The following is a 72,089-nucleotide window of genomic DNA, read 5'->3' as shown; positions in this document are numbered from 1 at the left end:
TGTGCGCCCAGGGAAGATGAGGCAGCAGAAGGGAGGAGCTCCGCTGAAGGCGGTGAGCCTTCTGGAAGAGCCGATGAAGAGGAGGTGGATGCCTCAATAGCATCCAGGCGATCTGAAATAGAAAGGAGCAACGAGCGTTGGGTCTGCTGTCGTGTTTGCTTGTGCTGGACCACTGAGGATTTTTTGTGCCTGGCCAGGGGGGGAGGAGGGATCCCCGAGGAACGCTCAGCAGCTTCCAAACGAGAAAAAATTGATGCTAGTACCGGGTCTGCGTCCACCTCAGAGTCAGAATCGGGCCTTGGCAGCGGACTTTGGGGAGGGGGGCGGGGCCCTCCCATTCCCTTTCTTACCACCCTGGCCCTTCTTAGGAGGCATGATGCAGGACGTGAATTAAGCAAGCTATCTGTCAGGGTGGACACTGAGCCCATAGAATCCCAGAGTAGTTCTAATGCTGAGGAAGAGCAGTTGCTCCTGGGAGAGGAGCGCGCTCCTCTTTCCCAGGACCAACAGCTGACGGAGTTTCCTCCCCCCACATTCCAAGTTTTAGTTAGCAGTCAAGGGAGTGACCGAGCACAGATAGCAGACTTAGTGAAGGCGCGCACTCAACGGCTGCGCCCCGAGGATCCAAGGGAAAAGGGGAGGGATTCTCCCTAGTCCTTATATTCAGGGGTCTGCCAGTAATTGCTTTTCAAACGGGGACCAACTGTTCCAACTTAGGGCATAGGGATGCTGCTGCTCAGATCTAGTTGATACCTGTAGAGTTGTTAAGTTGCAAAGGAAGAATAAATCTTTGAAAAGAATCCCTTTGTCTATGTCTGGACTTGGCTACTGGATTAGACTGAGAGAGCCCTCTAAGGAGCTCTTGACACCATCAAAGAGTTAATAAAGCCGCTGGGCACCCCAGACAATAGGCAGCCACCCCACAGTCTTAAGATCTGTGGGTATGACTTCCAGACCGAGACAGAGAGGCCTGGGGATGAAGATGGGAGCGCTGCACTACCGTTTGGATAGAAAATCAGATTTTCAGGAGGCGCAGCCAGGGGCCAAAGGTGATGGAGCTGCGTTTGAGCGTGGGCGCCCTCAGCCGAGGGCACCCTGTCACGGGAGGCGCCAAACAGGCAGTCGCCACTGTTACGTAATTTTATTAATTAAATATTTAATAATCGTAATTTAATGAATTTTTATTATTATTAATATTAATATTATTATTTGTTTAATTAAAGCTTTCTTTTCATACAAACATAGGAAGCTGCCTTATACTGAGTCAGACCCTGGGTCCATCTAGCACAGAATTGTTGACACTGACTGGCAGCAGCAGATCTCCAAAGTTTCAGGCAGGATTCTTTCGTAGCCCTACCTGGAGACGCTGGGGATTAAACCTGGGGCCTTCCGCATGCCAAGCATGTGCTCTACCACTGAGCCGCAGCTCTTCCTATTTTTATTATTATTATTATTATTATTTATTTTTATTTATTTATTTATTTATTGGGTGGGAGGGGGAGAAGTCCCAAGGCCATGGGAGGCGACCAATCGGGCTGTGATATACACGCCCCGATTCGGCTCAGCAGCCAGGCGCCCCTCCAACAGGCGGGCTCGGCTGACCAGTGGGGGGGGGCAGTCAGACCGTCGCTTGGCGCGCTGCCGCTGGCAAACACCGGCGCCGCGCTCACCCGCCCACCGACGCCTCCCGCCAAGAACAGCACCTCAGGGAGGCCGGCAAGGCAGGTGGCCTGGTAGACAGGCCGGCAGGCGGGCCATGAGCTGGCCCGGCAGCCGGCAGGTCCGTCAGGCAAGCGGGCGGGCGTGCGGGCAGCGTGAGCGAGCGAGCGAGCGGGCGGGCTGGCGGGTTGAGCGAGCGCGCGGGCGGGCAGGCGAGCAGGCAGGAGAGCGAGTACACGAGGAGACCGAGCGGACGGGCGGGCGAGAGAAAAGGAGCCAGCAAAGGAGGGAGAGAGGCGAACTATATCACCAAGCGAAGATTTGGCGCGCAGAAGCACGCTGGGTCCAGGCGGCTGGAACGAGGACGAAGCCGTTCTCCAGCAGGCCAGAGTCCCTCGTCGTGACCGAGGAGAAAGGAGGGGGCGGGCACACTGCAGCCTCAAGAGCTGGGGCCCTCAGCGTGCGCGACGACGCCCGTCTCCTGCAGGCCGGTGTCCTTTGTCATTTCTGGCGGAGTTGCAGTTCTCTCTAGCTGCGTTGAGCCAGAGAGCTGAGTTTGAGAAGGGGGCTGAGTTTAAGGCAACTCAGCCTGCCCCTCTTTGCATGGTGGTGCCCCTGGGGTGCACCAATCAAAGGCCCCTGCGTCATGTCACCCCACCTGCCTGCAATGCCCCCCCCCTTTTAGCCAGACAAGCTGGCGCCGGGTGAGGGCATTTCTGTGGTTTTCATCTTACTTCACTGGTATAAAATAAGGAATAAGCATGACTAGAACATTCTCATAATGATATAGGCTTTGACACATCTAGTCAAACTTCATTTTTTATTTTAATTAAAAATGTTTCAATGCCATTATTCCCAAGTGGCCCACAAACATCTGTTTAGTGATATGCATACCAGATGTTTTTAGTAAAACGATCTTACGTGTAATCAAAGGGGATTTGTTTATTTAATTGTTTAGGATTCTTGATTATTTCTTTGGGATCTTCAGTGTTTCATTTATTAAACATCCACGCAGTGTTTCGTTAATAGAAATCCACTCTACCTGGCTAGAGTCCATAATTCTTAGGAGTGCTATTTCTTCAAAAAAGAGCACAGATGGGTTGAGATTTTCCCCTAAAATGTAAGCGCCCCCTTTCACCCTGTGCTTAACTTCCTTTACTAAATAAACTTGTTGCTTTTACAGTACTGAGTCACAGTAAACTGAGGTGGATACCAATATTCATGACTTTTAACATTTTGTGCTTTAATTGGTTTGTGTTTTAAATGTAATGTTACTAATAGTTGGGACAAGAAAGCTGTTGCTCTGCATTCCAACACTAAATCCAAATGGGTGGGAAATGTGGAAAGAATTACACCTTACATGTGGGGACTTGTTATGAAACCTCAACAGCCACTTATTCTAGGGAAAAGTAGTCACGTGAGGGGATCATATGGAGCAGAAAAGCAGCATATGGGAGGGAGGGTTTAACCTCTGCCTTTCCCACTGTTTTTCACTGCAACTCTTCATCCAGAAGCTTCTCCTCCCACCCCTGCAGGGTGCCAGGGTTTTCTTCTGGAAGGTTCTAGACTTATGTTTGCAAACATACATCTGGTACTCCTGAGGGGAAGTTGCTAGGGGGAGTTGTAGCAGAACAATAGTAGGTGAGAAAACGGCTAAGCACCGATTCCTGATTTTCCACTACTCTGACCTAAATTTCCCCTGCCCAAAGCTGTTTTTTCCCTCTAAAACAAGCAGCCATCTTGGTTTTGTTATCTGGATTTACATATAACATATCATTCATCCTCAGTCAGAATGGTTTTGCAAACTTATATTAGCTGGCCTCTGGTTCCTTCACCTTATCTTGCTATCAAACAAGAATCTAGACAGTAAGCTCTCACCCCTTGTTGCTACAGGGAATTATCTATCTTTACTTCCAACATGGGCAGAATCCCTGTGTAGGGAAACTTCCCTTCGAAATAGGGAAGTTATAAGATATCATTCCTCTTTTCCCCTGAAAACCAGGCATAAGATAAAGCCAGGAGGAATGAATACTATATTAAAATCAGGCATCCCAAAAATACTGGACTTAAATGAGGTACCTATTCATACTCAGTGTAGTGACATAACTTGGTTCAGTGGCAGGGATATTGGTTCAGTGGCAGGGATATCAATACAGTGATATTGCTTAACGGGGTGCTTTGAGATGTCAGGGGCTCCTAGCCTACCAATGAAAAGGCATTGTGCAACCAGCTATTCCATCCTTTTTCCTTAACAGATTTTCCATGGTAAGAGAAAAGATGGAAGGAGTGGTGAGAAAACACCGGAGGGTTACAAGCTGCTGATAATGATATCTGAATCCCCAGTGAAATTACATGAATGAGGCAGGCCAATGGCATAATAAAAGCCTCTTCTGCAAGCACCTATGTTAATTCAGTTAAAGATATACGCATCAAAACTTATCTATAGATTCAGTTGAACTAACCATGGAAACTTAGATCAGTTAACCTTCAGTATGAGATGCAGCCTTCCTAATAGGTTCCAAGATGGAATAGGTTTGAATAGTCTAACCTGGGGCCACTGACAGCTCCTTCATTCCGCTGAACTCAGCAAACATTATGCATATACTGGGAAATCAACAAGTGGAATGTTATATATTGAAATAGGTTTGCAAAAGCCATTGTTTTGCTAGGAGCTGGCAGACTGAAAAATAACGTACAGGTCATGCCTCCAATTCCATTAGTTGTTCCCATTAGTTGATCAGTGCTGAGATGATGAGGCATCTGCAACAAGCTTCTGACCTGTATCATCTGCACTGCATAATGTGAATTGACAAATATGAGATTTTGTAGGTGTGTGTTTTCATTGCTAAAAACAATATGAGAAGAGGATAAATTCTCATTGCTTCAGTTTCTCATGGTGAAAAGAAAAGAAAAGAAAAGATGTAGTAGACAATCCTACAATTCAACTAATCCTTGTCCCTGGTTTTGATTTTGAAATTAGGAATATAGCTTGTGAAATTGTCTGAATTAAGCACTGGCAGTCTTGGAGGGGGACCTATGATAAAATTAAAAAGCAAGTATTACTGATACCTGAAATGTAGAGTTTTAAAATTTTCACCAGATTTTTTTTTTTAATAGAGGAGGAGGAAAACATCAAAATGATGACAAAACGTTGAAACAACAGCAACTTTTCTCTAGTCCCAGCATGCGTGGCCGTCCAGAATTACTCACGTAGAGGATCTAAATCTAAGAACAATGGCAAGATGAAAAGATCAATATTCTTTCACCATCACATACAACCACCCAATCCATATTGACCCCACATTTCTGGAATACAGGCATGGTTGAACTAAGGTACATCATCATCGTCATCATTACTTAGATGTTCTACAATGTAGGTTAACTATTTAACTGCCAATTTAACATCCACCCACAATTCAGTATGACATTGGGTATCATAGCTACCAAGGTGAGGCTTAGTAAACAGCATTCCTGCCAGTCCAAATTATCACAGGAGAACTTTTAGATCAGGTTTAGCCCACATAAATTTTGCACTTCAGTAATGACTCTACCTAAAAACTAGAGACAGATGTCTGTTTGGTTCTCTATGTATACATTCAAGGATACTAAGATCCTTTACTTGAAGGTCAAGTTTGCAGAATTTTCCAGGTTAAAGGAAAATATTGTATCTCTATGAAAAGTAAATGGCAATGCCCATGCCATGTAATTAATAAAAATAATAAATATTCATAATTTGAAACTGAATACATTGCAAAGCTCAGGTATTTGGACAGCATCTGTACATCCCTACTTATGAGTATAAGATCGGTCAGTGGAAGATCCTGATATGATTAAGATGGCATCTCATGCATCCACATGGTGTTGATGAAACTTGCTAGTCTCTAGTCTGGTAGGAAACTGACAATAATAAATACAGCACATGACATTATAGCTCAGTTTGGATGCCTTAATAAACTGGGGTTGCACAGAACCCTGGCTTATTGGGATTGAACAGGGATGTATGAGAGTTTTGTTTCAGTTCACAAATCACTAAAAACAAACCCTCTGCATTCACAATTCCAAATGCAAATGGGAGCATATTTACTCTAAAAATGTTTGCAAATTCCCAAACTTGTATTACGGTTCACAAAATTTGTGCTTGAAAAATCCACAACTTTCTCAAAATGCACAATTTCTCAAAATGTGGAAATTTTAAATCATACACACTTTAGCCCTGTTTAGCCTACAGGGGAAATTTGTGCAATTTTGGAAGTTTGTGCAAATTGGGGGGTTGTGCAACTTTCACATTCGGTAGCTGTTCATTTTGTGCAACCTCCCTCCTCACAGAAAATGAACAGTGATTGCAACATCACTTGTTCACCCATCCCTAGGATTGAGCAAGCACATGGATGTCTGCACACGGGGGGGGGGGGCAAAGCTGTACAGCAGTTTGTGGTTGTAATTCTTCGCATTAGGTGGCCAAAATATTTGAGCTTCAGCTTCAGTATCTGTCCTTCCAATGAGCACTCAGGGTTGATTTCCTTTAGGATGGACTGATCTGACCTCCTTGCAGTTCAGGGGACTCGTAAGAGCCTTCTCCAGCACCACAGTTCGAAAGCATCAATTCTTCGGCGCTCAGCCTTCCTTATAGTCCAGCTCTCACAGCCATACATTACTACTGGGAAAACTATAGCTTTGATTAGACGGACCTTTGTCGGCAAGGTGATGTCTCTTGGCTTCTTACTATGCTGTCTAGGTTTGCCATAGCTTTCCTCCCAAGGAGCAAGTGTCTTTTAATTTCATGGCTACAGTCACCGTCTGCGGTGATCTTGGAGCCCAAGAAAATAAAATCTGTCACTGCTTCCATTTCTTCCCCTTCTAGATGCCAGGAAGTGATGGGGCCAGATGCCATGATCTTAGTTTTTTTAATATTGAGTTTCAAACCAGCTTTTGCACTCTCCACTTTCACCCTCAACAAGAGGCTCTTTAGATCCTCTTCGCTTTATGCCATTAGGGTGGTATCGTCTGCGTATCTGAGGTTGTTGATAATTCTCCCGGCAATCTTAATTCCGAACTGTGATTCATCCAACCCAGCATTTCTCATGATGTACCCTGCATATAAATTAAATAAGCAGGGCGACAATATACAGCCTTGTCGTACTCCTTTCCCAATTCTGAACCAATCGGTTGTTCCATGTCCAGGTCTTACTGTTGCTTCTTGACCCTCGTACAGGTTTCTCAGGAGACAGGTAAGATGGTCTGGTACTCCCATCTCTTTAAGAATTTGCCAGAGTTTGTTGTGATCCACACTATCAAAGGCTTTAGCGTAGTCAATGAAGCAGAAATAGACGTTTTTCTGGAATTCTCTTCCTTTCTCCATGATCCAGCAAATGCTGGCGATTTGATCTCTAGTTCCTCTGCCTCTTTGAAACCCAGCTTGTACTTCCGGTAGTTCTCGGTTCACATACTGCTGAAGCAGTAGGATTTTGAGCATCACCTTGCTGGCATGTGAAATGAGCACAATTGTACGATAGTTTGAACACTCTTTGGAATTGCCCTTCTTTGGAATTGGAATGTAAACTGACCTTTTCCAGTCTTGTGGCCATTGTTGAGTGTTCCAAATTTGTTGGCATATTGAGTGCAGCAATTTAACAGCATCATCTTTTAGGATGTTAAATAGCTCAGCTGGAATAGTGTCATCTCCGCTAGCTTTGTTGTTAGTAATGCTTCCTAAGGTCCACTTGACTTCACTTTCTAGGATGTCTGGCTCAAGTTCAGTGACCGCACTATCATGGCTGTCAGGGACATTAAGATCTTTCCTGTATAGTTCTTCTGTGTATTCTTTCCACCTCTTCTTAATCTCATCTGCTTCTGTTAGGTCCTTGCCTTCTTTGTCCTTTATTATGCCCATCTTTGCACAAAACATTCCCTTGAGATCTCTGACTTTCTTGAAGAGATCTCTAGTCTTTCCCATTCTGTTGTTTTCCTCGATTTCTTTGCATTGTCCATTTAAGAAGGCCTCCTTGTCTCTTCTTGCAATTCTCTGGAACTCTGCATTCAGTTGGATATATCTTCCCCTTTCTCCCTTGCTTTTCGCTTCCCTTCTTTCCTCAGCTACTTGTAAAGCCTCATCAGACAGCCACTTGGCTTCCTTACATTTCTTTTTCTTTGGGATGCATTTAGTTGCTGCCTCCTGAAAAATGTTACAGACCTCCATCCATAGTTCCACAGGCACTCTATCAGGTCTAATCCCTTAAATCTATTCCTCACCTCCACTGTATATTCATAAGAGATATGATTTAAGTCATACCTGAATGGTTTAGTGGTTTTCCCTACGTTCTTCAATTTAAGCCGAAATTTTGCAAGAAGCAGCTCATGATCTAAGCCACAGTCAGCTCCAAGTCTTGTTTTTACTGACTGTATAGAGCTTATCCATGTTTGGCTGCAAAGTTCATAATCAATCTGATTTCAGCATTGACCATCTGGTGATGTCCATGTGTAGAGTCACCTCTTGTGCTGTTGGAAAAGAGTGTTTGCTATGATCAGCGTGTTCTCTTGGCAAAACTCTATTAGCCTTTGTCCTGCTTCATTTTGTACACCATGGCCATGCTTGCCTGTTATCCTGGTGATTTCTTGACATCCTACTTTAGCATTCCAATCCCCTATGATGAAGAGGACATCTTTTTATGGTGTTAGTTCTAGAAGGTGTTGTAGGTCTTCATAGAACCGATCAACCTCAGCTTCTTCAGCATCAGTAGTTGGGGCATAGACTTGAATTACTGTGATGTTGAATGGTTTGCCTTGGATTCATACTGAGATCATTCTATCATTTTTGAGATTGTACCCCAGTACTGCTTTTCCCACCCTTTTATTGACTATGAGTTCTATTCTATTTCTTCTAAGGGATTCTTGCCCACAGTAGTAGATATAATGGTCATCTGAATTAAATTCGCCCATGCTTGTCCATTTTAGTTTGCTGATTCCCAAGATGTCGATGTTCAATCTTGCCATCTCATGTTTGACCACCTCCAGCTTACCTTGATTCATTAATCTTACTTTCCAGGTTCCTAAACAATATTGTTCTTTACAGCATCAGACTTTCTTTTCACCACCAGACACATCCACAGCTGAGTGTCCTTTTGGCTTTGGCCCAGCCGCTTCACTCTTTCTGGCGGTACTTGGAAATTCCCTCTGCTCTTCCCCAGTAGTATATTGGACACCTTCTGACCTGAGGGGCTCATCTTCCGGCGTCATATTTTTTAGCCTTGTGATACGTTGCATGGGGTTTTCTTGGCAAGAATACTGGAGTGGGTTGCCATTTCCTTCTCCAGTGGACCACATTTTGTCAGAACTCTCCACCATGACCTGTCCGTCTTGGGTGGCCCTGCACAGCATAGCTTATGGATTCACTGAGTTATGCAAGCCCCTTTGCCACAACAAGGCAGTGATCCATGAAGGGGATGGATAGATAGATAGATAGATAGATAGATAGATAGACAGACAGACAGACAGATAGATGATAGATAGATCTATATCACAACAACCCATTCTAATGCTTAAAAAATTGCACTGCTACTCTTATCAATTTCACAGCCCCAACTGCATTTCCTTAAAACACTAACACACAACTCTCTGCAAAATGGGAATAACAACTCTGGGCTGCTTTGCAGGACTTGTGCAGCCACACTTTCTCAGCCACAACCCTGTCTCCTGCAATATGGGTATAATAATGATGAATTTATCTGCACATATTGTCAAGGAATTTTTAAAAAATTATTTATAAACTAAGAATAACATACTAACAAGACCTGAGTTAGAAAGGTCATGAACTCATGTCTTTGCAGCTACCTTGGGGGGGGGGGAGTGCACACACGACAGCCAAACCCAACTACAGGAAATGCCAAGTTGTGTGAATAGTTTTTTATGAGACTGCAGTTACTTCCTAACAGGGAACACCTCAAAAAGACTTAACACACCCAGAAAGCTTAATACGCCCAGATAGTGGATGTGTTAACCATTGCTGAGACTTCATTCATCGGCTAAAAACATGAAAAGGTGGGAGCAAGCTAGTTGCTCACAAAATGAATAGGCAGAATAGTGGCTGCACATTTTGGCCCATATCTCAGGTTCTATGAGGGCTAGAGCTTGCTTTTTTTAAAAAAAATGAAAGCTGGGCATCTGGAGAGAATATGGCTCATCAACATGGGGGTCAGTTGCCTCTCCTGGCCCCTTCCAGCGGATGCCCATGAGCATGGATTAAATTTGGAATGACTGTGCTCCTAATGGGACAGTTAGCTATCTCTCCCTTTCCCTTTCCCTTACATTCTCTTTCAATACTTTCCCAGCCCTTGTTGGTGAAAGCATAGAGTTTTTGGTGTTTTCACATACCAACATTAACAGACCAATCCAATGCATGTTGGGGGGGGGGGATTAAGCCACAAAAAGCCAGTGTACATAAGGAGTGCATCTTTCCTTTTGATGGAATCTCACACTTACTTAGAAGTAAGTCCTAACAAATTACTTCTGAGCAACCATGCACAGGATCAAACTTATGGCAACAATCATAGGCACAATTATGTGGAGTGAATGTGAATTTTAAAAATGTTATGGGCCGAACAGAAGATGCACACAAATGCATCTTCCAATGTCAGTACCTACATTTAAAACCTGTCCCCATCGTGCCAGCCCCATGAAACTTAAAAGCCTGCAGTCTGGTGCACACTTCCTTAGGAGTGTGTAGTAGTAAGCAGCTCCATCCCAATAAGCCAGGGTTCTGTGGAAACCTGGCTTATTATGATGCCTGAACCAACCCATTCTGTCATTTACAATGTTTAACTACAGAAGTCAGATATCTCCTCCCCCATACTTCTCTTTTACATAAAAAAGCGGCCTTAAGTCAATGTGCACCTAAAAGATCCACATGTCTGTAGTACGTAACCATGATAAAACAAATACTATCACATCTTCTCTACCTAACTTTTCTGACTGATGGTATGAAAAAGTATAATTCTTCTCTGCCATGTGGCTGGTCACCGTCATGATTGGTGCCCATATATTTGCATGTACCTCACAGTAAATTTACAAAGCAGACAGCATGGGATAAAAATTAATCATCTATCTGTATATACCCACAGATTGAATGCCAGTCAACTTGTGTTTCAATTTTTCCAGAAGCTATTTCCTTTTCTGCGTCGAGTGTTTGAAATATTGTTAAACATGGTGGGGTTCATGACAGTAAATATTGTATTTGTCAGTGTATTACATTAGTTCACAGAGTAGAACAAAACACTCTGTGTATGTGGTTGTTAATGAGTTATAGTTACATAATTATTAAACTTACAGGGGGGGATCTCCTTTGTAACCTCAAAGGAAAGCAAATTAATATGTTTGGCATCCATATTGAACTACATCAACAACACAACCATCTTAGAAGCTGCTTGGTAGCATTTGTTCTCTTGGCTGTCAGTGAATTTTGTTGCACTTTTCAGTTAGAATTCTGCTCTGTTTTTTTGAATTAATATGAATGTGTGTGCTTTTGTAATTTCTTTTGAAAAATAAATAAAAATATTATTTAAAAAAAAGAATTCTGCTCTGTTTGTGTTTAGGCTAATGTTTAGTATTAAGAGGACTTTGGTGGGGAATTATCCCCATCTTTTCAATAGGAGTCGAGATTAATGTTAGCTGCATCTCAGCTGTAGTACGCATCTACAGAAGCCTCTAACATTCACATGTATGCTGAGGGAGTTATTTTCCTACTAATTATATTGTACATTGTTCCATGTATTAACCAATCTGTAATTATTATTATATATTTTAACCTACTTCAATTTATTGAGCCATTAGAGAAGTGTTCTTCACATTCTTGCTTGGGTAACTGTGTAGGGGGCAATCCCCGCTCCCCTCCACCTCTTGTGCACCCTTGAAATCTGCTCTGGAGACCTGGCAAACCCTCCAGAGCAGCTTTTCCAGTGGCACAGACATTGGAGGCTGGTGACTCCGAGGTTAGTGGGGCAGTGAATCTGCTCTGGGTTTCAGTCAGAACCAGTCAGAACTCTAAAGGAGCCATCTAACCTTTACACCTTTAGAGTGCTTTACACCTTTAGAGTTCTGAACGGTTTTGACTGAAATCCGGAGCGGATTCTCTGACCCACTGACATTGGAGCCACCAGCCTCCACTGGGCATAGAGGATGGCAAGGGGAAGAGAGAAGGACAATATCCCATTGTGCTAGCAGATTACCACTAGCACAACACTGGGTTTAATCCAGAAAGGCTATTATTCCCCATTTTACCCTTTGTGGATACCTGTGGGCACTGGTGTGTTTCATTAACATAAAGCCCCTGTAGACTTTAGATTAGTGTTTGTACTTGCTTTCTCTAGTATTCCCTAGCATTACTTTCTGGTCAATATCTAAAGTTCTAAAGAGCTTGGCTCCTATACAGAGATGTATGAAATCTCCAAAGTAGCATGCACATTGACCTATAAAGCAGTTATCTTGAATTATGAACTGACAAAATTGTGTTATTGAGAATTATTCACCATCTTATAGCACCAGTTGCAATCCAGTCCAAGTTAAATTAAAGATTAAATAAATCTAGTGTACTAGTCCTAAAGACATTTGTTTGGAAGTTGGGCAGATACCATCACTAGGGATGCACGGGCTGTGTGAAATCCATTTGACCTGTGTTTCGCAGATTGTCAGGTGCCTTTTGTTCCATCGTCTGCCCACAGATGGATGTGAATATTTTTTTTCATTGGGCAGAAAAATACACAAATAATTATGTTACTATTTACATAGTTTGCCTTAGTACATAACATTTAGCGTATTGTCCCTCATTCCATTCAACGTTTCCTCAGCAGAAGCTTACATATTTTCCTACAAATTTCTATACATACATTTTGGGAAAGTAAAAAAATAATCTGAAAAGTCCACGGACTCTGCATGGCCTGTGGGGGTCACTCCACAACGGATTCCACGGGTCGAATTCTCAGAGAAATCCGAGTTCATTTTAGTCCATCTCAAATTTCTCCAGCATCCCTAACCATCACAAACAGAATATGCGCTTTACTTGCCAATGTGTTTGGGGGTGATGAAAATGACAGCTTCTGTTGATAGAGAATGTCTGAGACAGCCCTGCCCCCTGCATTTACCATGACAATGGAGCCACAAGCAGAGGAGGGAAAAAGTGGGAAACACGAACAGTGTCATTGTGTGAAATGGTCTTAAGTAGCATTGATTGCAGTAGCATCCACTTCCAAGTCAAAGTCTTAGTACTGTATAAAAATGTATTGCATGATGAATAAAAATCATCAGTCTAGGCCTGGAGAAGGTAATGTTATCTCCATTTTTGCTTTTAGAGAGAAAGTTTTCCACCAACCCAGGTAAACTAGTCATGTTTCCTTCAGGAGGCACTAAATGCAGTTCTAGCAAAAGCCACCCACATCTGACTAAGTGGCTAAATGCACCAGAGAACAGAGAGCTTCAGGTATTGAGTGGTATGGAAATGTAATAAATACACAAACAAACAAACCCAGGCATCCTGTACCCTGTGCCACCAGGGTAGTTTGCAGGCTGAAGAAGTTACTGGTCTGATCTTTCCTTTGCTGCTGTGGCACCTGTACTTGGCCAGAGAGGGCACTGCTGCTTATCATCCCAACTATAAGAGGTGGCCTGAGGAAGCAATATGGCTGGGCTGTCCCTATAAAACTGTTGCTCCAGGCTCAGTCCCTCAGGCAAAGCAAGACAACCAACTGAGTAGCCACACAAACTCCCCCACTGTCTCCACCTGATCCTCCTTGCCTGCTTGACCTGGAACTTGATGACTAGCCTGCTCTGGCTATGTCTTTGGCCCTTTAGAGCCCAGGCTGCCTCTCCCACACCCAAACCTCCAACTGCAACCTTTCTCAGAGTTTGGCCAAGACCTGACAGTAGGGTATGTCAAAACATAAACGCTTTTGAGCCTGCCCCTGGAAAAACCCAGTACAATTGTCCCCCCACCCCCAATTGCTCTGCCCTCACATTGCGTGGAGAATTTTGAGAGGCCATTTGTACACAGCTGTATAAGCAACCTTCTAAACAGCAGCGGATTATGTTCAACATTGCTCGGCAAATGCAAAAAGGAATGGATCCCACTTTTAAAGAGGTTTTGGTGCCATGGTTTCTATTTATCTCCTAGGTCGAAGCTCTTCAAGCTTCGGATCAAATTCCAGTCAAGCAGAGAAGCATTTTTTTCAACTATGATTCGATTACATAACATACAGAGCAATCCTATATAGGAGGAGATTTCTGCTGGCTTACAGCAGCCACTGGGGAGGTGGGTGACAGTCCCCCCCCCTTTTCTCCCACTGGTTCTTGGTTTTTTTGTTTTTTGTTTTTAAAAAAACACCTCTCATTGAATCCTATGGGAGGGGAAATACTGATGCCAGCTCCAGGCTTGCATAAGTGAGGGGCCCATTTGGAAGCGAAGGAAGTTTAGATCCAGCAGATCCAAGGCCACCCCGGCATACCCCCAGAATGCACTGTTTGGGGGCTTACCACTGGCAGAAAAACTGCTGGCAGTACTCTTACACATACAGAGCTTTCCACAGGCATACCAGGGCCTCCGGGGGTCTCTCCATGAGGGCACACGCGCACACACGCACACACACACACCGGTCAGCTGTCTGAGGGGGTTAGGATTACTCTGCCCCACATCCAAATTCTCTCAATAGTTGTGAGCTTCTCCCAATAATCACTGTGTTTCCTTTTGCCTTTAATCAGTGATCTTGTTGCACTGTTGTGTGTGGTCTTCCTCCTCCCCCCCCATATTTGTAACTTTATCTCAACCCCCCCATATTAAAAAGAAAAAAGAAAGAAAAGAAAATTGTTCTTTAGCACAAAAAAAGCAAAACACAAATAAAACTATTCTGCAAAAAAGTATATCAAATCTACCATCTTAAACATAAAGAATAATACTTAAAAAAAATAAAAATAAGATCCTTAATAGATGGCCTTCTCCTCCGATAGCATTCGAAGAATATGAGCACTCCAAAGAATACAAGCACACCAGGTTGTTTTTTCTGTGTGGCACTTCAAAAACTGAACAGATCACATTAGATTCTCAGTGTTCAGGTGTCAAAATCTTGAATCTCGAGAAACGATTGTAAAGATTGTTCTGACATATTTGACATTTTCAAGTATTTTGCACTGGCATATTTGATAAATTGCAGCAGGTAAAATGGATGTTCTTCCCATCCAATAGAAGAATATGATAATTTCTGACAAATTCTGTCCTAATTTGGAGGTTCATTATGGTATGGGGATAATGGAACATTAAAAGCACCCATTGATATTTATGGAAAGCAGGTTCTTCTGAGGTCTGCAAGCAGATATTACCTTTTTTTTCTGCCAGCCAACAGTCCAATTCTACAGATAAAGCTGCAGTGCAAATATCAATGCAGCAAAGGTATTAGATAATGGAACAGAGCTATACTGAATGTGGCTTTTCCACCTGTGCAGCATACTTTTGCATTCACAGATTGCATCCAGAAGGACAATCCCATCGAGTCCACCTTGCTTACATAAATTCAAACTGATCTTCTCATAATTCATTTTTCCAATGTTTCAAATGTTAGACTGTGACAGTTGATAACGTAAGTTAATACATCAGAAATCTTTGGAGAATCTACATGGTGATCGGGATGGGGGCTGGGAGCTTGAAACCGAACCAAAAGTTGAAGGTGTGAAAGTCAATGACCTAAAAGCTGGCTGGGGAATGCTGGGAGTTGTAGGCCTTTTCTCTGTCTAAACATGCATAGGATTGTGCCTCTAAACACATGATTTATGATATGACTTCTAGATAAATTTATGAAGTACTGAATAAATGAATTAAATACATAATAACAGATAAAAATATACCCACCCACAAGAAGTGCAACAAGCAAAACATCAAGAAGTGCAGTCTTGTGCCCTGTTCCACAATCCTGAAAGAATTTGTAATCCTTGCTAATCTTTATAAAAAATTCTGTGCAAATGCTCAGAGCATGAAAGGAACCAATCAGCACAGATTTGTCTGACTCAGGATTAAGAAAAATGCAAGGGCATGACATTGAACAGCCTACCACATAAAGACAGATTACAGTATCAGGTAAGACATTGCCTCAGTGCATACCAATATATTATTATCAAGTGGAATATGCAAAGTGTAGAGAACTCCTGCAGCCATCAGTTCTAATCTGTGTGTAATTACCTGTAAAAAAGAATCCACATAGGGTTGAAATTTTTGAGGCACTAGCATTCTCCATGACCAACGCCTCCTAATAAACATGCATGATCAGTAACAGTTCTGCTTTCTTAACACTGATCTTTTAGAAATATCTGCAGACACAAAATCTGTAATAGAGAATAAAGTATACCCTGTGGAGTATTACAAGGCAGTACATTCATTAAGTTGTTCTTATGACACCATAAATGTTTTAGACAGAAGACGTGAACATAAAATTACAGGCTTCCTAATATTCCAAAAGAGACTGCTTTACTTTTTTTATATGATGTAGCCCTGCATCTCTTTACAAAACAAAACAAAAACAAAAACGCAACAATACAAAGCAGTTTTATGATGATGGTAAAAATGTTGCACCTCATTCTGGTTTAAATATGATTGTGTACAATATTTAAAGAATCATTCATCACCAGTGTCACTTTATAAAATAAAGTAACAGTCTCATAGAAACATAAAGGGAGGGGGGATTAGGAATTTATTAAGTTCAACCAGTTATCCATGTTCAGTGAATGGCTTCAGAACGTTTGCTTGAAAACTAAAATGCAGTGGCGCTCACAGCTGCTGACCATTGCAGCTGGAGGGGCAGATGGCAGGACAGCTACCAGAGGCTAGGGATGTACGAAACTCACTTACTTTTTTGCAGAATTTTTCATGGTGGTGGGGGAGGCGCTCCATCCCTCCCCCCGGAATCCTCGATGCAGGGGGAGGCGATCCAGTCCTCCCCCCCAGGATCCTGCCCGGCCGGCTCCGCTCCGTGGCAGCTCCGCGGAGCGGCTGGCCAGGGCCATCCGCAGCCAGATTTCCGGCCGCGGATGGGCTGCTGTGGACGCAAATGGCGGCTGCTGTAGTGGCCGCCATTTGCATCCAGCCAGGCTGCCGTGATAGGCTACGTAAGTATTTATGTACCCTATCACGGCAAGCCATCAAAAAAACCCCCCAAAAACGGTATACGCAAATGGCGGTAGCTACGGCGGCCACCATTTATGTTCCCTATTATTCGCCGTTTTAGTCTGCGTAAATATTTACATAGGCTATTACAGCGAAAAAGAAGGGGAATGCAAATAGCGTAGTGGGCGCTATTTGCGTTCCTTTTTCCCCCTGCTGTAATAGCTTACGTAAATATTTACATAGGCTAAAACATTGAAAAATAGGGAACGCAAATGGCGGCCGCCGTAGCTGCTGCCATTTGCGTACGCCATTTTTTTTTTTTATTGGCTTGCCATGATAGGCTATGTAAATACTTATGTAGCCTATCACGGCAAAGACCAGGATGCAAATGGCGGCCGCGGAAACCAGTCGAAAGACCAGCCACCACCGCCAGAGCCGCTGTCGGAGCCGCTGCCATCCGGAACATCCGCCCCAGGTAAGCCTCGTCCCGGGGGGAATCCGCGGGGGCAGGGGGGCAGGCCGTTCTTCCGCGAATTTTGGGGGGCCCGAATGCCAGTGCATTCGGCCTCACTGAAATCCGTGGCGGAATTCTCCGCCATCCCTACCATAGGCGTAACCAAGGGCAGAGCCAGGGCTCTGAGTGCCACAACAAAAGGCCCCACTTTGAACCCACTTTTCCCTTTCTGCTCCAGCCCAAATCCATTTCACACAAAGACACACTGAAGCAAACAACAAGTCATTCGACAGAGAACCTGATTGCAAGGCAGAGGGGACATTTCATCCCCACACTACACAAATCCACTACGTTGAACCCACAATTTACGTTCTGCTCCAGCTCAAAACCATTTCACACAATGGCAAACTGAGGCTAAGTGTAAAGAATAGGGGGAAATTTTAAAGGGGGGGGGACTGGGGTGGATTAGGGAGTGTCCTTGTCACACTCTTGCACCCCCTAGATAGCAGGTTAACAGGGGGAAAGGAAATGAGGAAAATAAAATTTAAACATTAAAAAATAGTGTGGGGTAGGAAGCTCCAACCCTCCAACACACACCATGATCTCTCCCTCATTCCCAGGACACCAGATTAAAAAAAGAGAAAAGAATAGCTTCTCTCTCCCTCCCACATACCCACACACACACACATAGCATGATCACACCTTACTCCCAGGATGCCAGTTCAAAAAAAAAAATTTTTTAATGGTGGGAGGATAATACACATACATAAATCAATTCCTGTCTCCATCTCTCCTTGTAAGGCTGTGCACATGCACACACAGAGAGACAACATTAAAGTCACAGAAGCAAACAGCAACGTATTTGCTGGTTGCTGCTTCCCTCCAGAGCCTTGGCTCCATGAGTTGTCTTCTTTCTCTCTCTCTCTCTCTCTCTCTCTCTCTCTCTCTCTCTCTCTCTCTCCCTTCAGTTTAAATAAAAACCCTAATGAGGCTGTGTGTCTATCACTGCTATTCTGGCCTTGAGGAGAGTAACTATTGGCTATGGGCGATTCTCCTGAATGCTCTGCTTGCAAAAGAAAAGAAAAGAAAATCACAGAAACAAAGCTGTGTCCTGATCAGCTGAGGAGAAGCAATCGGTACTAACAGGAGGAACCTGGCAGTGCATCTGGAAGGAATGCTGTTCCTTTTTTAGCATCTGCCAGAGGCACACTGAGCGCATGCACAGGTGATGCATCATCACAACGTAAGCTGCAAGGGGAGGAGAAATAGTCATGCATGCACCAGAGGGTGTAAAAGCCAGAATGGAACAGAACAGGCCGGAATGGCCCCTTTATTTTATTTATATAAAAAAAAAAACATTCCAAAAAGAAAAAAATGTTAGAAACACTTGAGAACAATATTTTAGGACTGAAAGCATTGCAATATTATATAGTTATTAACCCCATAATGCTCAAAGCCCAAACAGAACAGAATGGAATGGCCCAGAATGCCAACTTCCAAGTGAACCAAACCAACCAAATCGACCAGTCACTTATGACTAGATGGGAGTGATGGAATAGACCACAACATTTCCACAGAAACCATGTTCCAATACACATTCCAGCTGGGCAACAGTCTATACTCCAGAAAATGGCCCTGAACACCAACTTCCAAGTGAGCCAATGTAATTCTCCTGTCACACGTAACTGGAAGGGAGTGATGGATTAAGCACCCAAACGTTCACAGAAATCACAGTTTGGGACCTGTTCTGGCTGGGCAATAAACATTATCTCAGGAAAATGACCCAGAATGCCAACTTCCAAGGGAGCCAGATGAACATATGGCTAGATGGTGTGATGCAATCAATTTTCTCGAATACAGACTGAATGGGTACTGCAACATGCTTTCTGTGGGTATTTTGTGGTGGGTTGCATCCCTCTCATACAGTTATGTGTGGCTTGTGAATGTTGTTTGTTTGGCTCACTCGGAAGTTGGCATTCTGGATCATTGTCCTAAATAAAGACTATTGCCTCAAATGGGTACTGAAATGCAGTTTCTGTGGAAATTTGGGGGCTTATTCCATCCAGTCATGTGTGGCTTGTGAATTTTGTTTGTTTGGCTCACTCAGAAGTTGGCATTCCAGGCCGTTTTCCGGAAAACATTACTATTGCCTGAAATGGATACTGGAATGTGGTTTCTATTAGGGCTGTGCTAGGGATGTCAGAGAATTCTGCCACAGATTGAAATGGGATCGAATCGCCCTCAATATGTGCTACCGAATCCTCCACGGAATGGCATGATGAGGTCCCATGGAGCCAGCGTTCACGCAGCTCCTTTTTGTTGTTGTTCCCAAAACAGTGGAATTTATGAAGATAATTACGGAATAAAATCTGTGAATAGGAAGAATAGAATGCAAATAGAATATAATCCCATTTGTTATGATAATAAATACGTATTTTCCCTGCGACCACGTGGCTTTCTTTCGCAGAGTTGCGAAGTGTACGTAAATCCTCAATCTTCTTTTTTTTATTGTCTGTCAAGGTGAGGTCAGGTGAGGTCAGGTGACTGAGATCCCTCCAGGCCACACACACCCTACCCCACTAGGAAGATAAGGTCATCGAGGGGAGGGAACTTAAGGGAGGAGGGAGGGGAGGAGAAGGGGAGGGAGTCCAACCATTTTTCCCACCTTCAGTTCGGTCATCACTCGCTTCACTTGCTCGAGATGAGAGGCGCTGCTGCTGCAGACAGAGTGTCCGCAACTGGGAAGTGTGGCCCTGGTTCTACGGCACTGTTCAATCTTTATTACAGTGAAGGTATGTTCTTTGATATACTTTACATGGATGTGCCCCTATTTAGTGATTTTGTGGTGGCATATGGTGGGGGAAGGCCAGCAGCATTATTTCATTATTTTATATTATTATTTTATATTCATTATTATTTCATTATTTTATATAGTGAAATAAAATCACTATTTAGTGATTTTGTGGTGGCATATGGTGGGGGAAGGCCAGCAGCAAAGGACTCCATCCTCCAGCAGCCTGCATTTCAGGCTGCATGATGGACTCTATCCTCCAGCAGTCTGTGTTTATGCAGCTTCTTTCCTTTCTGTGGGAAGCTAAATGTGTGCCTTTATCTTGGGGCTTGGGGCTTGGGTCGGGGGCTGGCTGCAGCTGCACATGAAGGGGAAGGCCAGCAGCCTGTGTTTTGGCCTGAGAAGGACTCCATCCTCCAGCAGCACTCTCAAAGAACTTTTACTTTACTATATGCGATTATAGGCTGTTTACATGATTTCAGCTTTGCTATAGTGAAATATGTTCCTGAGTCATTCTCTTACCACCACCACATGCATTTATGTGTCCTCCTGCCCACCCCAGAGACATGAACATGGAGAAAAAAATAACCCGTACTCAGTCCAGTACTCAAAAGATGTACGGACGTTGGAGATTCAGTGTGGAGGTTGCAGTTCAATTATATTTGGAGGAGGAAGAAACCCAAGGTGTAACCAGCACCAATAGCCACAGCACCAGTCCACCCTGCAACCACAAGCAGCACACACCACCAAATGCTACTACAGAAACAGAAAGTGGCACAGCCAGCCACATCTCGGGAGGAACAGGAAAAATGTGCATGGATGGTAAGCAGAAGGGCAGTGTGTCCAAAGCAGATGAAAATGTCCCCAAGGAGATTCTACAGCACCGGAATGAAAGTCACAAAGTCTACATCATTCCAAAGGTTGAATCTGGCAAGACTCAGTCCTCCCACAAGCTCTTCAGAGTTTTAGCAGTGAGGACAATTTTAGACAACTCTTGTGTAGCTTTGAAATAGGTACATTTAATTTGCACCTTGTGGTGTATGTTTTCTCAGTGCTAGTGCAGTAGTAGCCTACATCTGCACCTTGTGGAATGTTGATTGCAATTCCAAGCTATGTTTCATAGATTTCTATAAGCATATAGTGTTTTCTCATTGCTATTACTCATGTGTAAATGGTGCATTTATCCTGAAATTCTGCTTCTATTTGGAATCTTTACAGAAATGCCCACAACCATCCTCCCTGCATCCAAGAGTGAAAGTGGGACAGAAGATGAACCAGGTCCAGAGCTACCTACTGATAATTACCTCGTGGGCAGTGGTTCATGTAATTTGGAAAATAAGCCTGGAGGACTTAATTTCAGCAGTGATTCACACATCGATGATGATGATGGTAAGTCCTTCAGTACCAATGTCCCTGAGACTGAGTCTGTGGTCAAGTCTGCAGGGTTCTTTGGGTGCAATCCCAAATGTCAGGGACCAATATCCCCTGCTAAGCGGTCATCATCATCATTAACAATGCCACCAATAACAGCATCCACAAGCAGAGATGAGCGGAAGCATGCAGCTCCCAATGCCATCTCATCTGAAACTGAAACTCTCATTCACCAAAGAAAAGATGGTGGTAGGGTGAGTTCTTATGTGTGGTGCTTCTTCAAATATGAAAAAAATGATCGGTATGTTGTAGTTTGCGATGTTGGTGGAAGTCGTGTGCACCTAGGAAAGGAAGGGGGCTGTGGATGAGTGGGCACATCTGCCATGAGGCGACACATGGAGGTGCACCATTCACTTCTCATGCCCAAAGACAGTAAAGGCAAGTCCCTCTCACAACCAGCCAAAAAGAGCATTACCACCATCTTTGCCTCATCTTGCAAAGACCTAACGCAAAGTAGTTCGGGTGAGAAGGGCATAGAAGGCAACTTAGTTAAGAGGCAGATGTCAATGGAAAAATGCCTCACGCTGACACAGAAATGGTCAGGAGCGCCCTGGTGGCCTCTTTCAGTCTACTCCAGTAGCTAACTCAAGTCACAGACAAAAGGATTCTTTTCAGGGCTTTAATACTTTTACAACTTAATGACTCTTTCAGATGCTAATCACCAGCAACTAAGCAAGGAACAGCAGAAAATGTTAGGCAGGTTAGGCAGTTGGTCCCCGTTTGAAGGAGAATTACGGGAAGACCCTGAACTTATGGGTGAGGGAGAGTTCCTCCCTCTTTCCCTTGGGTCCTCGGGACGCGACTGTTGCTTGCGTGCCAAAGGAGCGCTACGCCTCCTTTCCGCGCCCTCCAGCTGTCGTCGCTCCCGGCTTCAGCGTCCAGCATCCAGAAAGCCCCCCTCCAGCACTCTCTCACTGCCAGGTTCACTATCTATCTCAGGAATGCTGGCAGGAGGAATCTCTGGCAGCTGCTGTGCCTGTGAGAGATGAGCACGCTCCTCTAATCAGAACTGCTCTGGGGTTCTATCAGCTCAGTTTCCACCCTGACAGAAATTCCCCTCAGACAGCATCCAGGAAGCAAGGTTGAATCGAGCCCTGACAGAGTTCATTGCTCGATGCATGCTGCCCTTCTCCATAGTGGTAGAGGAGGCCTTCCGGGACTTCATGAAAGAATTGTGCCCTCGGTGGGAGGTCCGTTCTCATCACTTGATTAGTGGCATTGCCATTCCAGCCCTGGCTTCTGAAATCAGAAGGGTACTCCAACAGGATTTGAAATGCACAGTTGGAGGAAGTATACATTTAACGAGTGATACATGGACAAGCAATCAAGCAAAGTTTTATCTGTGTGTCACTGTGCAATGGGTATCTGTCAATGAGATCTGCAGACTGACTCGGAGGTGTGTCCCCAATTTTCTTGGGGACACACACAGCAGAAAACATTACAAAGAAAATTGATGGTGTTGTTAAATCCTGGTTCATCCCCTTAAATCTAGCAGTGGGCTGTTTAGCGACAGATAATGCCTCCAACTACCTGAAAGCAGTCCTCATAGCAGGGCTAAACCGCATACAGTGCATTGCACACTGTTTGAACCTTGTGGTCCATTCAGGATTGAACAACGCATCTCCTAAAATAGGCAAGCTACTTAAGATGGCCCAATCCATTTGCACCCACATCAGGCAGTCCTGCTCAGCAATGGAGGCAATAGGCACCATCCAATGTAGCCGCGGTCTTCCACAACACAAATTCATCTTGGACATGTGCACATGTTGGAACACCACATTGCATATCCTAGAGAGACTCTGTGAGCAGAAAGCTGCTATAAATGTCTACATTTTAGAGAAACAACACCCTTCCAAATTTTATGTCAAACCAGAGCAGTGGGTTGACATATTAAAAGTATTTTAATATATATAGTATATAGGGCCCAACACTACTGAGTGCAGACTATGCTTCACTTGGCCAAGTTCTACCTGTGCTGAAGATTATAGAGCACTGAGAAAATGCTGAGCTGGGCTTTGTAAGCGTACCACCAGTACTGAAGACAGTCAAGCCCCCAATCCTGCAGTTAGGCTTGCTGAATTCCTTATACAGGAGATTGGCACCAACAAACAAATCACTTTGATGAGGAAGGATATGAAATACATTGCTGCATCATTCCTTGAACCGCGGTTCAGGGATAGCACAATGAAGGAGGTGCAGCAAAGCCAGAACCCTGACTTCCAAAGTCTAAAAACCTATTTAACAGAGAAACTCATACTACAAGAGAGATGTTCTGGATGAGAAGGAGCTGGGGAAGAGTGAGGCTAGTAGGACTACTACCTCCCCTGAAGATAATATCTGCAGCAGCAACATCACCGGCAGGAAGGGCGATGTTGCTACAGCAGCTGCACCACCACAACATTCAGGGACATCTCATAGAAAGTTCTACTTGTGCTCCTCATTGGCAGTGGAACCCGGTGTAACTGTGCAGGAGAACCATACAGAAAGACCCAGGAAAAGATCTGCTTATGATGTGGCTATCCAGGAACTGAAAGCTTCTGCCAGAGACAGTTTCTCAGTAATGCACAGCAGACCAGGGAATGATTCTCTTCTCTCCTGGGACACAAAACGTGGAGTTTGGCCAAATCTGACCAAAGTTGTCATTTGGCATCTATCTTGCTTTCCCTCGAGTGTGTCCTCTGAAAGGCTTTTCTTTACCACTGGGAACATTGTCACCAACTGCCGAAGTAGACTAGCACCAGCACATGACTCTACCCTTGCCTTTATATGTTCAAACAGGAAATGGATTCCTAAGCAGCACCTCCCTCCACCACCACCAGCTGAAACTGTCAGCATAACAGAGCAGTCATCAAGTGACGAGGAGGACCCCTTGGATGATGATACGGCCACTAATGTGACTCAAAGTTCTGAGGAGCAATGATGCAGAATCATGTGTCTGCTTGTGATTGTGTGTGTGACCCTACGTTCATGCACATTTTCAATTGGTGGAGAAAAAAACATTTCCAAATGTGCATGAAGAGGCAACTCACAGAGTGGTGGTTGTACCACCACCAGCAGACACATTCCACCGTAGCCAATAGGGCTGTACGAAACCCCACTTACCTGGCTCCGCTGGGTTCTGTGGGGGGGAAGGTAATCTGGTCCTCCCCTTGGAATCCTCCATGGCCAGTCCGCCGGCCGGACCGATCCACAGCAGGGCCCCCATCCGCTGCCGGGCTGCTGTGGATGCAAATGGCATCCTGCATAGGGTTATGATAGGCTACATATATAGGCTACGTATATAGGGACGCAAATGGTGTAGCGGCCGCCATTTGCATCCTTGCTTTAGCCGTGATAGATTCCATAAATATTTAGGTAGCCTATCATGGCTACAGCAGGGACGCAAATGGCGGCCACCACAATGGTGCAAGGATGCAAGGACAGAGCCAGAGCCAGAGCCCCATTTTTTTTTATTTGCGAGACCCAGGGTTTGAGGTTAACAAGAACAGTAAACGAGATGAACAGAAATGAGAAATACTCAGAAATTAATACAATCACAGTCCCTGTCCGAGAAAGCAAGACAGCGGCGGAGCACACAGAAGGCGGGAAAAATTCCCACCAAGGGAAAAAATGTGTAAACATTTACGGAAAAACAAACAAACGATTCTTATGGAAGTTACGTGGGGAGTTCCCGTCATGAGAAAAATACTTAAACATTTAAGAAAAATAGTGTTTTTGCCAGAAGTTACATGGACTGGTGGAGACAGACAGCTGGTGGGTGAAGGATTTTTTTGGCGGTCGGTACATATTTATCTATGCAATTTCCAGAGCTGGGGAAAAAACGGGGAATTCTAGGAGCTTGCGGACAGCAGAACGGGGCAGAGAATGCAAACTGCGGAAGTCAAGAGGGATGGTAGGAGCACAGTTCATACATCCCTAGGCTGTGCACGCCCCGCCCCCCACTTCGCATACTGATTCAGACCTTCCAAAGCAGCCCCATTTCACTCTGGAACAATTCAGACCCCATCCACTTCGCTTTGGATCTGAATCTAAAGTGAGATTCGGATATCCGAATCACTCGTTTTTGACGATTTCCCATTGACTTGCATTGGAAAACACAAACAGCCATAACGTTCTCAGTTTTCATGATAAATAAATGAAATTTGGGCACCTAGAAGCCCCCATGGGGCTGATTGAACCTGCCAAACTTCAGGCAGTTTGGCCCAGTAGTTTTTGTGCTAGGTGCAGGTAATTTTATTTTTTTCAACAAAAACTCTCAAAACAAAGAGCTATAACTTTTCACTGGTTGTACAGAAATGCATGAAATTTGGGGACCTCTCAGCCTCCATGGAGGGGCTCCCTTCTGCCAAATATCAAATAGTTTGGCCCTGCAGGTTTTGAGCAGAAACTCAAACCAAACTCAAAAGGGATAATTAGAGAAGCTAGGTGTTGAAGCGGTGGAGGGCACTATCCCTAATCTCTGCTGTAGGTTTCTTTGAAGTGCAAGTAACCCCGCTCCCCCAGTACTACTTTCCTATTCAGCTTCACAGTGGATGACCTCAGGCTCTCTTTGGCTGAATTTGGAATACACATTACCTGGGAAAACACTGGCAGGCAGCCTGGCAGAGTAGTTTTTGTAGTAATGTGCTTTTTAACACACAAAATGAATATTTTATAATTATTTCATTTTTTATTTTATTTTATTTTTAGCCACACCACACCTGCCATACTTCAGACAGTTTTTAATTTAAAAAAAAAATGATGCAAATGAACTGAAGGAACTGAGAGTGTAGCAAAGTGCATATCATTATCCAGTTTATATTTGTATATGCAGGTGGTGATCTGGTTGGGCACTGGAAACCTCCACCTTGTGGACCCATACTCCCCCCCCCCATCTCCTGCATGGTGGCCTGCCTAAGCCTCTTGGGGGTGAGAGACGGGGAGCTTGCAGGAGTTCTGGCACTACCAGCCTTCTGCTTGCCCCTGCTGCCGGCCTGCTGGGACGTGGGGGCCTCTTCCCTGAGCAACACTGATTGTTGCTGCCTCCTTAAGTGCAGGAGCAGAATGCTGGTGGTGTAGTGCCCTGGCTGTTTCCCCCTGCTCAGAGACACCTTGCAGTGGCAGCAGATGACAGTGCTGGGATCTGCTCCCAACTCAAAGTGGTCCCACACGATGCTGCCCTGATGTTTCTGTGGAGACAGAGACTGCCTGCCTTAAGTCTCAGAGGTCACCACATGAGCAGGGGGAACAATGGAAGGGGGGTTGGGTGCTGGAGCCTCTGCCTGCTGCTTCTTTTCCCCCACTTTCTGGAAGATCTCCTCGTTTTCACCTTCCACCACGCTGAGAACGTCAGACACCTCTGACCTAATGTCCCTCAGCGGACTTCCTCTTCCACTACAGAAGGAGATGCTGCTCCTTTGGCAAGAGTGCTACTGCTGCTGCCAGCACCAGCCCCCTCAAACAGTGTCCTCCGGGAACTGTAACTTGGCTTTGCACTCTGCTGCCCTACTACACCCGGATGCACTATCCAGACTGCTTGCCTACAAGTGCTGCTAGTCCCAGCAGCACCTCGCCCACCTCTGCCCCTACCAACAAGATCCCCAAAATGCCTCATATTGGGCTTGCTTGCTTTGCAACACACAGTGTAGTGTTAATATTATTTAAATAACAGATGTTAATGTGTGTGTAGTGCTTTGCCCACTGCTTTTGGAAATGTGGACTGAGATGCACTTTGATGCACACTGTTTGGTTGTCCACAGCAGAAGTGCACACACACACACAAGAGCAAAAGAAAAGCAAACACTGAGCTACATACAAGCAAAGGGAGGGTGGTGAGGACTATAAGAGGAAGAAGAAAGGGTATTATTATTATTATTATTAGGAAAATACAGATATTAAAAATGGGAAGGGAAGGAATACAGGAATCAAGAAGGGCGGGGTGGTGGTGAAGGGGAGCCAAGAACAAGGACAGGACAGAATGAAAGTAAGGGCAAACTAATGGTTGAGAGAGAATTGAGAATGGTGTGGGGGGGGGTAGCTAAAGAATGAGGGAAGGCAAATAAAGTACATTTTTCTGGTTTTTTAAATAAACAAACAAGAAGAATGAAAGGTAAAACCTATTACAGAAGGGTGGGGGCGAGACAAAGAACAAGGAGGAGACTCAAACTAAGTACTAAATGTTTGGGTTTTAAAATAAAGAATCTATGAAAGAAAGAGAATAGTTGAAATGGGAAGGAAGAAGAGCAGTAGTACAAACACACACACACACACACACACCTCTAGCCAATAACTTCAGACAGAGCCCTCTCCAGTAACACCACCAGAAAAATCTCTGTCCCTTGTAGTGAGCAAACGCCAAACACAGCCATTTTTCTCCAGTTTCCTCCAGTATTCTCCCGCTCCTCCTCCACAACTGTCACTAATTGGAGACTGCTGGGTTATGTTCAGCCCGAATTTGGCAACTAGAGTTGCCATTTGCCAAAGCTCCCTCCCCCCTCTTCCTCCCCCCTCCCCCTGTACCCCTCCCTGATTTCTCAAGTTGATACATTTTGGAGCCAGGCTGTCTGGGCCATTCAGAAGGCATCAGAAGAGCTATGACTCTCTCAGATGGACCGCTTTGCTTTGAGGTGCCTAAGTGCTGTTCTGATCTGCCTTGGATCACACCGAGGTACCTCCAAAGCAGCCTACTTTGGTTCGTTATTCAGGATTTAGACCGAAGTGGTGCACAGCCCTAGTTTCTGTGGATGTTTGTGGCTTAATCCATCTAGTCATGAGTGTTGAATTCCATCTAATCGTGTGGAAAATTCCGGCAGCAGCCAGCAACAGGAAGAACAGCAGTGAAGAAGCTAGGAGAAAGACCAGACATGTGTGAAAACCTTGCTGACTTGTTTCTGAGCCCAACGCAAGTGACTTGGGTGTCTGAGGCAGGGAAAGAGAATGTGTGGGCTCCGCTGGGCAGTGTCCCCTTTAAAGAGAAACTGCCCCTGCTAAAGTGATAGTAACTCATAATTAGCTACAATGGAAGTGCAGCTGGTAGTGTTCCTTTTACATTTCATATCTTTAATTGGTAGGATGGATTATGTTCATTCCATAAATATGAGCATGGGCTTTGCACTTTAATTGATCTTAATGTACTGCCATGCTTGCTGGAATCTGCTTTCCAATGGGGAGTTGAATTGGACAACGTTTGGGTCCTTTCTAGTCTTGCGTTTCTGTGATTGAACATTCTGCTCACATATGCATATTCATCACTTGGGAACTCCAGTATCAGGGGATAGCATGAACCTGTGAATGAACCGCTACAGATCAGACACATCACAGAGAGAAGTTTCATATCACCTCGAACATAATGTTTTTTGTGTGTTTTTCCCATGGGGACAGTTACATATTCAGCTGTGAGTCATCAAGTGTGGAGTGATGAAAGATTACTCCACAATTGATGTTGTCAGCCTTGACATTGCTGATCACTTGCTGGAGTAGAGGATGAAAGGGAGCCTGGATTTAGTCCACAGCCCACATTTGGTGTTGTCAGAGAGCTGTCAGCCTGGACGATCTGTACCCAACCTCCCAGTACTGAAAACTGGGTTTCTTCCTGCTGGAAGAATTAAGCTGAATGGACTCTGTGGACTTGGTAAATAGGGATTGTGTGCATTAAGCAATCTTCAGAGCATAACTCATCCTTTACTGCATGTAGGACCCAAACCCAGAAGACCCATCACTCAGGAAAGTCTGTTTCCTTACACAGATTCCCTTGGTTGGCATACTGTTGTAGATCTATCTTGTTTTTAACATGGATCTTTCTGTATTATATTTCACTTTGCACGCACACACACACACACACACACATTGAGCAGGCAGAAGTGTAATTTATTCTTCAAAATATACAGTTTGTGAAGGTTCTGTGTCCCAACAATGCTGCCGTTACAGCTGCCTAGACTCCCATCAAATTGCCTACACCTAACCAAAGACAGGGCATAATACCTGAAAAGAAACCGAATTAGGGAGATGTTACAAAATGGACACCATCAAGAGGATCATGCTTTGATTATATATGACTGCCTAGATAGCACTTACATGCAACCTGATCCCAAACCAGTTGTCATGTCAATGTAGCTGACACTGCATTCTGATCTGAAGCACATGGGGCAAAATCCTAAGTGGACCTTTCACTCCTCCCTCCTGCAGCATTCTGGCCCCTCCCAAATCTGCTCAAGAGGGCCCCTGCCCTCTCAAGCAGAGTTTGAGGGTGTGCAGGGGCTGCAAGAGAGGGGGTAAAAGCTCCCCTTCCTGTTCCACTGAAGAAAGCCATTCCTTCAATGGGAGGTGTTAACTGGATGCAGCCCATTTATACTGAAGTAAGCCCTACTGCAGGGGTCCCCAACGCACCGACCACAGGCAGCTGCAATAGTGCCTGCATAGTTCTTCACTCCCTATCCCTTTCAAAAATTAAAATTAAATAGAAAACTGAGATATGTTAGTGTGCCAGGTTCTCCTTCCTGTTCTTGAACCTGCCACTAATCAGCTGTTCAGTGGGCAGAAAACAAGGCAAAGGGGTAGAGGGGAGAGAAAGAGTGAAGCTAGAGACTGGGGGGGCAGGGGGAGAGAGATGGAATCAGAAGAGAAATAGCAAGGCTAAGGGCTAGGGAGGGAGAGAAAGAAGGCTAGGGATGGGGGAGGGAGAGAAATAGTGAGGCTGGATGCTAGGAGTGGGGAGAGAGAAAGAGAGCAAAGAGGAAAGGTCTGTGTGGATGAAAGAAGATTGGGTGGGCCAGGAAGCAACTCTTTCTATATCTCCCTCCCTCCCCACCTCAAGTCTTGCTATTTCTCTCCCCTCAGCACACACACCTCTTCACTAGCCAGGCCCCCACAGCAGCCATTATGTGACTTCCTCGATGGGAGCCATTTTGTGATGGTGCCCACAGCAGGTTGGGGACCCCTTCCCTACTGTTTAAAATGCATATTTTCATGAGGGCATCCTTAGAATCAGAGGGAGAAAGCAGACATTAAATACGTAGCTAGCAGCTATGCCTCCCCCCCCTTCATTTTTGCTCTAGTGTATGTGTGTGGGGTGGGCTGATCTGGATTGGGACCCTAGTGTGGGGCATAGAAGGGTTTTAACCTTCCCCCTAGCCCTGCTGTGGACCACATCTCCATTGCCCCTCCCCACCACCAATTTATACTGCAAAACAGTGATCCACTAAAGTAGATGAATTAAAGTAAATGAATTACTATTTTGCAATATATCCCACAAGCAAGGGTCTCATCTGGAACAGGACTTCTGCACATACCCTAGAGAAAAAGTTGAAATAAGTTATTTATTTATTTAATCAATTTATACAGTGCTTACCGTAAGATACCAGAAGATATCTCTAAGTAGTTTACAGAAACAGATTAAAATTAATTACAAATACAAAAACTCATCAGTTAAGGGCTCAATCCTCTGTATGTTTAGACAGAGAAAAGGCCTACCACTCCCAGTATGCTGGGAGCTGTAGGCCTTTTCTCTGTCTAAGCATTTTTTATTTTTTTTTATTATTTTTATTTATTTCATTTCTATACCGCCCAATAGCCGAAGCTCTCTGGGCGGTTCACAAAAACTAAAACCAAACAACACACAATAAAACAATTTAAAATATATAGAACATTAAAACCACAATATAACAATACAACCACAATAAAACCTCGCAGCAGTACAGGAGTTTAAAATACAGATTTAAAACAGCAAAGATAAAAATTTAGAAAACTAAAATGCCTGGGAAAATAAAAAGGTCTTCACCTGGCGCCGAAAGGAGTACAATGTAGGCGCCAGGCGAACCTCACTAGGGATGCATGCATAGCATGCATGCATAGGATTGCACCCTAAAATGTTTAAAACCAAATGTTTAAAACCAGCTAAAAGCACAACACTTAATAAGCAAACTCACTGGGCAGCACAACCATTCAGGAAAGGCTTGGGCGAAGAGAAAGGTCTTTAAGAGATGCCTAAAGCACACCATAGTTGGTGTCTGCCAAATATTAGGTGGGAGGGGATTCCAAAAGGTGGACATGGAGAAGGCCAACTTCCAGGTTGCCACCAGATGGCAATATCTAGGTCATGGTGCAACCAGCAAGACCTGCTCCAATGACCTTAGTGATCACACAGGTCTATATCATGGAAGATGATCTGCCAGATAACTTGGTTCCAAGCAGTAGTAGTTTATTATTTATGGCCTATTGACCACGGACATGGTTCCAAGTTAATGGATACTTCTGGATGGCAACAGACTACTAGCAATCAGGTGGCAGCCACTTTAAAACTTCCCATGTGGCTGTTCTACCTATGTGGCCACAGGCTACAGATGGCCACCTCTCAAGATAATACATTTTAAGTGGCTGCCACATAGTTACCAGCCATCTGTTTCCATCATAAATCGGCCTACATCACCAGAGCATTCAAGTTCAAATGGCTTGTGAATAGCCGCTATGTGGAATAATTGGGTTTACTTGAAAAATGAGCAAGAATATTCGTCATTCTTGAAGGATAAAGGCTGAAAAAAATCTCCTGTCCTAAGATCGAAAGTGAAATGTTTGGTTCTTGTTCACAGGAAGTGCCACAAACATCACTTGATGTAAATCATTTTGAATATGAGAAATCAAATTGTCCATGCATAGAATATAGGGGAGGGGGCATAGGACCACACCCCTGGACCCCACTCTTCCCATCATTGCTGCAAGTCCCATGCCCTCGATATATGCGTGTTCAGTGCAATGTCTGCAATGGGGCCCCTCCTGGCATACAGCTCTGCAAGGACAGGCACTCCAAAGTATCAAGATTCCCAATCACACAAGAACCTTGGTCTCTCGGAGTGCCTGTGTATGGATATTTGTACACATTTACTCTATGCATGGAGAGCATCTGAATACGGCCAGTGCAGACTTCCACAACTTGCTGCCCTACAGATGTCTTGGGCTACAGCTCCCATAATGCCTGACCACTGGCTACGCTGGTTGAGGCTGAAGGGAGCTGAAGTCCAAAGCATCTGGCGGGCACCCGGTTGATGAAGGCTGGGCTAGAATCTCATTCAAAACTGAGAAGCAAAAATTGCACTGGGACCTGCCTATAGCATGCTAGTAAGCGCTCTCTTTCTCTAGACTTTCTTTTCCTAACTGAAAGGCCATTACATTGCAGTGTGGCTTACGTTATGTTTTGACTTGTCCAAGAACTGCTTTTGTCACAGAGCAATGCTATGAATCACAGTCAACCTGGATACATCACACGGAAGAGCATTACATGGCTCAGAGGTATGAAGACTGGAAGCAGGCTGGTACCATCTTTACCTTGCCTGGCTGTTATTCATCTCAACAAACATAACAGAATGAGTTCATCCCTGCACTGCAAGCTCTTTCATCACATAGCCTCTGTACAATGTTTCCTCAGGAGATGTTTCAGTGGGCTTTGATTATTTAATTAGCAAAGCATGTGTAAAGGTTAGGATACTATGCCTATAATCTTAAGAACAGAAGTACTTTGAAAGGGTGAACTCATTCTAGAGATAACTTCCTATGACAGATTCCTTATTTCAGAATAAAGGATCTGATCTCATGCTACAATGCCTGTTCCAGGGGTGAAGGACATGTGGCTCTCCAGCTGTTGTTGGATCAAAGTTCCCATCATCCCTGACCACTGGCCATGTTAGTTGGGTCTGAGAGGACTTGGAGTCCAATGACATCTGGACAGGCAGAGTTTTCCCCACTCCTGGCCTACACTCTTGAGCCCCCATCAAGAATTATGCACATGAAAGGGGTGTCCCACTATTACTGGAGCTGGGGCTATGTTTGTTGCTCTGCCCATAGTGTCAGGCCCACTGCCTGGCCTCCAGACATCCAAAGAAGGAAAGCAACAAACACCAAGGAAAGGCTAAAAATCCCTATACTCCAGAACCTGATTTAGAGGGTGATTCCTTCCATCTCCAACATTGTAATCATCAGACATTCTTAAGTCTGAGCAAATCCTTATCCATGGATTCTTTGCAAATGATTTTTTTTTATTGGGGAGCCACTTGAAGGAAAATATTTTGAAATACAGGATGCTAGTAGTTCAACTGCTTTATTAGTCACTTCATGGATTTTCCTGATTATTTAGTGACCAAAAAATTAAATAGGTCTGGAAATTCAGAATGAACTCTCTCTATGCTAGAGTCGTAGGATGGCCATGCTCTCTGGGGATGATGGAATCCAACGTACCTGGACAGCACCACGTTGAAGAAAGCTGTATTAGGAAATAGGAAATCACTATTTCCAGTCTCTGTGTTGTACATGTTTTGCAGATGGCTAATGGTTTAAGTTACAGCCAACTTTTTTTTTTTAAGAGTCTTACATACCCATCCACTGGAAGTGCAGCATGCAGATCTGAGAGCAAAATATGTGTTGTGATAGTTAAGATGATTCCAAACACTGAACTGTATAGGTCAGTACAATTATGTAGTATAAATTACTGCACTGAGTAGCAGCATATGATTTGCACTCCAATGAAGCAACGGGAGCCTCACATTGATGACCGAATCTGTCACTGATTCATCATCAAGGCTTTGCTTGGTAGCTGTTACCTTGTGGAATGACATGACAAATAACATTTGTGCAACATGCTTAGCTTACTGATACGCACTACTGCTGAGGGAGTGCTAGCGAGGCACACTGCTCAACTTTGAGTAATTTCACTTGCCTAATGCTCGCTCAGATATGGTATTGCTAAAGCATTTGTAAAACCTTTATCTATTCCTGTTACTTATCTGCAGAAGCAGGTGATATCCTGCATTGCATGATTATTCATTTTTAATGTGCAAAATAGTCGCATGTTCTTGTGCCGGTCCTTATCTAGCTTGCCCTCGCAACATTTCTAGGGTTGCGTAGCTTGACGGCTTGGGAGTGGTGACAGGTAAATCTCAAGGGTGAAGGCTTCACTCCAGTAAGCAATTCAATGACAAATGGAGAAAAGGAAGAGAAGAGAGAACAAGAAAGTGGTGAAGTGGTAGTGGAAGCATAGAACTCAGAAAGAGAATAGAGTGGCAATACCACCCTGAACTTCCAGTCCCAAGCTGAAAGGCTACATTGGAATGGCAGGACCATGCTGCAGCAGATAGAGAACATCATTCTATCCCTGCATTTTATAAAGAAAGATAAGCTGCAAATCTTGCAAATGAATACATAAATATAGTGCACTTACCAGCTTTGGCCAATTGAGTGGCAACTGTGTTCAGTTTAACATTGAAAATGCCAATCGGACTACATTTGCGTTGGGTTCCCTTGGGTAGAAGTAATCTCTAGAAGCAGAAAATAAAGGGAGGAACAGACAAGAGAGGACGCTGTGTAATAGTTGAGATATGAGACAATATTGCATTGGCTCAAAAAAAAGTGAAAATAACTCAGCTAATTTTCCAAACTCTGTCCAACTTTGAAAGTTGCCCTTCATTGTCCTTTTCTCTAGCCCTCCTAAAAAAATCCTCTCCTCCAGCCTCTTCTTTAAAGGAGGGTGACAGCAGGCCTTTGGAAAGCTAGATTTCCCATAAGTCACCTGGACCTTCCTTCTTGGCATTCCAAGGAAGAAAGAGATCAGGTCTCTCGCCTTCTCTTTTCCTTTGGCGAGAGTGCCTCCACCATAGAATCATAGAACAGTAGGATTGGAAGGAGCCTATAAGACCATCGAGTCCAACCCCAATGCAGGGGTCTAAGTCAAAGCATCCCTGACAGATGGCTGTCCAGCTTCATCTTGAAGGCCTCCAGTGTGGGAGAGCCCACCACCTCCCTAGGTAATTGGTTCCTGCTGCCTTGGCCAGATAAGTCTTGTTTAAATGGAAAGGGAAGGGGTGAGGTGGGGGTGGGGCGGCTGCATTGGTGGGGGTAGGTAAGCTGGGAATTCTTCTCTGACTTGAATTTTATTCTGAGTTGGAGAAGAGTGCAGAGCTCTTCTAGTGTTCACCTCTTCTTTGAAATGTGTCCCCAGGCACAAGCCCAGCAAGTTTTCCTAGCCAATATAGATGGCCATTGCTAAGTGGTAATTTATCATGGTGGACATACCACTGCTTAGATTAGTGAGCTACCCACATGTAGCTTCTGCCCAGTCCCCACACGGTGTAGAGATTTTACAACATAACTGCTTTTCAGGATTTTTGATTGGGTGTGTGTATATGGGTAAGTATATACATATATTTTTATATAAGTATATTTACAACCAAACAAATTACTTTTCTGAGATCCTTGAGAGAAAAAAGTAAACAACTCAAAAGGATATCTTACAATACAATCTTCCTGTGCTCTCTAATAATAGCGAGATTAGCAACACCATCTTTAAACACATTTTTATACATACATTGTGTGAAATATTGATTTCAATTTACCCAGGACCCCTCAGGTGATCAGGCTGAGAGGTTTGGGATCTTATGAGGTGGAGAAGAACATGCACACAACCAATGTAGATGTAAGAAAAGGAGATTTATTGAAATAAAAGAAATAAGAAAAAGTAGAACCTCCCCAGAGAGTTGCACTCTCTCTCTGAGGCTGAAGAGGTTGCACGCCTCCTAGGTACAAACTTAATTACAAAGAAATCTCAAGGAGTTTCAGGCTCTCTGAGGCTTAAGAGGTTGTGCACCTCCTAGGTACAAACTTGATTACAGAGAATTCTCAAAGAGTTTCAGGCTCTCTGAGACATGAGAGGTTGCATGCCTCTCAGGTATGAGCTTAACACAAACAATCCTCAAGAAGCTGTGCTCTTCTCTGAAGCTTAAGAGGTTGCATGCCTTTTAGGTAAGAGCTTAACACAAACAGTTCTCAAGAAGCTGCGCCCTTCTTGGTCAAAACTTAGTTACCCAAATGTGGTGCATTAAATGACTAAGTATACAGTTAGTCCCAGTTTGTTGCTCAGCTCCAGATCAGTCCACGCCACAAATGGCCCACTGAGACAACGGTGATACAGTGTCAGCCAGGCCCACGCCCAAGCCTGCTGTCTTATATCCTAAACCCAAATGGTTAAGTATGACAGAACAAAGATAACTGCGCCTTATCTAAGCCTTGGACAGTAAAATCCTTTCCCTGAATTTTACCCAACACATACTCACCACACGCTATCAAGTACTTGGCCAGAGCACTTAATATGTGTCCCATGGATCGAGGGTACTGTTGGTATGTGCATATACAAATGATCCAGATGCAACCATGCCCCTCCTGAATGCCCTTCCATTGGTAGATTCAGGGGTTTTTTTTTATACCCTTTTACCTTGTTAGGGCTCATGAGATCAAAGAGGGATTCATTATGTTCTTTGTTGATAATACATCATGTTCCCAATTTCCAGGAATGACGTTTGTTGAAGACAGACTGACATCTCCTTCCGACTCCCCAACATCTCTCAAGGTTGCTTCTGTGGTCATAACGTGCTGTCCTCCTCTTTTATTGGCCCATTTCCATCTTCTGTAACTGATACTTTGGCAATCTTCAGCACATACCAGAGCACCCCCAGTTGGCCTTCCTGCATTGATGCCATTCATTCTCCATTCACACCTCCCCTTCCTGACCTGGGCTAGAATACTTCATATGCACATGACATGGAATGGTTAAAAGTTAACCTTGTCACATTTCATGATGTTCTCAATGGACACTTAAATGTTTAGGGTTACAAAATACACTTCAGGATGTTTACAATTCAGGCTTGTATTCAGGGTCAAACTTTGCATTCTATTTCTTTTCACACCACATTTGTTCCATTGAAAAGAAAACAAGAGTACATTGTGGCGCCTGAAATCTACAAGGTCATCTACTAAGAGCAGAAAGAGAAGTTATAGCAAGTAGCAATCTTTATTAACAAAAGTCAAGTAAAGGTAGATTTAAGAAATGAGGCAAATTAATAAAAGTGATAAGATACTAACACTAAGATACAAACTTAAATATTTAAGGGAAATATATGTGGACGTGAGGAAATATAGGGAAGACAACATGAAAAAATAGGAAAAATAAAATCACACCGTGTCAATTGCAGATAGTAAATCCAAAAAAAAATATAAAACCAGAAGATTTAGAAGACTTCAACACAGTGAGCCTACGCACCGAAAGTATTCCCAGAACTTCAGATTCAAAGTAGATCTAACAGGTGACTGAATTTCCCCTACAGAAATTAAACAGCTTTCTAAAGGCCTTAATTTCTGCCCTACACCTAGATAGCATGATCTGGCCCAAATGAAGGCTGATGTTAAGGCATTTGAGAGAAGATGCAGGTTTAAAGATTATTTCCATAATGATAATAAAACGCATATTTTGAACTCAGGCCATAATCCACTCTCGCAATTTCTGCTGTAAACAACCCTGGACTCCAAACCCAAATAGAAATCCAGTATTAGAAACCTTGCTTAAATCAGAATTGATTAACATAAACCTGAATGTGTCTCTCAACCAACTTCGAATTAGAAAAGACATAGTCATAAAACCAGCTGATAAAGGGAGTGCTGCTGTTCTGATGAAGACCAAGGATTATATTTCTGCAGGTCTGAGACGACTAAATGACAGCAGTACATACAAACTCTTTGATCATGATATCACAGCCGATGTAAATTAAAAAAATGGCAACTTTATCTATAAATTCCTGCATAAAAACTTACTGGACATAGAAATTGCTGATCTTTTAATTAACCCCACCCCAACAGCAGAAAGATTTTACTTGCTACCAAAGATCCATAAAAAAATAACAACCCAGGAAGGCCTATTGTTTCATGCAACAATACTGTAACTGAAAGAATTTCAATATATATTGACTCCAGAATTCAACCAGTAGTCCATAAACTTCCTTCATATATTAAGGACACTGCAGATTTCCTTAAGAAGATTGAAAAACTAAATCAAGAATGTTGATTTAACAATGATACCATCATCGCAACCTTCAGCATTACTTCTTTATACACCAACCAACATTCCCCACAAAGATGGCCTCTCAGCCTTAACGTATTTTTTAAATAGCAGAACCTCTAATAAACCCAGTACTGGAGCTTTTACATTCCTGGCTAAGTTGGTATTCACTTGTAACAATATTCCATGTCCAATCGAAATCACTATTTACAACTCCAAGGTACACAAGGCCCCATCATATGCCAATCTACTTATGGGACAACGCAAAGAAACTATCTGCAGAACTGTTTCCTAAAAGCCTAGTGTTTGGTGGTGTTACATGGAGGACATTTTTGCCATCTGGGATTATGGAATTTGGAGATTTTTACCAAGTTTACCAACGATAAAATTTACCACTAACACCACAACTGAAAACCCCAAATTACCTTTCCTGGATGTCCTCTTAAACCACTGAAAACCATCACATTGTCAGAAACTTACATTGTAAACCTACAGATTCCCACCTGTACCTTCATTTCCAATCATGTTATCCAAAACATCTAAAGAAGAACATTATATACAGTTTGGCTCTTAGGATAAAACACATTTGTAATAACACAGAAAACTTCTCAAGAAGATGTAACAAACTTAGCCCCTTCCCCCCGCATCCAGCTTGCCTGGCATTCCCTGGGTGGCACCGCTGTGGAGGGGCCTACTGGCCATTTTACGTGGTTGGTGTATAAAGAAGTAATGCTGAAGGTTGCGGTGATGGTATCATTGTTAAATCAATATTCTTGATTTAGTTTTTCAATCTTCTTAAGGAAATCTGCAGTGTCCTTAATATATGAAGGATGTTTAGGGTGCCCCTCCCTTCCACCTCTTTGAAGCGCGGCTGTAGGGAAAGTGGCAAGCACTCCTACAGCTGAGAGAGCTACAGCATCGGCCTGTTTGTCCGCAGAGAGTGGAAAGGCTTCTGCACCTGGGAGCGGCTTCGTCTCTTACAAGGTGGAGGCATTGGTTGGCTGATAGAGGGGAGCTGGGCAGCTTTACCTCTCTGGAGTTGAGGCTAGGGATGGCGGAGAATTCCACCATGGATTTCAGTGAGGCCAAATGCACTGGCATTCGGCCCTCCGAAATCTGTGGCGGAACGGCCTCCCACCCCCTGCCACCCCGCAGAATCCCCCCGGAACGAAACTTACCTGGGGCTCCAGTGGCAGTGGCTCCAGCGGCGGCAGCGGCAGTGGCGGCTGGTCTTTTGGCTGGCTGCTGTGGCCGCCATTTGCGTCCTGCCAAGCTGCCGTGATAGGCTACGTAAGCATGGCTGCCTTTACCGTGATAGGCTACGTAAATACTTACGTAGCCTATCACGGAAAGAGCAGCGGTGCAAACGGCATAGCGGCCACCATTTGCATCCCTGCTCTTTGCCGTGATAGGCTACGTAAATACTTTCATTTGCGTCCACAGCAGCCCGGCCATGGCTGGAACTCCGGCTGCGGATGGCCCTGGCTGGCGGCTCCGCAGAGCTGCCGCAGAGCGAAGCCGGTGAGGGAGGATTCCAGGGGGAGGGACGGAGCGCCTCCCCCCCCACTGCGGAAGCCCCACAACGGAACAAGGTAAGAGATTCGTACATCCCTAGTTGAGGCTGCTCCCCTCCTCTCGGTGCCTCCACTGGCATTGAGGCTTTGGGGGCTCTGCAGGAGGCCCGATTGTGGCGTCAGCATCTTGGCTGGCATTTTGGCGGTGGTGTTCCCTGCTTGCCAGATAGCACAGCCTTTCTCGCATGCACACACGGCTTCTCCAGCGCGACGCGAGGGGCTTTTCTGTGGCTACCGGGTTTGATAGGCCCGAGGTTTGTTGGTGGGCCTCTAGGGCCTCACCTTCCCCCTCCCATTTCTTATCAGGAACAGTGGGCAAGAGGGAGATAGTGCAGAGGGAGTTGGGTGGCTTTGCGGCCCCTACTTTCTGTTTCAGGTGTGCTGTAGCTGTAGGGCCCGCAGGGCTGGTTTTGAGAGGCGCGGGGTGGAGTGAGCACCTCACAGTTTTATTGGGTCTGCAGGCCTGAGGTTTCCCGGGTGTGCCATTAGGCCTCCCCCCACCCATACCCATACAGCTGGTGCAAAGAGGGTGGGCTATTGGGGCTATTTCTCTTGGTAGCTTCTGGACCCCGCCCCCCCCAGTATTAGTCTGTCCAGGTTGAGGCAGTAATTAATCCTACCAGTATGCCACCAAAAAAGGGAATGGGGGGGAGGAAGGGAAGGGGAAGGCCCCTTGCCCCCCCACCAAACAGCATTTTAATAGGGCCGATTCATCCTCCTCTGAGGATGACAGACCTATGGTGGCTATGTTTCTCTCCAGGTTGGAGGCAGAGGAAAGGGATAAGGGGATTTCCGCTCTAGTTACTCCTCTTCTTCAACAGAGAGCGTTTGGAGTATGGGGTCGAGGATGACTAGGAAGCAGACTCAGCAAAATCTTTTGCTTTCAATTTCAGCCAGGTTGGACACTCTGGAGGCATCTCCTAGCTCCATTCCAGTCACAGTGTAGGTAGCAGAGCTGTCAGATGTTTCTCTGGTCTGTGATCAAGTGCAAGAGCTGGCATTGGTTTCTGATCCAGTTCTGGTTTCCAGAGAGTCTGCCTCCATGTCTCCAGGCACAGCAGCATCTACCCTGAGCTAGATCCCAGATTCTCCTGCGTTGGCACCTCTGGGTCAAGGTGAGGGTGTAATGCCTGGGTCTCCCACCTCTTGGCAGGTGTATGGCCCATTTATGCCTTGGGGGTGGCTCCCTTGGATGTCTGTAGTGGGATGGTCCTTTCCTCACAGAGGAGATGTCCTCACTGCTCAGGCCTTTTGGCCTATGCTACCTCCTTCTGGGAGGTTGTCCAGTGTTTCTGAGACAGCTGTTCCCAGATCTGTCGGGGCATCCCCTGGTGTCACTTCACATACCAGGAGGCCCCCAGGAGCACTACCCCCTTCCTCTGCTGTGTCCGGTGATTCGGGGGCCACAGTGGGGACGTCAACTTCTGCCACTTCCAACAGTTACTGCCTCTATGGGGACCATTCCTGAGCCCACTTCTCAGCAAGTATCCTCTGCCGCTGTGGCTTGCGCAGCAGTGTGGCATGGCCCTACGACCAGTGACCCTGTGGCTCCTGTGGTGGTCCCCATTGCTGGCAATGATCCTTATGCCAAGGTTAGTGATGAGGCAATCCTGACGGGCAGTACTGTCACCCCCCTCGAGTATTATCTATTGCTGGCTACTAGGGAGAAAATATTGAAGGCTGAGTTTGTGGATGTATCCTCCATGTTATTCCAGGAAGTGGAATCGAAAGACAAAGAGAAGTCCAGGGAGAAAGAATAGGAGAGGGTTAGGCGCAAAAAGGTTTCTTGCACCTGGGCAAATTGGTTGTCTGATTTCCTCATCTACATGGGCATTATACAGCAGAAATACCCAGAGCAGAGTTGAGTCCTGACCGGATATTTGGATATTATTTACAGGGCCTATACAGAATATGAGGGTGGGGCATAGCTGGCATATGATGAATCGTTTTGTATGCAGGCTGCCCTTGACCCAACCCTGCGTTGGGATGTGAAGGACCACGACCTGTGGCTCCAGTTCATGATCCCAGTGAGGCCAGGCTTTGGGGACAGGTGGCCACTTATTATCCAAACAGCAGTCCTCTTCAGCCTTCAAGGCCAGTGCGAGGCAGGTGGTTCAACACCACTTGCTCTGTTGGGAGTTCAGTGCCCATGGCGCCTGCTCTAAAACCTCTTGCAAGTTCCGGCACAAGCTCTCTATATGTGAGGGGACAACATGGTTGTCTTAATTGCCCCAGGGCCAGGGGATGGCGGGGAGCAGGCCGGGAGAGGCAGGCCAGTAGGAAACAAGGTGGGGGGCAATAGCCCCCTCCAAAAGGGTCCCAACCTGGTTAAATTGTAGTCTCTTTTGTGCCTCCTGAGGCGGTACCCACTGCAGGAAGATGCTGTTTATTTAGAGAAAGTGTTTTCCAAGGGATTCTGGATTCTTTTTCAGGGCCAGCGTCATGCTTAGTTTGTACAGAACCAGAAATCCATTTCATGTTTTGAACATCTGGTCAAGGAAAAAATCCAGAAGGAGGTGGCCACTGGCAGGGTCATTGGTCTACACCTCCTATTCCCAACTTGAGAGTGTCTCCCCTGGGACGTCAACAGCTGCGCCCCAAGGCCCCATGGGAGAGGGGGAGACCTTTCCCTCCTACTCCTTAAGTTCAGAGAGTTGCTGTGCTTTGCCCCAAACAGAGACCAACTGATGTCCTAACTCCTAGAAGCCCCTAGTAGGCTGTTCCTTTGTATTTCCTCTGAGTCTCAGGCAATTAGCATCTGTAAGCTTCATCAGGTTGAATGGAATTAAAGCCTAGGAATATCGGAGAAATCCTCCACTAGAAGGAGAAATCCTTCTATTGAATCCGCTGCCCCCCCCCGAAGTCCGTGGAGGATCGGATCTCCTACCTCCACCTCCCCTACGAAGTCCTCGATGGTAGGGATGGGGGAGAATTTCTCCCCGAAACTTCGGGGGGTCGGGTGCCAACGTATTCGCCCCCCCGAAGTAGTTTCAGGGAGAAATTCTCTGCCCCCCCCGCCCCCCGCACCCCCCTCCCCGGGATGGGACTTACCTTTCCCGAATGTCCCTCCCGGCGGTGGGTCCCGGCGGCGGTTTGGCAGGGCTTCGACAGGGGCAGAGGCGGCAGCCGGTCTTTCGACCGGCTGCCGCCATTCCAATAAAAGTTAAAAAAAAAAAACGCCCCCGTGATAGGCTACGTGACGATTAATGTAGCCTATCACGGCTAGATTTGCAAAGTCAGCCATGATAGGCTACGTAAATCGTCACGTAGCCTATCACGGGTGACTTTAAAAAAAAAAGCACGTACGGCTAATGGCGGCCCCCATAGGGAGCCGCCATTCGCGTTCCTTATTTGGTCGCTGTAGTCTACGTAAAGATTACATAGACTACGGCGAAAATAAGGGCAACGCTATTTGCATTGCTCTTATTTTCGCCGTAGTCTACGTAAAGATTTACGTAGACTACAGCGACCAAATAGGGAACGCGAATGGCGGCTCCCTATGGGGGCCGCCATTTGCATACACGCTTTTTTTTTTTTTTTAAGTCACCCGTGATAGGCTATGTGATGATTAACGTAGCCTATCATGGCTGACTTTGCAGATCTAGCCATGATAGGCTACATTAATCGTCACGTAGCCTATCACGGGGGCATTTTTTGTTTTTGTTTTTAACTTTTTATTTAGCGGCCGGGCGAGGCGAGGCACCTCCTCCCCGGCCTGAATTTCGGCCGGGCGAGGCAGGAAGCCTCCCCCCCGGCCTGAATTTCGGCTGGGCGAGGAGGGAAGCCTCCCCCCCCCAGCCTGAACTTCGGTGGGAGCAGCGAAGCGCCTCCCCCCCACCGCGAAGCAAGCTGTGAGACCAGGTAAGTGGCTTTCGTGCAGCCCTACTCGCTGGCGGATCCTGCCTGCTGCCAGCTCCACGGAATCGCCATGGAGCAGAGCCGGCCAGGAAGGATTCCGGGGGGAGGGACAGATTGCCTCCCCCCCGTGGACCCCCCCCCCTCGCCAGAACGGCAGGTAAGTATTTCGTACATCCCCTTGGAAAGCAGCCTTGGAAAGCAGCCCTTTTGTCTGAGTGTTGATTCTGGCTATTGGAGGATTCAGAAGGCAACAGGGGCAATCCTGACACCAAATACCAATTCTGGACTGTTACAAAGCTGGCCTTGAAGGGTCTTGGTTTAGGTGCATTCTGTTTTTGTTCACATTCTTTCCATATTGGGGCTGCTTCAGCTGCTGCAGCTACTGGATTCTCCATGGACAAGGTGCAGTCGGTGGGTAGGTGGTGCTCCAAGGCCTATAGAGCCTATGTGAGGCTGCTACCTGGGCACTAGTTATTATGCTGTTGTTCTCACATGTTCACTTTTGTTTCCTAGATCGCTGGAATGCTCAGGGGCCAGTGTGTGTGCTTATTTGTGGGCACAGCATGGTCTTCTGGGCCAGACAAAGGGCCTCCTGGTCAAGCTGTGGATCCCAGCTCAGGCTCAGCCAGTATGCCAACGTTCAGTGGTTGGGCAGACGTGGCATGCGTTGGGAGCGCCTCCTGCCTACATTATTCCAGCATGGATTGGTTTGTGTTCTCCAGCAGGTTGTGCTGTTACACTTCGGGGGGGGGGGATGGTTGGGGCTTGCTGAAGGGCAAGGCCCTCATTTTTTTTCAGGCTTTGGCCAACATTCAAGTTATCCAGCATCGTTGGCTGGGAGTTTCCATTTGGTGGTCATGTTTATTGCCCAGACTTGGATGGCATGATGGTTTGGATCCTCGGGTCCAGGATAGAGCCCAGAGGAAGGTGAACAGGGAGGGAGGTAATGCCTTATTCAGCCAGGGGGATGGGATAGTTAGGCATCCCGATATTTCATACGTGCAGAGGGAGCTATATAGACAAGATGGGTCCACTTATTTGACAAGGGCAATGATTTGTTTTTGGCTGATCTGCAAAGTGGATTGCTTGAATGTTTCAGCTCAGGTGGGGGAAGAATGGCTAAGCAGACGCTTGCCACCCTCCTGTGGTGGGTATGTGCAGGCACCTTGGTGGATTTTTAGGGTTGGTGAGCATTCAGAGGCACCATTTCAGGTGACTGGTATGGGCTGAGGCTTTCAGCTAAGGGTTTTGCAGCCCTGGGTGGGAGATAGGGATTGCCTTTGAGGCCAACTCCTCCCATCCACTACGAGTTTTGTGGCTCAAGGGGAGGTGACCGGGGAAGGCCTCCCGACCCCAAATTGGGGGTGAATGTCTCGCCCAATACTACGCCAGTCTATGCTGGCTTTGAGAAGGTGCCCACTTAGTTTCCCCTTCACAGATCAAAGAATTTCAATAAATGTGGTCCAGATTTTATTCCAAATACTTGTGTCTCATTTCTTTATTTCCCCCTCCTTGCACCAGCAAAAGAACATCTCCAACAATGTGGATACCCTAATCACATCACTGTCTATAACATCAATCAAGCATCAGTAAAATTCAGGGATACCCTTCTTTGTGATGCAAAGGCTAACTCTTCAAAAGTAAATTACATTACATTTGTTGTGGACCTACCATCCTGCTGCCCCTAATTACCACAAGATAAAGATAGTTACCCTATTATATCCCATTGTGCTTGTTTAATGGAAGCCATTAATTCTCCACCATGCATCACATTCAGAAAACCACCCAATCTGCATAAATTGTTAGTTAAGGCTGCATTTAAACAACTTACTTGCAACCCAGGATCATCCCATTGTCAATCAATGTGTTGCATTACCTGCAGGTACCCCCAAGAAACCACTTATTTCAGGAAACAGTTACTAACAAAACTTACTGCATTAGGAAGTCATTAACATGCACTTCTTCTAATGTAGAACATTAAAAAAAAGTTAACTGAACGTTTTTTTAAAAAAAGTATGTCATATGCAATATGGAGTGAAAACTACAATGGACCCAAGAACAAAGTTCAGTAACCACAAATCTACGATTCTTATCCAATTAAAAAAAAAAAATGGAGCAGCCTGTTGTAAGACATTTCAACTTATCTTCACATAGGCTCTCGGCTTTACAGTTGCTTCCAACAGAAGAAACAAAAGACAATGATATGCTTGACAAAAGGGAAAATTTCTGGATCTATAGACTGAGAACTCTTAGTCCCATTGGTCCTAATCTGGAAGACAACTGTAGGCATTATGCCACTCATAGATCTATTTGTTTTTCTCCTAAGGAATTTTCATCTCCAGGCATTCCAAACTGCCACTCCCAATATCCATTTAACAGCACAGCTACTGATGAGGGTGAAAGCCAAAACATTTAGCTTAAATATATTTTTTGAATACTCTGTAGTTAGTCTTTCTATCTTTCATATATATATATACACACATACACAGCATATGAGAGGATATTACAAATAACCTGCTGCCTATTTGGTGGCAAGCTCAAGTTAGGACATGATAAATGTTCATCTGTAACAGTATTCCCACTGGTCATGTCAGATGTGGTGAGGATGAGGCAGTGCAGATGTTGGAGATGGAGATGAAGAAATTAGTGGGAAAGATGCTGACATGCTTTGGAGTAATCTGTTGCTTTCATCTTTCAATCTTGCCCAGTGTCTATTTTTTGACCTCAGTATCAGGTAGCTGCCTTAGCTTGATGGTGAAGAAAAAAAACAAGCCACCATTGACTTTAGTTCATCGTCTTGTACAAAATTCCTTTATCAGCATACAAAGCAGGAAACTTCCTGAATGATCCTTTGAGTATCAAAAGCTTTATTCATACACAAGGGCTGTGCAAAATGGAATAGATTCTTTCTCAGATGCTCATGACCTCTTGTCAGGAATTTTATTTCAAACTGTTCTCTCTGCTGCACCTTTTCCTTATTTATTTTTTTGTTCTTCGAAACTAGTATTTCTTGAGGGACAAGCAACAACAGGCAGTGAAGCTGGAAGTGATGGCAGTGTAGGATGCGAAACAACTCAAGCCTGTAATTAATCTTTCTTTAAATCCCCATCAATAATATTAAGTTGGAAGAGTGTGACAAGGTGGAGCCATCTTCTAGCACATTTCTGGTGGCAAAGGTTACGATACCACTTGTACACTGATTGTGAGGGGTGGGGGATGGGGAGGAACAGACCATCATGCAGAACAACGAGCAGGGACCTCTTGCTGAAAGTGGTCTTGACAGGATGTAGCACATATTACCATGGCAGAAATAATATACTAACTTTGAACTTCAGCTCAGAAAAAAGTTGGAAGTCTAGGGACATCAGAGAAATCCACAATGGAACCAAATGAGTTCAGATTTTCATGAATCTGACCCACAGACTCTGCAGTAGACCTGCTTTCCCCTTGTCAGGCAGGTTCCATGGACTTGTGGATTGGTTTGCTAACTTTTCTGAATTTTGCACAAATTTTATCATAGAAAAATATGCAAAATTAAAAAATCCGGCTGAAATTGCACATTTCCCCCACAGGCTAAAGCATGAAAATGCACATTTTGGGGGAATTTGCGCATTTTTGCATGTGCAAAATTGCACAAATTTGAAGAAAAAAATCTGATTCTGGCAATGGGCAGATGGTGGAATGAAAGGCACCTGACAATCTGTGAAACACAGACAGAACAGATTGTACACAATCTATACATCTCTACAGAAGTCCATAACTTCTGTACGGACGTCCAATGGGGGTTGGACTTGATGGCCTTGTAGGCCCCTTCCAACCCTACTATTCTATTCTATGATAACATAGTTCATGTGCATAGCCACATAGAAAGGCTGCATTGCTCAGGAGACAGATGGCTTTAAAGAAAAGCACATGTCCACTCATCAGAGCTACATCCTCTTCTTTTGGGTCTAAATATATACTTAGCTTCCTACTTATATACTCGTCAATTATTCTGTGCCAAGAAAAGCTATATAAACTATGTGTCACGCAAATGTGCATATCTCTTGTTTTGCATTGTTACTGCAGCGACCACCATCTACTTTAGAAAGATCAGGTTTGATTGGTCATTGCCCAAAAGGACTTCAAAAGTAGACACAAGGGAAACAACAGAGGAAGGGGAGGGAAACAGTGGCAGAAGTAAGCAGGGGAGGAATACGTGATTGCACAAGCTCTGGTTAGTTACAGTAGAAACCAGGGCGTTTTTCTAAAAGCTCCGTGGAAACAGTTTGAGTAGGAATTTGAAGAAAGTAACGGAGGTTGTCTCCATGTGGTGTTTTGAGAATTCCATGAATATAGGGATGCAAAGCAGGAAGGGCCCTTGATCCTTTCTGGGATAGAAGAGCAGAGAGATGGGGATGGGGCTCATTGTGACTTTACTAGTCATGGGGAAAGGCAAGGAGTTATAAAGCCTGGCTTCTGACCACTAGGGATCTTGTTCACCTACCCTCATGACCTCTGGGATTTCAGTATTAGTTTTCCACACATTTTCAAGCATATCTTTGTTGGAAAGTCTGATGTGACTTACAGCAGAGTTGCTTTATTCAGAGAAAGTGTGGCAACACAGCATTTAGTATAGGAGGCAAGAAACACAGGCTACAGCCAGTTTAAAAGAAGTTCAGATTAATTTATTAGCACTTTTATACACATCTTCAGAAAAGCCGGTCTAACACTGTTTAACTACAAGCACCCTCCAGTGCTGGCTGTGTGAGTTTAAGTCAGCAAAGGCATGAAATATGGTTACTTGCTTCCTCTCTGGAGAGACTGCATGGTGCTTGCTACAGAGGCAGGAAGAAGAAAGGGAGGAGAAAGGAATAGGAATCAAGCTACAGGACATTCTTTATTGCCTCCTAGTGTCTGGAAGCATGCAGAGTTGTTCCTATCATCCAACAACCTTCACAACCATAAGAACTAGAAATGTGGTTTTCTCAAAGGAAAAAGAAGGAAAGAAAGACAGGAAGAAAACTTAGGTTCTGGGAACAGCATCACGTTCTACAGGGTTTTGATACCTAGCTATGCTTTTCTTTTGCTTGTTGCACTGCTGCTTTCTAAAACTGAAAAAGAGAAATAATTCTGCAATCATTCAAACCTTATATATAATCAATGCAAAATAGGTAAACAGATATAAATTGAACATTTGCATAATCTATTTAAAGTGCTGAATTTTAGACATTTTCATACAAAAGTCAGATTGCATGTGCATGTGAGTATGAAGACACCCTGTGTGTGTCTGTGTGACCTTTTTCTCACAACTGGGAAGTGTGAATATAGGGCAAGGGATCTTAAGAAAGTGAGGAATTACTTTGCAACAATAGCAGAATCCAGCCCATAATACTGAAGCTATTAAATTTTCAAGACCATGCATCACAATTTCCAGTACCTGCCTATTAAAGAAGAGAAGCTGCAAATTAGCTTTTCTGTGATTTGCTCTCCTGGCATGTAATAGAATTCATCATTTAACTGAAGCTACCTGCCTCGCTGAAAGGCAACTGAAACTTACGGGAAGTATCATTAGGCACACCTAAGGTTACTTGTCAGAAGGGTACACTTTATCTCAAAGAAACAAATATCCAGTGCTTTGCCAGCTGTGAAGGAAATTATTATTCCACTATTATAAATAAGAGCTGCTACGTTCATGCTAAGATTACTAATCACAGCCTGTTGCATTGTCTAGTTAAAATAATCTCTTGCCACTGGAGTTAACTGATGTTCCAAGAAACTAACGTAGTCTGTTTTTGGCTCTTTCCATTCTCTTATTTTTTCATGTATAAATGTTGATTAAAATGTAGTTTCAATTTTTAAAAATCCACCTGGACAATAGAAAATCAGTATTCCCATGGAATGCCTGTCTTGTGCTTTTTCTTTGGTTCTATTTATAACTCTCATGCAGCCTGCCTGGAAAGATGTAGATGTGGAGACACTGAGATCTCTCAGCATTTTGCCAGCATTTCTTGCCCTTTGTTCATGTCTTTGTTGCTGCTATAGCTACCACTCAAGAAAGGAGAGGTACAAAAGAACAGGGTGACTCCTGGAGATGGGTGACCTATTAGAAATATATTGATCCAAAGTCTGCATGACCTCACAAAAGGAATCTTGATACATTTTTTTTTTTGTTTTTAGCCTTCCCTCCAGAGATCACCTCTAAACTCCCCTGCCTAGATTTCCTGTCAGAAAAGTGTGTCTAAATTACAACCAACACTAGCCCTCCTGTTCACAGGAGGCCTGTCATCAGCACTACCTCCACCCCACAAAAGCGATAGCTGCACTATAAGGAACACTGATGCAGTAGCATCAATGGTGGTTGCTGTCCCAATTACAGAGAGTGGGGATGGCTTCCAAGTGCAAGAACAAGAGGAGCTGATGATAGAATAAGTTGAAAATCATCATGGGTAAATCTGATTTCAGCATCACTGGGCATCTCCTTCTCTTCACGCATTCATGCACGCGCATGCACACACACACACACACACACTCCCAAAGGACACATTAATCACTATAAGTACAGTTTTTCATAATATGGAGAGTCTTTCATATTTGCATGAAGTTGCTTATGAATTAAGATCTGCCTTGGAGGCCTTTCTCCAGATCCCACCATCATTAGAGGAGAGGTGGATAGTGACTAAAGATAGGGCCTTCTGTGTGGTGGCTCCATGGCTTTGGACCTCTTTCCAGAGAAATTCGCGTAGTGCCAAGTCTGTCTGTTCAGTGCCAGTTGAAAACCTTCCCCCCCCACACACACACACACACACCTCCATCCCTCCCTAGGTCTTAGAATTTCCTTTAATTTGGTGGGATTGCTGTTGCATTTTATTATTTTATATCTTTACGGGGGTGGGGGGTGAGGGTTGGTATAGAAGCTGCTCTGAGAATTTGCATTGAATGTAAAATCTAGATAGATAGATAGATAGATAGATAGATAGATAGATAGATAGATAGATAGATAGATAATAGGTAGATGATAGATAGACAGAGATAGATGTGTGTGTTCTTAAAAAACACACATTCACTATAAGCTCTGGCTGTCTGCTTCTACAACATCACTGTGTTTCCTTTGGTAGGCATTGTGTGTTATCCCTAACACCATGAATCACATATTAAAGTGACATACGTACACTTTTGATTGACTTCATAACATTAACCATTCTTCACAGCGAGCAGCTGATTTTTTTTTAAGCATTTGGATGTTTTATGTCTTACTAATTTATAACTTTGATTTATAGCCCTCATGGCAGGTTCACCTGAACATGTAACGATCATCACAGTTGAATGTAGCTTGTGAATAAGATGGAAGACAATTAATGAACATGATTGGTTTTCTGTCCACAAACCTTGTGTAGGGTGCATTAAAATTATGCCTACAGTCTGCTCCGATGTGAAGATAAATAATTATGAGACCTACATAAATTTATTTATGTAGCTTCGGCTATTGGGCGGTATAGAAATGAAATAAATAAATAAAAATAAATAGAATATTTATTTATTTATTTATTTATGGATTATAAAACAGCAACTTTGGTTTGTATAGAAAGATGAAGAAAAGTTGTATAAAGACTAGGGATGGGTGAGAATTTTGGTTCAGTTTGTTTTTAATAAGAATTTACAAAAATTCACAAAGTTCTATGTATTTAGGACAAAAAAAACCTTGAGATTTAAAACATTTGAATGTGGGAAAAACTGAAACAGACAGATTCATCCATCCAGGGCTTTGTGTGCTTAGTCTGGGTCTGAATCTCTGTATATTCAGCTATGTTTGTGGTGATGAACTGGTGCAAATTACTTTCAATACAACATGTTCCTTCCTTACCCTTGTTCCTATATGCCTTAGATAGAGCATCAGCAATTCTTACCTCTTTGATCTGTCACTCATAGCTGGTATATATCTATATTGGTGGTAGAGGAGTAGAAGAATTGAAGAACACTTCACTTCTGGCAACCAACAAGCCCTTCTATTGTCATATACTATGATAGTAACAGAGTTCAAAGAACACTCACAAATGTTCTCTCAGCCCCGCACACACCATCGCTCAGAGAAGCATAGGTCATGCCAAATCTACATAGTTAAACAATGGGTCTGTATGCTTATAAATCAAAATCAGGAAATCCAGTCCTAACCTAGATTTCCAGGAACATGCAGCTTATACTATAAACCTTTGAAACGCACCACCACAGGAACGGAAACATGCCCATGAGATGCCTGCACACACCCTGTTAGAAAACATGAAATGCAGTTAGAGCAGAAGGTGGGCCATGGAAGACAGAAAAGAGGAAAGATGGCAACAGTTTCCAGGTAACAGCTGACAACCAGGGAAAATAGTCACACCCTCACTCTGCTAGATGAAAGACCGCAGCATTTACAGCTTCATCTTACGACCCCTTATTCTAGAGAGCCAATCTACATTACAACTTTAAACTGGTTTCAATCCGGTTTATCTAAAGGGATCCTGCAGTTTCATGGGGGTACTGAGAATTCTTTGCTAAAGACCCATGTCCCCTGTCCCCTGCCCAAGCGGCCTGTCTTCCTAGAGCTACAGTTTCCAGAATTCCTGTATTTTGTAGCCGTAATCACTAAAAACAGGTTTGAAACCAGTTTAAAGTTGTAATGTAGATTGCCCCCGTGTCTGTGGTGTTTATACTGTGCTCTGTTTTTGTTTTCTAACTGTTGCTCAAATCTTACAAGGCCAAGAATGAATGAGCAGATGCAAGGTATGAATGTCAATGTGAAGAAAGTGACTGCATTCCTTGCCTCCATGCTCAGCATGAGAATTATTGTGTTATATTTGGGAAGTTCCTAACAACACTTTTACCTTTTCTGACAGAAGTATGTGCCTACAATACGTCCTGGTTAAAATACCAACAGACCCATGAAAACTGAATGTTTACATGCCTCTTTCCCCCCTAATCCATTTGTACCTCTCAGAAAATGCCTTGGCAATGCAACCGTGGGGATTTTATGTGAGCTTTTCAAGCCACTTTGCAATTTCCAAACCCCAGCCTCTGAATGACTTGTTATTATCTCATAGGCTGTGTGATCTTGCTCCCCAATCAGAGCTTTTATGTAACAAGCCAGTGAATTAGAAATATGATTAGAAAATGTGACTACATTATCTCAGGCTCAGAGACACTTTTATTCCTTCAGCTTTTCAGGTCCCAGGGGAAGTGAATGCGATTAGTATCTATTACTGGTGAAGTTACATTTGGGAATAATGGTGGCATGAATAGGTGAACTAACCTTGTTATGACGGCAGCTTCAATACAGAAGGCGTGAATCAGATTCTCTTCATGCTACTGTGGCACTCCCTGTAATGCATTGGTGGTGGCAGCCAGCCTGGCAGACTGCCAAAGACCTCAGTGGGGAACTAGCAGTTGGATTAAAGTATGATAGGGAAAGGCTTTTGGTTGCCAGGTATGTTTATGGAAAGCCAGTTTTGTCAAGCCCTAGATCTTTTTTGTGGGCCACCATAGGCCTGACTTCATATGCCACAGAATGAGGATGTCGATTTCTGTGGAGACAGAATGGACTGCACCAGTTCAGATTGAAAAGGTGGTTCCCATTTTTGAAGGCTTATCTATGTGGAAAAAAATCCCTGCAACTAGAAAAGTAGCATGACATGAAAGAGGCTGATCTACAATCATTCTCCCTAGTGTGTATGTTTGTTTAGCTGCAGTGGGTTTTTCACATCGCAGAACATTCAAAAGTGGAATTGCTCACCTTCAGCCTGAAGAGCTACAGACTGCTTGACAATTTCAGGACTCTTAGCATTTTTTTTCTGCTGCATGCATAGACCAGGTTTTAGTTGTTCCCCACTGCCATGCAATGCTAACTATGTTCACTGATGTAGAGGTAACTCATGGCTATCTCCATTTCAGGTCAATCAAATGTACACAGGTGTTCCTATGCCTGATTTTGGCAGGACTTGTGTTGTTATCATGGCACAGAAAGTTTTGAAAACAAACACACACACACACACACACACACACGATTTTTCCATGCTGTACAAAACACATAGTAAAAGAAGGGAAATGCCCTGTCCCAAAGTAAACTTTAAGTTTACTTAAGTTGAGAACCAGTGTGGTGTAGTGGCAAGAGTGTTGGACTGGGAGCCGGGAAAACCGGGTTCTAGTCTCCACTCGGCCATCGAAACTCATTGGGTGACTTTGGGCCAGTCACAGTCTCTCAGCCCAACCTACATCACAGGGCTGTTGTTGTGAGGATAAAATGGAGAGGAGGAGGATAATGTAAGCTGCCTTGGATTCCTTGCAAGAGGAAAAAAGGCAGGATAGAAATGAAATAAATACATACATACATACAGAACTCAGTTTGATCCAGGGGAGCAAATTTTCAAATGTATACTTCTATTTACAAGATTTATATACCACTCTACACCCTTTTTACAGGGATGCATCAGCTTATACAGTGTGGCAAATGGTTTAGCACTTAATTATGAAACCAGACAGCTAATTCCACATGCAGGATGAAGGGCAAAGAAGAATTACCACAGTGGTATTTCCTCATTTTAGGATGAAAAAAACAGCTGGATCAGGTGGAAAGACCTGGGAAATGGAATCAGAAGAGTAGCACTGAGAAAGCTATCAGAATTAGGCTTGTATGTGGAAACCATGAGCACATTGTGTGGTGTTGGACAAGTCATTTTCTCTGATAGTTTTAGTGTCCCACCTCTCAAATAGAAATGGTATTATTTTATGTGCAGTATGATCCTATGCATATTTACTCAGAGCTAAAGTTCAGCTGTGGTCAACGGGGCTTCCTCCCAGGTTTGCAGATATAAGAATGCAGTCTCAGTTTAGTTATAACAATTTCCAGAGGGGTAACAACAACAAGCCATGATTGCCCATTGAAGCAAAAACAGCAGAGTCTTGTGGTATTTGCTTGCTCATCTTCCAATGTGACATATGCTATCTTCTGTCAGCATCAATGTTCTTCCACATTCTGCATAGGGCAAACAAGTCAGTCTCTATAGAAAAGAATAAATGAGCCCAAACTGGAATCAGAAATGGCAGTATTCAGAAACTAGTGGGAAAACACTTCAGCCTCCCAGGTCACTCTGTCACTGATCTGAAAGTGCTGTTGTGGAGCAAAGAAACTTCAAAGGGAAATTAGCATGAGAGACAGCTGAGTTAGAATTCATCAACAGGTTCATTTCTATCATCTGAGGCTTTTAAAATCACACTGATTGTGTTAATTGGCTTACCTAGTGCCAGGATGTTTGCATCATCAGCATCTTGAAAATGGCCACTATTAATAATGTGATTGTCAATGTCTGTGCTTTCTGCATTTAATTTCTTTCTGGCCTCTCTGTTTACAATTGTCTCCCCACCACCACCATATGTACTGTATATGTATACCTGAAACTCCTGATAACACATTATGCTTGTGATGAACTGGGCTATAGTCCATGAAAGCTTATGCCAGGATAAATCGCTTAGTCTTGAATGTGCCACAAGATTGTTCTTTTTGTTAGGGAGCAATCCTATGGGGATAGGCAGCCACCTCCGAACTCAGAGATGACTGCCTATCCAATGCAGGGAAGGAGAAGCACAGAGGGGATCATTCCCTCTGCCCTTCTCCTGCCCTGCATTTGAGGCTAGATAGCCGATTTTGGCTGTCTAGCCGCAGGAAGGTGGAGCAGGGGAGAAGGCTGCCAGACAACGACACACAGGATGTGTCATACCAGCATTTCCACCTTCCCTGCCCTGGAGCGCCCCCCGGAATCCCCATTTTGGCCACTCTGCACTCCTCTTCTGAGCACAGAGCATGGGGCCATTCTACATGGCAGTGCGGAAGGCGGGGGGAAGGTCGGTTCCTGGAAAACTACATATCCTATGGCTGACTAGCCACTGACTAGCAGCCATAGGATTGCTCCTTCCGTTACTTATATTTATATCCCATTTTTCAACCAAGGTTGGTTTTGAAGACAGCTTACAGCCATTACAATCCCATACACAATCCAGGAGTCAGTATCAATTACTCAAATTAAGAATAATAAAACAACATTAAAAAATAACAAAAGTTAATAATAAATAGGCTAAAATTACCAAAGCACAAACTAGATAAAGATCTGGAGAAAGTTTGTGAATTTCTCTTAATAAAAAAAAAACTCCCTAAAATGTAGAGAGATGTTTATTTCCCACCAGCTTCTCATCTATGAAGCTTGAGGTTTACAGTTTACTAATCTTGCCCATATGTGTTCCTCTCTAAGGGTGTAACTATAAACTACTGCTGAAAACAGCAACTCCCCATGTCAAGATTGTCCCTTGCCCTCTGTAATGTCATGTTCAATGTATGCCATGTTCTGATATCATTACAATGGGTTGGATCCAGGCTTAGTCATACTTGAAACAGACCTACTGAAATCCATGGGACTTCAGTTAATCATGACTAATTTAAGTCTGATGGCTTTGAATGGGTCTACTCTAAATATAACTAAGTTGGATCCATCCCAATGCATAGTTTTCTGCCCAAGTCCACTGTCTGCCACTGGCAATAGTGCCAAAATGTACACCGTGGTGATATCAGATCATGAGGTAAGTTGACATGATGGAGGAAGAAACTCAACAACAGAGGCTCCATTCGCAAAAGCAGCACTGCTTGCTTGGTAAGCAAGGTCACCCAGTGTGTCCACATCAAAGCACTTTTGTTCTGGGGACTTCAGTTCAACAGAGCTTGATAGAAGACTTTGGATCCTACCACTTATCAAGTTCAGCAAGGTTCATTGTGAGTATTGTTTTCCAGCCCACAGATCAGCTGGCTAACACTTGATCATTTAGCATTGTGGGCCTCTATGGCTGAACAGCTCTGGCCATGAAGCTACGGGAACAATTTCAGAAGCACTTTCTCCTTCATCTATAGATTTCCCAGCAGACTAGTCTGTTGGTGACCCATGCTGCCTTATCTCACAATCAGGGCATCACTATATAATATAATATCATTATCAGGTCTCTACAACAGGAAATCCATATCCATGTTCCTTATTGCACAGAATTTTCACTTCTGTCTGTGTAAAGTAGCTACAGTATAACTGCTACACCAGAGGTGCAGAACCTCAAGCCCAGGGGCCAAACCTGGCCCACCTGGGGTTCTCCAGAGGGCCATGCCCCATTCTTCTGGCCTTACCCCCTTTCCCCCAACCACCCATCATGTGGTGGTTTCCTGGCTTCTGTGCAGCTTTCCCCCATGCTCATTACGGTCAGAAAGAGCCTTAAGCTAAAATTTGCTGGTATTTGAGGTGTTTGGGCTCCACCTTTTTTGCCTTCAGCTTCACTTTTTCCCTCTGGCCCCACCCACCACTGGAGTGCAGCCCATAACAGCTCCTCCAAAATAGCATTCAGCCCTCTGGCTGAAAGGGGATCAAAACCCTTGCGCTACATAATCAGTTCCTTCATAGAGAAGAGAAAACTTGCTGTCCAAATACAGACTTTCTCAGCCAGCTTATGAGTAATTTAAACTAGCCTTAGCAGGCAGTTGTCAGGGTGGACACTGAGCCCATAGAATCCCAGAGTAGTTCTGATTCTGACGAAGAGCAGCCGCTCCTGGGAGAGGAGCGCACTCATCCTTCCCAGGGTCAACAGGTGGCAGAGATTCCTCCCACCGGCATTCCTGGCATAGATAGCAGTCCCAGGAGTGAGAGAGCATGGGAAGAAGACTTGCTGGACATGCAATGCCGACGCAGGGAGCGGTGCCAAATGGAGGGCGCGGAAAGGAGGCATAGTGCCCGGCTGGCACGCAAACAATGGTTGCGCCCAGAGGATCCAAGGGAAAAGTGGAGGGACTCTCCCTAGCCCATAAGTTCAGGGTCTGCCAGTGATTCTCCTTCAAACGGGGACCAACTGTTCCGACTTAGGGCATAGGTACTCTGCTGCTCATAGCTAGTTGCTAACAGTAGAGTTGTTAAGTTGTAAAAGAGGAATAAAGCTTTGAAAAGAATCCCTTTGTCTGTGTCTGGACTTGGCTACTGGATTAGACTGAAAAAGGCCGCCAAGGAGCCCTTGACAGCAGTATCCAAGTGGGCCACTCCCCATGAGTAGCCCAACACTGATTTGGCACCACAAGCAGGGCCCACTGCCAATTCCATTCTGCCAGTGGTGCCCAGCTCTTGCGCAACGGGGATTTGGCACTTGCTTTAGGAAGACCTGAAATGCGTGGAAACGTGTGAATAAGGACAGGTTGGCAAAGCTTCCTTATGTAAGCTTTGTCAACCTGCCCCATTTCAGAAATTAGCTTTTGGGCTTATTTCTGGTTCCTAGAGGAAGCGCTAAATCCCCATTGCGCAAGCAGTGGGTACCATTTGCAGAACGGAATTGGTGGAGGCCCCCACTTCGATACTGCCCATTATAACCAAGGGCACTTGGCCCTTCTTGCAATGATACCTAGAGCTCCTGGGCAAGGCCAGTCCCATTGCTATGTTGTACAGATTAACTATTCAACATTTATTTATTGTTTTGTGGTTATTGCATTTTAATGTTTTCTTGTTTGTAAGCTGCCCAGAGAACACTTTAATTGGGAAGCATAGAAAACATTGCAAATAAATAACATTTGATTATTTGAAACCCTTCCCATCTCTATGACTTGTGCAGTTTCATGTGTGTGTGTTTGTAAAAGTAGAAAGTGACAAAGGAGTTGACTGACACATACACACAGAGAGAGAGAGAAAGAGAGAGAGAGGGAGAGAGAGAGAGATAGAGAGAGAGAGAGAGAGAGAACTGCTTATTTGATGTTCATTCCTACTGCTGAATTCAAAATGTTTGCCCAAAAATGTGTAGCTATTATATTTTTATGTGTATTTTTCTAAAAAAAAAAAAATGCTTTGCAAAGTATGAATGGGCTTCATTAACTAGACTGTGTGGAGTGTGGGTGACTAAATTAAAAAGACAAGTAGGCCTGTTGAACCTCTACCACTTTAAGACACTTGTGTGGGAGATAAAGTCAGTCAGTAAGATCATCTTCCTAGGTCATGTCTAGATCAGTCAACTAGATCAACTAAGGCTTTATTTTTGCTTTATTATGCCATGTAGTATTTCCATTAATCTGTATGGTCTCAGCAAATTTAGGTGGCGCAGAGAGAGAGGAAGTCAGAAGTTGACACAAGGACATTTTGTGTCAGCTAGCCACACATTGCTTTTTGTTAAAAACAAATGAACTTGGAGGATGGTTTATTTTTTCTGTTTAGCAGTCTCGATAAAATATCAAATCCAAATGCTAACTGGGAATTCTCCATGAATAATTACATTATGTTAAGATCCCATGCAAGCAAAAGTGGACTGCAAATACTCTGTTAGATGCTGTTCAGCATGGAAATATATAGGTAGCTTCCAAAGTATAATAGCCACAATTGTACAAGTTATAAACTTTAGAACTTCAAGACCACAGGTACAGTTATACATATAGATGGTGAATGCATAAACACCACAGACCTCTTGCTTCTAATATCATTGTCAGAAGACAATGATTTTGTAAATTGTACATTGTACAATTACAAAGTAATTTCAATTACATCCTGCATTCCCCAACTTCATCCTTTCTCCCTTGCTGTTTACTGCTACTGGGACACTTTGACCTAGTTTGCAGAGCTTGCTGGGGGTAGGGATGGACGAAAGTCCCTTACCTTATCCTGTAGCTTGGTTCGCGGTGGGGGGAAGGTGCTCTGTCCCTCCCCCCGAAATTCTGGGTGGGGTGGGAGGCGCCCCATCCCTCCCTGATGAAATTCTGGCCGGGGGGGAGGCGCCCCATCCCTCCGGCCGAAATTCTGGCCGGGGGGGAGGCGCCCCATCCCTCCGGCCGCGAATCTCTTCTCCTGCCGGGACACAAATGGCGGCGGCCATAGCCGCTGCCGTTTGCGTCCCTGCAGTCAGCCGTGATAGGCTACGTAAATCCTTACGTAGCCTATCACAGCTGACTTTGGAAACGCTATTTGCGTTGCCCTTATTTTCGCCGTAGTCTACGTAAATGTTTACGTAGACTACACATGCCCAAATAAGGAATGCAAATGGCGGCGCCCATGGGCGCCGCCATTTGCATACGTGCTTTCCCCCCCAAGTCAGCAGTGATAGGCTACTTAAGGATTTACATAGCCTATCACGGTGTTTTTTGAAAATCTAGCCATGATAGGCTACGTAAATCTTTACGTAGCCTATCACGACTGTTGTTGTTGTTGTTGTTGTTTTACTGGGAAATGGCGGCAGCCAGTCGGAAGACCGGCCGCTGCTGCCGCCACCACCAAACTGCCGCCAAACCGCCGCCGGGAGCCGCCAGCGCCAGGGACATTCGCCAAAGGTAAGTCCCATTCCGGGGGGGGCGGGGGGCGGACCATTTCTCCACCAATTTCGGGGGGCCGAATGCGTTGGCATTCGGCCTCCTGGAGATTCGTGGAGAAATTCTCCGACATACATAGCTGGGGGGGTTCATGTCATGCAAACCCAGCAGCAGGAGTTGAGGGTTAGACAATCCATGGGTTATTTGAGGGTTGTCTGACTCTCAAACAACCCCTGCCACCTGGGTACACATGACACAAAAACCCACGGCAAGCTAGGTGCCATGAAAAACTGGCATACATGGGCACCCAGCACAATGTAACAGCCCTTTCCAGTTAATTAATCTGTGGTGGGCTGTCATGTCATGCGAACCAACCCTTTTTTCCTCGCATCCATCTGGTTCCGTCTATCAATATATTTTAAATTTAAAACCCGAATACAAACTTGTCTTTAAGTGATCTTGTCCTGTTAAAATTTCCCACACTTCCCTTCCTGGTGTTTCTCATTTTACTTAGTTTGTAGACATGGAGCCAGGAATACAATCCTTGAAGAATGGAACTCAAATGAACGTCTTATCAGCTTAATGGAACTTAGGGGTTTATAGGCAAATCCACTGAAATGAAAGGAGGGTGGTTGGCACCTTTATTCATAAATTGCACCCTTGGTTATAAACTAGGAATTCAACACAAGGATAGAATTACTAGGCAGTCTGTTTCCAATAAATGATATAACTTTTTACTATACTTCCCTGACATATACATTATGATTTTTCTTCTCTTTCAAAGCTATCCAGTTCATGATCTAATGAAAAAAAATAGTGCTGTGTTAAAAATGAGAATATATTGTCACTCCAAAGAATGGAATGCAGTTTTTTTATTTGGGGAAATGGTGACGTGTAATATTTAATAGGTGAACAACAGTTCCTAATGATGTGCACTACCAAGTGTTTATAATTCTTTTATTATTTATATAGTACAGCATACATCAGCTATGAATCTCAGCTCTGAACATTCAGTATCTCAGCTCTATAAAATTTCTTCAGGTTTTTAGGTACAAATGGAGTCTGACAAATTTCATGAAAACGCTTTAAGCAAGGGCCATTCTAACCTCTTACTAGCTTTGCCCGTTTCAGAGAAAGGGATCAAAAGCTATCTCGAGGATGATGTGCCGAACTGTGGATGCAGAATCCAGTTGGTCAGATCCAGTAATGTCAAGAGCTATACATTTACATTCAACGGAAAACTCAAGCAAATGAGAAGTTTGGGATCCAGGCTATGTTTCCTTTGCAGATTTACCTCATATAACCTAAACCTGAGCATGTTTTGTAGAACAAAAATAATTTTCATTCACATATTTATATCAAATGCATGAAATTTACTAGTTGTTACCAAACACGTACACAGATCAGAAAGAGAAAACATCCTAAGAGAATCTATTTTCGAACTTCATTAGCAGAAGACTGTGCAAACTGATGAAATTCTGTGGTACTATGCTAAACCAGCCTTTCCCTGCCTGGTGCTCTCCAGATGTGTTGGACCGCAACACCCATGATTCAGTGATGGGAGTTGCAGTCCAACACATCTGGGGGGCATCATGTTGGGGAAGACTATGCTAGTCCATACTTCTGTGCAGTCAGATGTCAAAAGCAAAGGCTCTTCATTGCCTCAATAAGAAGTCTTTACAGAGATCAGCTGACCTCCTCTGGCCTATTGGTGTGAAGTGGCTTGCTTGGGTGGGCTGGGCTACCTTACTACAGTTCAGGGATGGAAGTCTGATGCAAGAAGAAAGTAGGCCCTCACAGATGACATAACATTCTTCCCTTGCCATTAAATGACTTGCTCACCTACTCTTCATCAAAAATCAAAAGACCAGCAATTCAGGAATTTAACCCAACACATAATATGAAATTGTGGCTCCTCATGGGCCATCATTATGACCAAGTAATCTGAGATATTTTGGAGCATGCTGGTGTCCATTAATTGAGTGTGTCCATTAATTGAGTGTGTACAAGAAAGAGAGAGGTCTTTTGATTAATCTCATGTTAGAAGGTGAGGAGGAGCCTGGGCCCTCTGGGGAAATGGCCGCAGGTCCATCCCTACAAGAAGCAGGGAACTTCACCTCTGAGACAAAAGCTAAGCAACCCTAGCCCCTGAGAGTGTTGTCATCTCAAGAGGCAGGCCAGAGGAAACCCTGTGAGGAGGAGTGCCTATTACAAAGGAGGACTCCTCATGAGCAAGACTCTCCTCACAAGTTGGACTTTTGCCAGCAGGCCTGTAATGAAATCCAGCAGAGCCTTGGATGGGGCTCTGGAATATCTGGCTATATTATTTATTTATTTATTTATTTATTTATATTAAATTTCTTAATCGCCCATCTGGCCGGTCACCCGGCCAATCTGGGCAATGTACAATAATACAAACAGTTTAAAAACAATAAAATTACACATTAAAACATCAATTTCCCTAGCCCACCCTAAATGTCTGCCTGAACAACCAAGTTTTCAACGTGTGGCGGAAGCTCATTAAAGAGGGGCCATGGTGGAGTTCCCTAGGGAGGGAGTTCCACGGAGTGGGGGCCACCACAGAGAAGGCCCTCTCCCTCGGCCTCACCAACCTAGCTTTCCTGGCTGATGGGACAGAGAGAAGGCCATCCAAGGCTGATCTTGTTGAGTGGCCTGTCTAGTGTTGCTGGAGCGCTCCTTGAGATAGGCTGGGCCGGAACCATATAGGGTTTTAAAGGTCAAAAACAACACCTTGAATTTGGCCCAGAAAACAACTGGTAACCAGTGCAACTCCTCCAGCACTGGAGTGATGTGATCACGCTGTCAGCTGCCTTTAATCAGGCGAGCCTCCGTGTTCTGCACCAGCTGCAGCTTCTGAACCATCTTCAAGGGTAATCCCACATAGAGCCCATTACAGTAGTCTAGATAAGAGGCCGCCATGCCATATCACTGGTTGAAGGGAAGGAAGTGACTGTGGACACAAATGGCGTCCAGGACGCCATTTGCGTCCACAGTCACTTCCCTTCGACCAACGATACAGCATGGCAGCTGTTTCACTGGCAATCCGGAGCCGGAGGATCCGGCCGAAGAGGATTCCACGTGGAGGCAGGGGTAAGTCTTCCGTTCCTCCACGGACTCTGGGGGGCGGATTCTAAAGAATCTGGCCTCACTGAAGTCTGTGGCGGAATTCTCCCCTATCCCTAAGCATAATATTCCTTTTTTGCTGCCTTCACCACCATGTGATAGGCTGAAGATACAGCTCTACTCTGATCGTCTTCGGAGTGAGACTTCTGCCACCAGTGCTCTAGCCATCTCACCTCCTGTTTCAGAGTTCATAACCATGGATTGAACCATGGTGCAGTTTGAGCCCTGTTCAGGGGGAGAGGGCATTTCAGAGCCACCCGCTCTAATGCCCCAGTGATTGCGGCATTCCAGCCACCCACCAGGGTCTCGACCGAGTGGCCATTTGCATGCTCCAGAGAACCCCCAAGCGCATTCAGTAATCCATTCGGATCCATAAGACACGCAGACCGCTTTAATGGGTCTTCCACCCCTGTGGACAGTTTGTGGAACCGAGAAGTCCAACATCACCAGATAGTGATCAGACCATGACAAGGGGGTGGTGGATATACTCCCAACTTCCAGATCACTCCCCACTTCTCCAGAAACAAACACAAGGTCTAGCACATGACCAGCTACATGGGTGGGCCCAGTTGGAATAGGGTACAGCTCCCAGGAAGTCATGGTCTCCATGAAGTCCCAAGGTGCCCCCATGAGGACGGCCTCTGAATGTACATTGAAGTCCCCCAACACCAATAAGTTGAATAATAACTTATTATAAGTTATTATAATGTACAATAACTGTACACTCACATCAGAAACCACCTCAAGCACCTTGGCCAGTGAGTCAGTCATGCAGCGGGGTGGGCGGTACATGAGCAGAATCCCCAGACTGCCCTTCAGGCCCAACCTCCAGTACATGCACTCAGCAAACTTGGTCTCCCGGAGAGGGGTTCTGGTGAAGACCAAGGACTCCCGGTAGATAACAGCCACTCCCCCTCCCCAATCCCCAGCCCTTGGCTGCTGTGCATACGAAAATCCGTCTGGCCACTTGGCCGCAAGAATTGGAGCAGTAGCCTCAGCCAGCCAGGTCTCCGTAATACATGCCAAGGCTGCACCCTCGCCCTGGATCATGTCATGGATGACAGATGTTTTCTGACTAACAGATCTGGCATTGCAGAGCAGCAAACGATGGCCGGAAGGTGGAGTCATGCCTCCCCCAGCCATCCTTTGACTCTGGACAGGCCTGGAACAGGGGATAGATATTACGCATCTCTCCCTTATTCCCCTTACCTGGCAGGGCCTGCCCCTAGCGCTCCACCAGCACCTGCTGCCCAGCCTCTGTATATTCCAGGCCCCAACACTCCCCCCTCTGCCTCCGTCAGGTGGACACATGCCCCCTCGCTCCCGCCTATCAGGAAGGCTACCCTCCCCTAAAAACACAACAAAATCCCCCCAAAATCCACCCCCCCACCAACAATTAAACAAAAATAAAAAAATACATCCCCCTCACAAATACTGCCAGGCAGAAGTCCACAGAGGGAGCGGCGGTGGTGGTGGTGGTGGTGGTAGCAGGCACTCTCTCTTTTCTGGGTGGTGGCTTCTCCTGCAGATCCTGGCTCTCCAAGGCCACCTCAGCCAGCCATAGCCCTTCCAAGAAGGGACAGGTAGAAGTAGTCAGCACAGCTGGCTCAGTACCCGGGGGCCTGGTCCCACAGGGAACTGCCAGGCAGAAGTATGCAGGGACAGCAGTGGTGGTGGTAGCACCAGCAGCAGCAGCAGCAAGCAACAGCAGCAGCAACCACTCAGGCACTCTGTCTTCCCTGTGTGGTGGCTTCTCCTGCAGATACTGGCTATATAAGCCTTCAGCCAGAGCCTAGTAGTGGCTAGAAACAACATTATTCTACTACCTACAATGCCTTGTATCCTTGTTGCCTTGACCTTGCTTCATGACCAATCCTCTGTGCTGCTGACCTTCAGTTTACATCCCTCCACTGCAAGAACTAATCATATATTCCTCCACTCTGCTTTCTGTTCTTTAATCAGTTACTTATCCATAAGAGGAAGTCCAAGTAAACAGCATCTACCAGATCACCACTTTCCAGATGGTTATTTGCACCCTGAAGAACTATCAAGTGAGAGGAGACGTATCTTTGCAGGAGTCATACTGGTTCTTTTTCAGCAGGCGTTGTCCATCTATATGATTATTAAAGAAAAAGTTATCAACGCTTTTCACCAATTTGCCCCAAATAGATGTTAAGTTAACTGGAATGTAATTTCCTTAGCTCCCTTGGATCCCTTTTTAAACATCGGTGTTAAATTTGCCACTGTCTAGTCCAGAGGCTGATGCTACATTTTAAAGTGTTAGAAGATCAACAATTTCATATTTGATTTCTTTAAGAATGCTCTGATGGATACTATCTTGTCTCTGTGATTTGTTTCAGTTTTTCAAGATGGCCTTGAATGCCATTTTTGTGGAAAGGTGGGATATGAATTTAATAAATAAATGTTATCTTCTGTCAGCATTATTTGCCTCAGTTCCTTGGACTCTCTTCCTGAAAATATCTGTCCAGGCATAAGTATCTGCCCTACATCTTCTACAGTGAAGAAGACAGATGAAAATAATTCATTCAGCTTCTCTGCAATTTCCTTATCCTCCTTTAGCACTCCTTTAACTCTGTTGTCATCCAGTGGTTCAGCTGTCTCCCTAGCCGGTTCCCTGCTTCTGATGTATTTAAAGAAATCATTATTGTTGGTTTTAATGTTATTAGCGATATGTTCCTCAGAGTCATTTTGCATCTCTTCTTGGCTATCAGTAATAATAGTATGCCAGTTACATACCGCTAATTTGAAGCTATCATTAAATAGTGATTTAGTAAGTAAACATTAGTCATTTTAACAGGTATCATAGCACGAGCACCATCTGGACAAAATCAATATTTTCCAAACTGTGGCATTTTACTCTATAGTTAGATATACTACAGCTGTGTTCCTCTTCAATAATTGATGTTTTAAATCTGCTCACTCTACAAGTTTGCTGTAGAAATATCTGAGAATAAAGAAAATTCTCTCATAAAATTACAGGTACTGACAGTTTAAAGAAAATTAATTATTTGCCCTCTGTACGAGATGCATATCCCTACACTTGGAATGACAGCAAGAGCTATGAACTCCTTGTGGTGCACCCATCTGTTTTAACTCCACAATGCACACTTTGTAATGTCCAGGTCCATCTGTGTAACTTAATCCAGCCTACTCACAGTATGCACAGCTGCATATATGAGCCTCTGACTGATCTACCATGAAAGCTCCCCCAGGACTACCTATCACATTTCCCTGGGACTGAGCCTAGCTGTTGCAGGTTTAAGGGTCTAAAAGTTCCAAAGTGGTCATCACAAACAGGGATCAGGCAAAAGGCAAGATCTGAACAATTCAGGTCACAGGCAACAAGGTCCCAAGGCAGCACAGCACACAAGTCAGCATTCAGTCCAGAAGTACACTAGGGGTGCAACGATGGGGGGGGGGGAATGAGGGCATTGCCCCCCCCCATAATAATTCTGCCCCCAAATGAAAATTTCCTTCAGTCCCCAAATTTCATTGCAGTAGCTTAAAACTTCAGTAGGGCATTTAGAGTTTAGGCATCCAGAGAGAGGTGGCAGGTAAAGTTACCAAGGAAATGCAAATGCATATCAGATGGTCTTTAGTTACAACACAGTACAATGAGAATTACACGTAAGTAACTGTAAAATGAAGTACAGATATGTATGTTCAGAGAAATAAGATTAATCCGTACACCCAAATTTGGAGCAGAAAAACAAACTGGGGTATTACTACAGAAAGACAGCAGGAAATGAAGAGATGAGATTGGAATTACTTTGGCCCATTCAGATGAATAGGTGTGATGTGAACACAAATCCTGATGAAAAGGAGTTTGCAATTGGAGGAAGGAAAGGTGGGAAGGACAGTATTCACTACAGAGCATCTCCCCCTCCCCTCTTGTGATCAGCCAGCCTCTGTAGGTGGTGGGTGTTATTAGTGCATCCGGTGGGTGAGCCAAGGCTTTTACGCCTATACTGCGCAGCAGCCTAGCCTAGTCCAGGGCAGGACCTGAGAAGCAGAGAGGTGAGTGAGCTGGCTCTCCAAGGCCCAGGAAGCCTAATGAGACCCTTACCAACTTAGACCAGGCAACAGGGAGCTGTAATATTGTGTGTAACACAATATTAGTTGTGTTACACACAACTAACTGTCTAAAACTGTTAGTTGCAACAGTTTTAGACCTCCACCGAACTGTGGAAATGATCATTATAGTCCACCTTATTTAACTTTTCTCATGCGAACTTACGTAATACCAAAATAGGGTGTGTGAGATTTGCTGGTTGAGCCATCAGATGCAGTGTTAGCTGGCTGGCCCAGGGCCTTTCTGTAGAACAGAGATTGTGTACTTGTACAGTTAATTCTAGCACCTGTAGTTCGGAGAGATGTATAGTTCCTATGTGACATGCTGTCAAGCATTTCCTTATGAAAAGTGATATATATAGGTATTAAATTAATTTCTAAAGTGAAACTTCTCAACTGCTTTCCTAGTATGGCAACCAGGCCAGAGTGGTTCGTTCTGGGAAGCAGCTGCCCCAGGGGAGCTGAACTCACAGTTGCAGAGCAGTTGAGGCCTAGTAGAAAATAGCTAGAATGTCGTTACTCACAAATTCCATCTTACACAGTCTTTCCACAGAGGCAGATTGCTGCATGTGTTCTACTTGCACTGGTAGCAACAGAATACAGGATTATATGGAATGATCCTGTGGGCTGTTCCTTTTTAAAACCAAAAATTTAGAATTAATTGAGCCAGCAAATGCTAGTCTGCAGTTATTTTCAGCAGATATTTACCAAGCCCTTGATGTCATAGCAGCAGTTTCAGAAGAAATGACATCACTGCAAAATGATGGCACTTTTTAAAGCATTCTTGAAGAAAGAAGACTGAAGACCATAGGTGAAGGAGAGCAATCAGATCATTCAAATAAAGTAAGACCAGTGCCAAAGAGCGTTTGTAAATCTAGCTCTTGCCTAAAAAAGTATGCTGATGTACATAGACAACGTTGACCAGGCTGTGAAAGAGACAGACGATGAGACTTTTAAGAGAATATATTTCAGTGCAATTGATACAGTGAAAGGTGAAACGGCAGCTCGATTTTGTGAAAGGAATATGCACATGTCAGCAGCCATACAAACACTAAAGAATATAGACACAGATAACTTTCTTGACCCAAGCAAGCCTACAGCATTGTGTGAACTTTCCAGATGCACTCCAGAGATTGAGGAACTTCAAACATATCTACTGAGGAAGTACAAGGATATGGCAGAATCCTGCAGAACCCCTGCACTTTGTGAGCTGACTGAAACATTGTACCTGTACAAGGAAGCCTTGCCACACAGGTACACGTCGCATGCATCTACAGCAGGGTGTGAAAATTCATTCTCCACTTCGACACATGTGCTGAGCCTGACACCATACAGGCGTTCAATGCTTCATCAGGGAAAAGCAAACTTTGCAATCTTGGCTTTTGAAAATAACATTTTTGAAGGAATTCCAAGTGAACAGTTCATCTGCAGGTTTTCAGAGAAGTCACATGCATTAGATTTCATTAACAGTTCAGATCACTATGATAGAATAAGTTGCACAATATACATCCACTTCCTAATCACTGTTATTTAGCTTACATTACTATTTTGCATGTGGGAAATATTGTATTTTAATTTTCTTTCTTGTAAATTCACAAGTCATAGTTGCTAATTAAAATACATAAAATTAGGGTTCATTTTTGTCACTATCTACAGAAAGTTTTTTCTTCAGAAACCTTTTTTACAGTGACCACTGCCCCAACCCTTCCCCCACCCCCCCAGTGTTTGTCTTTGCTCACCCAATGAAAATTGTCCCACTACACTCCTGATTTACACCAAGTATCAGTCAAAGGAAACTGGGTTTAGGATAATCTATCAACATTGTTTCCAGTAACTCTCAGCCTCACACTGGTGTTTTTATGCAGAAGCTGTCAGAGCTACACCCAAGCCTTAGCTGTGAGTGACTGCAGATAAAAAGGTCCACCTTGTGAGCAAGCCTCCTAGTTGCACGTGGACCTTTTCTCACAAGGAGGCCTCTTGCTCAATCTAGCACTCCTTCGTAGTTCCTGTCTTTTCAGGCGGCGTCTCTCCTGAGAGCTTGGGGGTTTCTCTGCCTCCACCTCTGATGCAGAGTCCTTATCTTTCACAGGTGATGTCCTCATGCTGGTCACCCCTCAGGGCCCAGGCTCTTCCTGGTGTACTGGTAGAGCCTGGACATTGCTGGTGGCAGGTGGTTTCTGGTCCTCCAGCTCTTCCTGTTGAGGAGGAGTCTTCCGGGAATGGCATGGCACTGCCCTTGTGATTTTTTCTGCCAGAAAATTTCTGTCTGCTGGACTGTGATACCAGGTGTCTCATGCCTGAATATAAACATTGTGCTATCTTTAGTTTGGGGAAAATGGTTCCACAGGCTCTCTTTGTCAAAGACATCACTTTAATAATAACTATAAAATGATAACGACAGAAGTTTTAGTTATACTGCTGGAGAAGGACTTGTAAGAGGAATGGCTACCTCAACAGCTATGGACAGTCCAAAATTCTTGTAGGATGGATTCTTATAGGCGTATATTAGGGGGTCAACATAACTGAGTGTCTGTCAAAGCCTGAATCTCAGCAGAGGGGCGACTGCCACCTCTCAGAAGCTGGGCCCAGTGAGGATAATAATGCAAATCAGCTGGTATGTGACCAGCACATGCAGGGTGCTAACAAGCCACCATGGCTTGTTAACTACCGTGTGATTGTGCGAACCAGGCCTATGAATGCATGCATGTAAACTATCTACTCAGACTTCTGCACCAGGTCACAGTGCAATCTCAGCAGCCTGTAGTACACTAGGAATTCACCCTTTGAGCAAGAAATGTCTTAAGCTTTGCTCTCTTGACCTGGTAGAAGAGCTGCTAGGATTTGCCACATGTCGAATGTTGTCAGTATGATTTCAAAGGAAATTCAGCAAGATTTCCCTTAGGAAATCACCTAATATGAGAGAAAATAGTCACATTGTTTGTTATTGAGGAAAGGAAATAAAATCTGATCCAATAAGCCAGCAAAAAAAAATCTTTAATATCTAGTATTATTAAAAATGTAGAAAGAAGAAGGGGGAAAAACCCTAAGCGCATTTGGATCAAGGGCATCTCAACTTTGATCAAATATGGTTTAGATGCTGTAAACTGAGTTGGCACACACAAAAAGAAGTAAAAGGAACTCAATTATTACTTCACCAGACAGGGAGATTATCAGTAGCAGCTGCCTAGCAGTGGTTGACTTCTGTTACTGATAATCTGATCTAGAGCTCAAATTATATTACTAACATTACATTACAGAATTCTACTCTCATGGAAAAACCACACTCTAGGACATATTTTTACTTTGAAACTGGAGATACTTTGGTATTGTTATGAATACTGGCCAAACTTGCCACCCAGATCTGGGCATACCTTCCTTTTGTAAGAGAGATTACTGGCTCAGTGGCCAGGGAAATATCACATAATGGGAGCTAATAGCCAGGAAACAGCTGGAATGTCTTTAGAGTTCTGAATGGGGGAAGTCATTGGGGTGTGGTCAGAGAAGTGGGGCATTCATAATTATAAAATCAATCGCTGCCTCTTCCATTGATCCCTCTGCTTCTGTCACCAAGATAACGTGATTAGAATCAAGGAGAAAGAGGGATTTTTTACATTAGAATCAAATTGAGAGTTTTCTATGATTTCTCTGCCCTCAGTGGCCATAGTTTAGTATATGGAAAGCAACAAGTGGGGCCTGGAACAAGTGGGACCTCCGTGGGTCCTCACCTCTTTACAAGAGAGCACCTCCTGACCAGGGTTCCTTCTGGGAATGCTGTGAGCAAGTGGTTGGGCTTTGAAGCTCGGCTGTTATATTGTGTGATTTTGTACTTCCCCTTAGCATGCTGAAACCTCCCGCTTGTTTCCAGTGGCCCTGTTTTTGGCTATGCAATTGTCAGCACTCACTGCCTGAGTTTGCTGTTAGGAGGAGTGATATTAGGAGTGAGCAAACTAGTTTCAAACCCTTTTAAGAAAATCAAATCCTTAAAGGTTTGAAAAGGTATGCTTCCCTATTTTGCTGTATTTCTTTTTTTCATTCACTCTATACTTCCTCATTTTTAACTAGCGCTGGATGCCAAAACCACTCAAAGTGGTTCAGTTGAAAAGATGTTGCTGAACAAATGAATTCAGCTGAGGCTTGAGATATCCAAGATACATGCACTTATTTGAGAGTGAACTTTGGACTGTACAGTTCTGCTGTCATGTGTAAATATTCCTTTTCATCACAGAGTAACTGAGAAAGGACTACAGAATTATGACACTTCCATACCAGTCTATACTGTTATTCGCCATCACGTGCATTCTTAATTTCTATAGCACACTTTGTCTATGTTCTAACAAATGACATCTTGTTCAAACATCTGCGTAACAATTCTTGCAATGACAAATTACAGGTCACACTCAAATGGATGTACTGAAACCCTGTTACGTTTTGTTTTTAAATGAAAAGTGGGAGGCTGTGTTCTTAAGGGAAAGTGTGGCAAAAGGGACAGGAGTGCTGGTAATCGCATAAACCAGTGTTCTTTACTGCAAAGCCCGAGGGCTACCGGTGGCTGCCAGTCACCTCAAGTGCAACTCTCTGCCTCTCTCTCTCTATCAGGAGTAGCCGCTCCCTCTCAGCAGGGGCTTCTAGCTTTGCCTTGTTTGCTTTAGTGGTGGACTAAATGCTGTTTCAGAGGCTAGCAGAGGAGGCTTCCGTGGGGTTGGGGGGAGTTAGGAGACCTGCTGCTTGTCAGCTGCAAGGCAGTGTGGGGAAGAGGAGAATACAGGAGCAATCAGCCAATTAGCTGTGGGGGCAGAGGAGCCCAAGAGGC

General features: G+C 44.4%; 1 pseudogene; it reads left to right on the top strand.

The window, feature by feature from the left end:
* The first annotated feature begins 41,330 nt into the window (after nt 1-41,330).
* LOC146359438 (uncharacterized) lies at nt 41,331-49,818 on the top strand (annotated as a pseudogene).
* The last annotated feature ends 22,271 nt before the right edge of the window (nt 49,819-72,089 follow it).

The sequence above is a fragment of the Heloderma suspectum genome, chromosome 1, assembly GCF_057233095.1.
Source record: "Heloderma suspectum isolate Gila_16-S chromosome 1, 16-S_ref, whole genome shotgun sequence".
Classification (NCBI taxonomy): domain Eukaryota; kingdom Metazoa; phylum Chordata; class Lepidosauria; order Squamata; family Helodermatidae; genus Heloderma; species Heloderma suspectum.
Note: the sequence above shows the minus strand (reverse complement) of the source record. Positions and strands in the feature narration are given on the sequence as shown.